General features: G+C 42.2%; 6 protein-coding genes, 1 long non-coding RNA gene and 1 pseudogene across 10 annotated transcripts; 4 read left to right on the forward strand and 4 right to left on the reverse strand.

Annotated features, from left to right (window-relative positions):
- LOC8068020 (cytochrome b561 and DOMON domain-containing protein At3g61750) lies at window positions 5,185–7,623 on the reverse strand. The gene is made up of 4 exons (XM_002458275.2): window positions 7,105–7,623; window positions 6,560–6,959; window positions 5,952–6,238; window positions 5,185–5,725 (listed from the first exon to the last, which is right to left on the reverse strand). Exons 1-4 carry the CDS (start codon window positions 7,267–7,269, stop codon window positions 5,465–5,467), a joined length of 1,113 nt encoding a protein of 370 aa, XP_002458320.1. The 5' UTR covers window positions 7,270–7,623; the 3' UTR covers window positions 5,185–5,464.
- Window positions 9,605–15,369, reverse strand: LOC8068021 (annotated as a pseudogene).
- Window positions 16,520–23,988, forward strand: LOC8068023 (dynamin-related protein 5A). Its single transcript, XM_002456105.2, has 16 exons — window positions 16,520–16,821; window positions 17,118–17,181; window positions 17,267–17,371; window positions 17,777–17,878; window positions 18,424–18,474; window positions 18,566–18,627; window positions 18,915–19,005; window positions 19,225–19,289; window positions 19,519–19,713; window positions 19,817–19,936; window positions 20,318–20,388; window positions 21,111–21,336; window positions 21,848–21,898; window positions 22,687–22,915; window positions 23,130–23,269; window positions 23,510–23,988. The coding sequence occupies exons 1-16, from the start codon at window positions 16,693–16,695 to the stop codon at window positions 23,636–23,638; spliced, it is 1,830 nt and encodes a 609-aa protein (XP_002456150.1). The 5' UTR covers window positions 16,520–16,692; the 3' UTR covers window positions 23,639–23,988.
- LOC110433425 lies at window positions 25,090–27,775 on the forward strand. Of its 2 annotated transcripts, none has more exons than XR_002450851.1 (2): window positions 25,090–25,410; window positions 25,811–27,775. It is a non-coding gene; the product is annotated as an uncharacterized LOC110433425 (long non-coding RNA). The 2 variants fall into 2 exon arrangements; XR_002450852.1 differs by having other exon boundaries at window positions 25,999–27,775.
- LOC110434084 (long chain acyl-CoA synthetase 4-like) lies at window positions 28,684–34,147 on the reverse strand. The gene is made up of 19 exons (XM_021457778.1): window positions 33,812–34,147; window positions 33,472–33,535; window positions 33,253–33,342; window positions 33,060–33,116; window positions 32,580–32,628; window positions 32,319–32,395; window positions 31,942–31,981; window positions 31,756–31,850; window positions 31,407–31,574; window positions 31,213–31,323; window positions 31,041–31,128; window positions 30,823–30,889; window positions 30,650–30,725; window positions 30,421–30,538; window positions 30,058–30,306; window positions 29,625–29,764; window positions 29,316–29,498; window positions 29,088–29,207; window positions 28,684–28,998 (listed from the first exon to the last, which is right to left on the reverse strand). Exons 1-19 carry the CDS (start codon window positions 33,970–33,972, stop codon window positions 28,963–28,965), a joined length of 1,989 nt encoding a protein of 662 aa, XP_021313453.1. The 5' UTR covers window positions 33,973–34,147; the 3' UTR covers window positions 28,684–28,962.
- Window positions 35,318–39,611, reverse strand: LOC8068024 (beclin-1-like protein). 3 transcript variants are annotated; one of them, XM_021456570.1, is made up of 8 exons: window positions 39,273–39,611; window positions 38,014–38,372; window positions 37,767–37,817; window positions 37,368–37,492; window positions 36,876–36,924; window positions 36,320–36,472; window positions 36,002–36,186; window positions 35,318–35,763 (listed from the first exon to the last, which is right to left on the reverse strand). In XM_021456570.1, exons 1-8 carry the CDS (start codon window positions 39,376–39,378, stop codon window positions 35,562–35,564), a joined length of 1,230 nt encoding a protein of 409 aa, XP_021312245.1. In that variant the 5' UTR covers window positions 39,379–39,611; the 3' UTR covers window positions 35,318–35,561. The 3 variants fall into 3 exon arrangements, with proteins under 3 accessions (XP_021312245.1, XP_021312244.1, XP_021312246.1); XM_021456569.1 differs by having other exon boundaries at window positions 37,767–37,937; XM_021456571.1 differs by lacking the exon at window positions 36,002–36,186 and having other exon boundaries at window positions 35,630–35,763; window positions 37,767–37,937.
- LOC110433829 (protein SDE2 homolog) lies at window positions 39,710–43,470 on the forward strand. The gene is made up of 3 exons (XM_021456568.1): window positions 39,710–40,438; window positions 41,467–42,055; window positions 43,062–43,470. The coding sequence occupies exons 1-3, from the start codon at window positions 39,807–39,809 to the stop codon at window positions 43,221–43,223; spliced, it is 1,383 nt and encodes a 460-aa protein (XP_021312243.1). The 5' UTR covers window positions 39,710–39,806; the 3' UTR covers window positions 43,224–43,470.
- Window positions 48,969–51,702, forward strand: LOC8068025 (translation initiation factor IF-2). The gene is made up of 4 exons (XM_002456106.2): window positions 48,969–49,028; window positions 49,741–50,211; window positions 51,049–51,231; window positions 51,495–51,702. Exons 1-4 carry the CDS (start codon window positions 48,969–48,971, stop codon window positions 51,600–51,602), a joined length of 822 nt encoding a protein of 273 aa, XP_002456151.2. The 3' UTR covers window positions 51,603–51,702.

The raw sequence follows: 57,025 nt of genomic DNA on the forward strand, positions 1-57,025 counted from the left end.
CCAACGAATTGGCGGAATTGGCTTTGTGCCCCCTTCCCAACAACCCTCCTATCCTACCTGCCCCCGCTCCGCTCGTCTTTGATCTCGGGCCTTTTACATATTTACCATCATAACGATTGCCTCTCACCTGATTATCACTTTTATAATATGCCTTTTATATATTTACCATCTTTAAGCGATAACTCTCACCTGACGATGCTGCCCCTGGCCTCATTTTCTTCTAAACACAGCAGCATAAAAACCCCTCTATTGATAAAAAAAACACAGCAACATATAAAAAAAACACAGCAGATCCTTGTGTTATGTTGCTGTCTGTGTGCAAATGAAATATGTTGCTGTGTTTTTTTATCAATAGAGGGGTTTTTATGCTGCTGTGGGGCAGCATCGTCATTTCGCCTGCCCATGCTGAGTCAGCACCACCATGTCAGTCGGTCTGGGCTGCCACATGTGCAAATGTGGTCTAAATGTAAGAGTTATCGCTTAAAGATGGTAAATATGTATGGCACATTATAAGAGTGATAATCGGGTGAGAGGCAACCGTTATCTCTACTATAATTGAAATCTTCTTCAGGCAATTTCACCTGCAAGATCAACGACTCACAGCACATATCCTACAGATTTAACGGCCCAGATTATAAGTATGTTCACGAACTTACACACCCTCAGCCTCGCGTCAATCACACATCACACAAATTCACCACGCGTGTGGCTCCGTCGCCCGCCACGAGCGCGACCACATCTCACCCAGCCGCCGCTGCCCGCCCTGGTGCTGCGCCGCCCGCCTCGCCCGCCGGAGCTGCGTCAGCCCGCTCGCCCGCCCGTCCTCGCAGCGCGCTGCCCGACCATCGCCCGCCACCCGTTGCCTGGCGCGCCTCCCGCCGCGAGTGCGACATCCGCCGTGAGCTCGGCCGCAGCTCACCCGGCCGCCGCTGCTCGGCCACCGCCCGCCGCCCGGCGCGGCAGCGCGTCAAGCCGGGTAGGTGTCCCTGTCCTTCACCTCCGCTTGTGTCGTGGTCCGATCGGCCGAATGCTTTGCTGACCGCTCTCCTGATTTGGCTTTTGTGGTTTGTGGCTCTAGATCTGGAGAGGGGTACACGATCGCCGGCCACGTCAAGATCGATGGTAAGTGATCCAGCTCCCGCTGAATTCGGCCGTTTCCGTATTTAGGTTGTTGCAGGTGCCTAGGTTTGCAGCGTTTAGGGATTGTGTAAGTGTAACTCGGTTCTAAATTAGTTGCGCCTTATATTGTGCTGGGGTCGATCTTTTAGAATGCTCCGAGATCTCAATTTATTGCTCTTTTTTGTTGCTGGATGTGTATGTATTTTGTGTGGATTCCAAACAATTCATTTATCTAAGCTGCACATTGAAGCAGTTTCGATTGCTAGGAAATTAGAGGTATGCAAGCATTCAGTGACTGTTGAACTTATTCAAATTGATGAGGTCCTGTTGTTCATTGGTTTTGGGATCTTCCATGGTAAACTATTTTGCAAAGTTTTAGCTAAATTTATAGCTCACAAACTTAAGTACAGCCCTGAATTGTGCAAGTGTGCGTGCTGTTCCTGTTGTGTGGTGTTTAATGCAACTGAAATGAATCACCAGCTGTGTTCTGTGCAAAAAAAAAGGGGAGTATACAGATACAGATGTAGAAATTCTGAAGTTGACATGATTTCTGCTAATGTCAGAAGGGCATCCATGCAAATAGAAACTTTTTATCATGTTCACTTTGTAAAACTGGTAGAGAGAAGAATTTTCTGATTTGGGTTTGATTAATTACGAGAAAGTTTTGTGTTCATTTTGCAAATAGCCCCAGGAAAAAAAAACCACGCTTATGGTGATTTTACCAAGTTAGAATACTAAATTGTTGAAGATAGATCTTTTTTTGACTTGACAAATAAAATAGCGACTTGCTAAAACTAATGATTGTCAAATAAATCTTCATATCATAGCAGTAAAGGGGGTGGCTGCTGCTTTCTTGACCATGGTGGCATAGCAAGCGGATCCCATACCAACTTGAGAAGATTCTTGTTTTTTTCTATGCTGCATTTGATTGTTCTATCTATTTTATCTTCCATAGTTTCTGCTTCAGATTAGTAAAGAAGTAGTATCATGTCAATGACTTTAGTATTTGCATGAGTTTATTCATGTAGTATGTTATTTCACTTGAATAACAGAACCAGTTTGATGTGAGAATAGATGGGGCTCATTAGCTTTTTTCAGTCTAATTCACCAGATTGTCAGATCAATTTATCAAGACTTGAAATGGTCTCAGTTTGAATATTTGTGCAATACAATTATATAAATTGCTTATAGTAAAATACTCTATCAGGTGATTGCTAAGTTTTGACATGGTAAATGTGTTCCTGAATTATAAAAGTTGGTGCTAATTTAGTCTTCAATATTCAGGCCTTAATTTGTGATTTTGCTCCTGGTTCAGTATTCAAGATTGAAAATTTGTTGAAACTTTGATGAACTTAGCAGCGTGAGCACCAGCCAAAAATGGAGAGAATATAATGTTACACACTAGAATGCCAACTTTATATGCACCCTTAATTCGTGATGGGAGAATAAATAAATTCTATCTGTATGTTCTTCTATCGGTAGCAGTTTTGTACAATGATCTAGACCATCTGAAACTTCTGAACAGGAGTATTTTAATTTCCCTTTAGCCTTGTGTATAATTTAGTGTTTGCTTGACTTCTTGGCATTGCGTGATAGACTGAAGATAGGTGCCTGATTTTGTCAGGCATTTTTTGTTTTATTATTCCTTTATTTGATCTCTACAATTTTGTTTTTCTTGCTTGTTTGTCCAGTAAAGCAGGTATACGCCTACACTAACTACAATCAAGTATCTCATTTTTTATGGACTTGTTACCAAGGTTACAAGACAAATGATGGACATTTGTAGATCAGCTGTGTTTCTCAACTTTTCTACATAGCATTTGTTAAAACCAAATATATGTTCTCAAATGAAGCACCGTAATTTTCATATAGACTTTTTTGTTAGTGGGGTAGGTTTCTTTTTTAGTTTTATGATTTATTTTAGTTTTGTAATTTTTTTTAAATGTCACCGTAGCGTTAGTACGGACAATATACTAGTGATGGTAAATATGTAAAAGTCACTTTGATCTCTCCACTCCTCTTCTCCCTTCTCCCAAACTCGTCCTCGCGGCCTCGTCCTCGCCTCATCGCCCTAGTCCCCGTCCCCCATCCAAATCAGGCGCAAGAGCCGAGCGGCGGCCTCCACCCTCCAGCCCACTGGCCACTACCCACGTCTCGTCGGCAAAAAAATTGGTCCCCCTGCTCCTGCCGGTTTCTGGTTGGTGATGAGGCGGTGAGTAAAGGCGTCTGGGGCTGCCTTTCTTCCGTGCGGCCATGGAGCGGATGGCGAGGCGGCAATCGCTGCATGGGAGGAAGTGAGTCCGTGAGGCATCAACTCAAATCTCTCGGCTTTCTCAGGAGTCAGGACTCAGGACTCAGGCTGGCAAGCAAGCACTCTTCCAGTTCCAGACCAGGTAGATTTTTCTTTCTCATCAGAGGAAGCCCCTAATCTAGCTGTGGGACTTAAGCCTCACATAAGTGATGAGTCTATTTTCTCCATTCTCTTTTATAAAACACACACACATAGACAGATTCAAACTTTTATTTTTTAACTAATAATTTGACTAACAATTTATTACCTAATACAATTAGATTTATAATTAATATATTATCTAATTATCATAATAACTTTATAAACATAAACAATACAATACTCCTTCAATCATAAATTATAAGCTATTTTTAATGTTTTGAAGTGTTGAAATATCCTAAGTTTGACCAAATTTATATAGTATAAAATAATAATATTTATATGATGTCATAAATCTTTGTAATTTTTTCTACAATTTTAGTTAAATCTGATATATTTTGATTCTCTAAAAAATTAGAATGACTTATAGAATGAAGCATTGTTTATAATCTTCCGCTATAGCTTTTTGAGCAAGGTCCCACTTTGTGTTCATATATAATTTAGCTGTTATATCCACTATAATCCGATATAGCTCCAATATTAACTATTTTAAAGATATACCGCTAAACACTTTAGTCCACTACAAATTATTGTAAAATACATGTTTCTTGTATTTTTTTAGAAAAAAAAACTAATTACTATAAAATTCCTGTGAAATCCCTACATTTCAAAAGGGTCCGAAATGATTATAAAAAAAAGTCAGGTGTAGTTATTTGAAAGAACGTGTAACGTGAAACCGCCTCTTATAAAAGGAGATGGAAGGTGTAGTTAGCATAGCGTGTTGGGTCCCAGTCGGTCCGCAACAACGCCGGTGCTCTATGCGTTGCAGATGCATACCTGCGCATCTTCAGGTCCTGTTTGGAACGTGAGTTTTTTTTTTTTAAAAAAAAACTACATTCTTTATCAGATTAAACTGAATTTTAGTTAAATTTCTAAATAATCTCGTGCGAAATTCCCACGGGATATCCACATTCTTACGACGTACTCCTACTACATCTCCAACTCTTTTCACCCAAACAGGACAACACCGACTCTGAACTCATGAAGCAGTTCTCTGAGGACCAAAATTGGAAATCCACTCTTTTCTCGGCTACCGCGCGTCTGTGCGCACGTCCCTAGTACTTGCCGCAAAAGAGAAAGAGCAACGAGCAGCTTCGTGAGGCAGGCACAGTGTCACACCAGGGCCTTGTTTAGGCCTTGTTTAGTTCGCAAAAATTTTCAAGATTCCCCGTCACATCGAATCTTTAATCACATGCATGCAGCATTAAATAAAGATAAAAATAAAAACTAATTACACAGTTTATCTGAAATTTGTGAGATGAATCTTTTGAGCCTAGTTACTTCGTGGTTGGACAATGTTTGTCAAATAAAAACGAAAGTGCTACAGTAGCCAAAAACCCAAAATTTTGCCAACTAAACAAGGCATAGTTTCAAAAAAAATTGCAAAACAGGTACTGTAGCACTTTCGTTTGTTTATGATAAAAATTGTCCAATCATGGATTAACTAGGCTGAAAAGATTCATCTCATCAATTCCGACCAAACTATGCAATTAGTTTTTATTTTTGTCTATATTTAATACTTCATGCATGCGTCTAAAGATTCGATGTGACGAGAAATCTGAAAAATTTTGCAAAATTTGTTGGGAAGTAAACAAGGCCCAGATCTACCACCATAGTACACACCAAGGGAAATGCGGAAATCATCATTCCAACTCCACTCCGTGCAGTACAAAAGGCAACGGAACGGCAAGCCCGTCGCACATCCTATCAAGCTTTTCTGACCAGTTCTAACAAACACCAAAACGCATCACGCATACTCGTCTTGCTTGCAGATCTTTGCCGCTATAAAACAGATCCTGCAGCACACGCGAACATTACACTTGAAAACATTGAAAGAAGAATATGGATCTCCTTCAGTGACCATCACGAACACCTAAATAAATCGGTAAGTCGCTGCTAATATGCCCCCGTGGAACCGCTGTTGTTTTTCCACCTTGTCCAGAGCAGGACTTCCAGCGTGATGATGGTGATCAGAAGGATGGCCAGGTTGAAACCGTAGCCGATCTTCCAAGAGTTGCCTGCGCCGCCGACCTTGATCCCGAGCACAATGTTGATGGCTGCAAAGAAGAGGGCGAGCCTGCCGACCCAGTGGTGGTACCAGTTCCAGAACTTGCGGTACTTGGAGTCCTTATTGGGCCTCAGGAAAATTGCCAGGATCTGAAGAAAGTAGACAGACATTCAGATCCGCGTAGCATGTCTATTCTATGTTGAAAATGCTGGTCTTAGAGTACTACTTGTAGTGCAAATTGTTATGGGAAAAGCTTTAACACTTGGACACAGCTACAAAACTACCGTTTATGTTCTGGAAAAAACTAAACTGCAATGACTTTGTATAAGTACTACATGGCATGATTTCAGCTGCACAGAAGCAGAAAGCACATACCTGCAAAATGCCTAGCACAAGCACAAATATGCCAAGGCCCCTATGGGCCGGGACGTCGGCTTGGATCTTGTTGTACAATGATACTCCAGCCACAACGCCGGCCAGACCCAGGATGAATCCCACGAACTGGATACCGGCATGGAGGTAGAACCAGAGGGGGTCCCATCTCCTGCAGTACCTTGCAACAATGGCACCAATTGGCAGGAGCACACCCCACGCGAACAAGTTGAGCGCCCCATGGGTCCTTTTCAGACCGTCCGGGAAGGATGATGAGCTTGAAGCGCTGCCTGAAAACAACCAAAGTTTGTTGTTTTTGTTCAGTTAGAAGAATGATTTGGTGATTGGGATGTCAGAGCAGAAGTGCATTCGTCAGTTGCTTTGTTTGTCATTTGTCTGAACTATGGTTCTCTGATTTGAGAAGCATAGTAGATCAGATCACACAGGATTGCACAAGCGCTTCGCAATTGTTCAAATGACTATGTGCTCATAAAGCAGACCTAAACTTAAGATCTTACTTTGTCATGGTCTCATGGACTGATTTTTTTTTTCTCAGAGTAAAAGGCCTAGGCAGGCGGCACTAGAATGAACAATGAAGCAATCAAACAGACCTGTGGTGAAATCAAACACGATGGCGGTCTTGTCCTGGTGCTCGGAGAGGTGGTCGTTGACGGGGATGGCGGAGCCAATGGCGAAGAGCACGTTCTGGCTCTTGAGCGGCTCGGTGAAGCTGAGCTGGAAGGCGAGGTAGATCTTGGCCTGCTGCACGAGCACGGTGGGCTTGTGGTGGTCGCTGGAGGCGAGGAAGCCCTGGTCCGCCACCACCTTGGAGGGGGTCTTGCCCTCCAGCGAGAAGGGCTTGATGTGCGGGACGCCTGTCTTGCCCATCCACCCCACCATGGCGCTCGAGCCCACCATGAGGCCGTTCTTGGAGAACCCCATCCCCACCCACCCTGTGCTGTACATGGTCGACAGCACCACCCGCAGCACGTTGTCCTTGCCCTGCGCGTACTGCAGTCCAAGGAATAGCAGAGGAGTTTCAGTGAGGGCAAAGTGGGAGCGCGCGGCCGGCGCCGGCCGCACCGGAACGCCACGGATCTAGCGCCAGGAGGCAAGAATCTCGCGGATCGTAGCAATGGCGGGAGGTACTACATACCCGGAGCACGAAGTTGTTCCAGACGGGGGCGCAGGCGAGCCCCGAGAAGTTGCCGGCAAGCTGAGCCGGCAGCTCGTCGTCGCAGGTCGCCTGCGCCATCACCGCCAGAGCGAGGACGGCGAGCGCGACGAGCAGCGTGGCGGCGGACGCGCGCCCCATGGCCATCTTCGCCGAGGGAGGGAGACGGCCGTCGACGCCGACACGCGAGAACCAGTACAGCTACGCGGCTACGCCTCCGTATCAACTGCGACGTGCCAACCACCGCTGCTAGCTTGGGAGTTGTGGGTACGTGCTGGTGTCCGGGTGGGCAGCTGCGACCTGGATGCTGCTTGCGATTGTGCTTATGATATTGGCATGTTGCTACTGCCGGTGAGCTGTTCTTGCGAGAATCTCCTGCGAGCAAGTGTCGCTAATCGCTAGATCTAGAACGAACAGTCAAAAGGGATCCATGTGTGTGCACCTGCACCGTGCACGCACTGCTCTAGTGGAGCTTTCTTGGGTTGAGCTAACCTTGTCTTCATGTGATCTTTTTTTTAAGTGCAATGTTTTATTCTGGTTTAGGCTGAACTAAGAAACTTTCCTACTGAAAATTTGAAGCCCTCGGTGTGGAGATGTACTCTGGAACATCCTAAAACGAAAATTAAGAATGTGTTTTGGACTATTTTGCTCCGAATTTTTCAGCTCTACTTTCAAATTAGCTACATAGCTCAGCTCCACAGACACAGCCCTAGGAAAACCGAGGAGACCTGGGGTGGGGGTGTTGGAGATGGCTATGTAATTTGTTTTTTTAAATAGTTTTTAAAAACCTCTCCCGACATCCTTCCGATACATTCGATGTGACATCCAAAAGGTTTTCATCTCCAATCTAAACAGGACCTAATTTTATGTTTTTGAGCGATTCTCCTTCCCTAGGTAATTCAATACATTTGGTTTCTTCCTTCTCAAGTACGCTCTCTTTCTAACCTTTCTTCTCCCCCTAGCACCCCCTAGCCTGAGCCACCACTATACCTTTTGTGGCCACCACAGGTACTCCTTCGACAATGTGATAGATGGAATAGATATATATGATAATCATAAATTAGACAAAACTTTTTTTCCAATCCCGAATATCATCTCTTGGTTGCCCACAAAGCTCAATTGGCTATCATGGCAGCCATTAGTCGTGGAGGGCCTTCTTTGTTGGCGTCGAGGAGTGGACGTACCTTGGCCTAGTCTTCCACCACTAGTCTAGGTCTCATTGTTGTGGGGCTACTTCATTTATCACTGAAAGAATAATTTTTTTAAATTCTAAAATAATAAAAATATGAGCATCAAATTTGTAATTCTTATAGCCCTTATTGCAATTGCTCGCCAGGCTAAAATATAGGAGAAATGGTACGGAACATTTGCATCAGAGGAATACTGTTGCAGGGCCGCATAATACGCCACTAAAAACATGTTGCCATGTTGGGGTCTTTATTAAAAACAGTCAGATTCACGCCTGCCCATTACACATGCAGGCATGTTCTCCTACCCCGTCTCAAGCATAAAACACCCCTAGTGGCGTTTGCTGCAACTACCTAATAAAAATATTGAGTCTTCGGTTGTGTCCTGTTTAGATGTCAATCCTTTAGCCAGTCGTTATCGCAGTGTATGAAGGAAGGCATCAAGGAATCCATCATTCACCAGCGTTCAGAGATGGCATTTCACACAACTGAGAGAGATCGAGATGGCTGTAAAATATCGAATTAGCTCGACCTGATTACTGAATATGAATGAGCTACGTTCTGTCAAAAAATATGAATGACCTACGAAAAAAAAAAGGATACATGCAAATTCAGCTCGGCGAGGTCTAGTAAATTTTTGTTGAATGAATATGCATCCAGCACGATGTGTGTCGGTAGGCAGAGGAGTACTATCGTGTACTGATGTGCCTGCGTTTTTGCTCCATTTTCTATGCTTCTTTTCTTTGTCGTCGGTGGGAGGCTTTGCGGTTCATTTTCTAAAATCAAAAGTGATGTCTGCAGCTACAAGTGGACCACATGCGTAAGCCTAGCACGACCTTTAGCGGAAAAGGAACATTTTTTATGCAAACTTACTAATCATTTGCTCCAAAGATCATTGCCTTCATGTTGCTTGCGTTATCCAAGTTGAAAGATTAATAAGTAACCGTTCATTTCAAAAAAAAAAGTAACCTGAACCTCTGTTGTAGCCACCCAAAAAGTTTGTGACGGTCAGCAACAAGATCTCAAATGCGCGCACGCACACGTACACACAAAAGGAGGAGAGGCAAGAACTTCACGCAGATCTGCACAATATATGGTTCTGTTCGTTGCGTGACCTATGTTTCTTCTGTCGAGTGCTGATATTTCTGTTTATCACCTATGAGATCATCGTTAGCTGATCAGTACTATACTGATCAGACACCTGCAGCACGACAAGAATGCTTGGAAATTCTGCTTATGCGTACTATATGTATACGCACTTGTCTATCTAGGAGTACATTCTACAGTATGGATGTTCAGCTGGAAGCAGCATCCTGCGTCTCCCCTGGTTTTCCTGAAGCTGCCTTGCGAATGAGCCTGAGGGACTCGGCAAAGTCGTCCAGGAACTGATGGCGATCCGGAAACTGTGCTTCATCTACCGACAGGACCAGCTTCACGGAGTTCATGTAATAAACTCTAGTAGTGCACAGTCAGCGCCTGCACACACATGCATCCACACCACACAACAGGATTATAACCACAGTCACTGCATGTTCTTCAGATTCAGATGCCGGGAGGAACTTAAGGCCTTGTTTAGTTGGCAAAATTTTTTGTTTTTGGGTACTGTAGCATTTCGTTTTTATTTGACAAACATTGTCCAATTACGGAGTAACTAGGCTCAAAAGATTCATCTCACAAATTACAGGTAAATTGTGCAATTAGTTTTTATTTTCGTCTATATTTAATGCTCCATGCATACGACCAAAGATTCGATGTGACGGGGAATCTTGAAAAAAATTTTGTCAGGCAAAATTTTGGTTTTTTGGCTACCGTAGCACTTTCGTTTTTATTTGACAAACATTGTTCAATCACGGAGTAACTAGGCTCAAAAGATTCATCTCACAAATTTCAGGTAAACTGTGTAATTAGTTTTTATTTTTATTTTTATTTAATGCTCCATGCATGTGACCAAAGATTCGATGTGACGAAAAATCTTGAAAATTTTTGCGAACTAAACAAGGCCTAAGTGTGGGTGCCCGTAGGTGCCGGGAGCAATGTAGACGATGGGGTTGCCGCAGAACAGCACCTGTCCCGTCGGCCCGACCATGTTGGAGAAGGACAGGGTGGTGTGCGTGAACATGCCGTAGCAGAGCGCAGCTGCTGCCTGCAAAAACAAATTCTCGCTCTGCAAACTCTGTCACTCTGTCAGGAATCAGGATGCGGCGACGAATCAAGATCGCAAACTCTGATACGGCAAGAATGCCCAGTTCTCTCCTCCAGTCACGGCACCGGGCGCCGGATGGAGATAGGAAAGGAAACCCAGCTAGCGCACCTTGATGCCGAAAAGTTTGAGAACCATGTCCCCGCTCCAGAAGGTGAAGTGAAGACCGACTCCATGGAGCTCTTCTTCCGGCGCGCGACCTTGGTCGCCGTCCGGACGTACTCGATGGGGTCATCGTGCTTGGCCAGGTGGAATGGAAGGGGATTAGCATGTAGCCCAGCTTGTTTCCCCATCTCGCGCCGTTGTCCTTGCTGGACTACATCATGCTTGCCAATGCCTACCAGTACCATTCAGGCAACAAGCACAAAAATGGAAAGTGTGTTAGCTCTAGCTGTGAGCAACGACAAGAAGAGATCTTCCACACTAGTCTGCTGTGATCAAAGAGGACGTGGTATGGAAGAGAAGCTCACATGTATATGTATGCCGGGCGTCGCCCGTAAGTTGACGAGAACAGCGGACCGCACCGTGATGCTCTTCCTGTCGCTTTGACCTGAAGATTTTGGTTTTGGCGTCAGTTATTCAGTTGCAAAGGTCCACAGCAATGTGATGAATCTATCAATCAATGCACTACCAAATGCCGCATTTCAGCACTTGGGCCTTGTTTAGTTCCCTAAAAATTTTGCAAAATTTTTCAGATTCCCCATCACATCGAATCTTTAGACGTATGCATGGAGTATTAAATATAGATAAAAATAAAAACTAATTGCACACTTTAGTCGGAATTGACGAGACGAATCTTTTGAGCCTAGTTAGAGCATCTCCAAAGGCTTTGGCAAATTGACTTGACATTTGTTGCTATTTGCAAACTCCCATAACAAAATGCAAAAGATAAAAATAGGTCATCTCCAAGGAAATTGACATTTGGACTTGGCAAAGGATAAAAATAGAAGGTCTCCAGGCGCGCGCTTTCCTCGCGTGTGACTTTACTTGCGCGATCGGGTTTGTAAAGTCATCCACAGCTTGGCATTTTTGCCAAGTTTGCTCCCTCATTTGTCAAGTTGCCCAAATTGCAAACTCCAAATACAAAACCGTTGGATACCTCTTTTGGAGCTTTTTTGGCAAATTACTTAAATGCAAACCTCAAATGCAAAACCCTTGGAGATGCTCTTAGTCCATAATGGAACAATATTTGTCAAATACAAACGAAATTGCTACAGTGCTCATTTTGTCAAAAATTTTGGAACTAAACAAGGCCTTGCTCACTTGTTCTCCGGAAATAGTACCGAGATAGAGCGCTACAGGTTACCCCAAAAAGAACATCATTTACAGTCTGAAAAAGTACAGGATACAGAACCCACAAGGGACAGTGACGTATAGGTATAGCGTCCAGTGGAACGAACGTAGAAGACGAGCGTACGCAGCTTTGCATTCTTGACGTACTTGATGTCGTCCAGGCTGAGCGTGCGGTTTCACGAAGCGCCTGGGCTGGAACTCGGTGCCCTCCTTGGTCCTTGCCCTTGAGCACCGTGGGCGCGTCGCCCAGCAGCGACACCGCCGTCGCGAAGAAGCAAGGCCACGTCCACGACGGTATGTCGGTGTGCCACGCCAGCACGACGAGCAAGGACAGGAGCCACACGGCCAGCGCCGCGGCCGACGAGAGCGAGAGCGGCCGCCGCCGACTCCGCACCGCGTAGAGGGGGCCCGCGCGTCGCCGGGCAGGCGGGGGCCGGGAGGGAAGGGAGCGCGCTCGGGTCGGCGGCGGCCTCGGCGGTGGGGAAGTCGATCCAGGACTCCGGGGCCTTGTCCGGGTCGGCCGACGTGGCGGCGTGGTCCAACTCGGGGACGATGATGTGGTCGTCCATGTTCACCGCTGTCCGTACCCACTTCGGCCTGGCATCCTTTTCCAACTCATTTAACACCTGCAAACCATTGTTGTGGTTCTCTCTCTAAACAACGAGGAGGAAACAAACAACAAAAACAACAACGTATAACTGTTTTTTCTCTTGAATACGCAAGAGAGCATTGCTTATCTTTATATTAAGAAGGAAGAAGCTATATATTATTACAAAGGGTTGCCTATGGCCAAAACTACGCGCGTAGGGGCTACATCTTGATTGTACAACTTTAAAGTCTCCGTGAGCAGCTGGCTACCCTCCTTCCACAGATGCTAGACAAGCTAAGCTGTTTGGCCCCGCCTGTATCCACTGATCTGCCTCTATCTTTACAAGAAGCAGGAGATCATTCACCGTGGTTGAGATCTCCCTTAAGCACCGTCGTTCTTTTCATAGTCTTACCAAAAGACTAGCGCGAAGAGTGAATTGATGCTGACTTTCTGATGCCAATGTACCCCTATCACAAATCAAAATGATCTACAACGCAAGAAGATGTTTTAATTCATTTCAGCTTAGTTAGAGGCTTGCAACATGGAGTGTTGTGTTTTGGGACTTGAGTGGTAACATTGTAAGGCTGTTTTTATGGCTTGTAATCATTTTTCTTTCTTTTCTTAGTTGATAGACAGAGTTTGGTGGGCTACAACAATGAGTGTGCTAGGAGAGTTCATGAGGCTAAGTTACACTCTATATCAATTCATAGAATTGTGGTTTTCCAACCGGAGATATATATTAACATCTACAAAAATATATCAATGCATTGTCATGACACATTTTATGATGAATTTAGTGAGACGAATTAGGCGTTATAGATATTATTAGTGTACCTTTCCTATAATTAACTAAATTTAAAGAAGTTTAATTAGGACAAGGTAAAATGACTTGTAATGTAATATAAATAGAAGGGGTACATATTTCCATCGGATGCTATAAAACACTTGAACTCTCTATACTTAACATTGTTAATTAACCACAAATATTTTGAGGTTGAGTGGCAGATCTAAACATTGTTTACCTAAATGGTCGTTTAGTCAGTTTACACACTGTTTTAAAGCTACATGACAATATATTATTTTGTTTAGTCACCCGTTACTACCGTTTAAATAGCCATTTTGTGCGTTTAGGTGTCTCTTTAGTCCGAATAATAGCTAAATACAACAAGTAATAGACTGTTTACTGCATAGGATAATGTTAGATCTATGTCAAAAAAAAAGTTTGTGTGTTAAATTTTTCTAAAATATACTTGTTAAGGCCTTATTTGAATGTAGTCGGAATCCAGTCCAAAACATGTGGATTCAACCACATCCAAAGCCTAAGATGATTTAACTTTCCTCTTCCACAAAGAAAATCTAACAAAAAAAAATGGGCACACATCTCAGTTCCTACTTTTCTGCCGCAAGACGTAGATGTTAAAGCATGCATTGTAACGGCATAGACCGAGTTAGTTTGTACTAGCTTGACCGTGTGGCCACGGCATCCCACATTCTCTGTCCGTGCACTCCCTACACCGGCTATTGTAACTTGTATATGTACACACCAGAGGGCAACATGAATTCCTGTTGGCTCAATCTCTCTTCAGGAGATCGTATCGTGGTCGTGGAAAAAAGCAGACTCCAAAGACCTGGCAATCTGACATGAGTGAACCACGCATGAATTGGCACTTCACCAGCACGATCTCGCGACAACCGTCGAAGCAGCCTAGCTACTAGGAATTTTTAACTTTTTGCCACTCTTATGGGGAGCACTCCTCCGTTTGCCAGCTTTGTGCGTGCTCTTACATATTTGCCACCGCATTTAGTTGAGCTGCTACGCTTTTACCACTCTCGCTGATGTGGTATGCCAAGTGGTGCTTCCAGCATGGAACGTAGCCTGGAGCCCTGTTTTGGCATGGCAAATGACGCCGCTGCCCTCGCCCTCTTCTTTTGTTGTGAGGCTGCCCTCTTCTTCCAGCGTGGAACCGAGCCTGGAATGCATGGATCAAAGAGTTCAAAGACTTGCCATTAGACTCCCTAGCAGATGCAATTAGGATCAAGACATTAGTCCTCATGGAAAAGAGAAGGAGGATTTCAAGGGCCATGTCACAGGGTGGAGCAGCTCCGGTTTAAACATATACTTTTCAACTTTTATGCCACACATATATAGCGAAAAAACTAGACAGCGATAAACATATACTCTCCTACTCCTTTTAAGTCCTTAGCAGTAGGAAAAAGATAGAGGTTATCAAGTCAAGGTAGACAGGTCATAAGCTGCTCATCCGTCACACGATTCACGACCACGTAGTGCAGGAAACCCTGCACCGGATGGGGAGTGGATGGTGAACCGTGGACTTACGTACCTGGACGCTGCAGAAGCGTGGGTGGCAAGCGAGCGTGGCGGCGACCCTGGCCCGCGCAGCACCGGCAGGTCGACCAGCGCGCCGAGGCCGAACACGGGCACGATGTGGCAGCGGAAGTGCGGCTCTGGGAACAGCCGCCCCGTCGTCGGGCTCACCGGCTCCTCCTCGACGGCGGCGGGCCAGCACACCCCCGGCCTGCTGCTGCATGCTCCCGAACTGATCAATCGCCGCGGACGCTGTGGCGCGTTTACCGACAGCGACCGCTTCCGCAGCAGCGTGGCGCGCGCTGCCGGGCACCGCCGCGATCCATCGGCGTCTCGCGCGAGCGTACGTGTGCCTTCTTCCTAGTTCGGACGTGGACGACGACTCGGCGGCGTACTCTCCTTGTTCGCGCGGCGGAGGTAGTCTCCCGCAGTCTCCTCTGCTAACTAAAGCTAGCTAGCAGTGGCGTCCGTGCCGGGGAAGTGCGGAAAGAAAACCAAGCGCGCGCGCTCTCGCTTGCGACTTGCGCACTGCGCTCGCTTTCGTGCGAGCGTAGCCGGTTTGGCGCGAGTGTGGCTGGCTGACCGGTGAAAACTCGACGCGACTGAACGATGATCGTCGACCGGGGCGGCCGCCGCAGCCTGCGCCTGGCATCGCGACGTCGCGTACTCGCGTGGCTATAAACGGCAGCGGCTCACGGCGTGCTGTGGCTGAATGTGCGGCCGCCAGACACGTGTGGCTCTGCCTGGCTGCTTGCCTCGGGCCATCGATGGTCTGGTCGCAGCTCTTCTACAGAGTCGTGTCCAAGTAAAATAAAACGTAAACTGTTGAAATATTGAGGATTTTTATTAGTTTGTCTTATTAAGTCAAATAATTCTAGGTCATTTTTGAAAAATAATGCTAAGTTTAACTTCGTATAAAGAGAAGAGTATTATTAGCTGCTACGATAACAAAGATTTAAGGTCTAAAAAGATCTAGTGCGAATTCATCTCCCGTTTAAACTGTATAAACTCTAATTTGGATCGCAGGATGTTGATCTAAGGGATCGTATGAGAGAGGTGGAAGAAGAAATTTGTAAAAGTGTGATTAAGAGCGGGCGGTTAAGTGCAAAATTACCCAATCTTTCCGCGTCTCTTGGATCAACATCTTGTGGTCCAAATTTGAGTTTGCACAGTTTGCACGGGAGATGAGTTTACACTAGATCCGTTGCCTAAAAAAGTATAGCTCACAACATATTTAACTACGCTAATTTGGTGTCATAGATATTGTTGTTATTTTTTATAGACATAGTCAAACTTATGATAGTTGGACTTACAATGACTCAAAATTTCTTGTATTTTAGGATAGAGAGAGTATATATATATATATATATATATATATATATATATATATATATATATATATATATATATATATATATATATATATATATATATATATATATATATATATATATATATATATATATAGCTAATATACATAATTATTTTTTCCACCTTGAATTCAGATGCAGGCACAGATAGTCGAAATACGCACTGAGCTAAGTAATAATTCAAAGGTACCATAACTTATTCGGCTCATTTTTCATCCCTAAATATGTGCTTTCTTTGTTTAAAATTGTAAGTCGTTTTGTCTCCTCTGGCATATACTCCTACGACATGCACGTAGATATCAGTTATATTTAGGTACGATACACATGAAACTCTTGTTGGGACTGTGGTCTTTAGAATAATGACACGTGGCACCTGGTCAAAACTTCGAGTCGAGGCAACTCCCCAAGCGAAAACGTCGGAGCGCACAAAAACCAAACAGCTCCTCTACTGGCACGAATGCCCGTCAGCTCGTCTGCAGCGTGCACGATCGAACACATCCCGTTGCGCACGGCCAGGCATCCTCGCGAGTAATCGGCGGGCGTCTCTTCAACAATCGACCGCGCCCAGGGCCCCCGCCGCCTAGGGTTTCCGGCGCGTGGATGCCATGGAGAACCTCATCTCTCTCGTCAACAAGCTTCAGCGCGCGTGCACCGCCCTCGGCGACCACGGCGAAGATAGCGCGCTCCCCACACTATGGGACTCGCTACCGACTATCGCAGTCGTCGGCGGCCAGGTGACAATAGCGCGATCTCGTATTTGCCTTTTCTTTTCCTTTTTGTTTTGTTCGCTGTTCTTCGACGCGATTTCTTTTTTCTGAACAGGCGATGCTTGGGTTTTGGCTATATATGTGGTGTGGAACCCTAGTTTTTTTTTAAATGCCCGCTTAGTAGTTATTGTACTAGTCATACATGCGAAGGATAGTTCAACTTCATACTTTCATAGTAGTTCGGAATTTCAGAATTTTGGAATTTAACTAACAATGTGGGTTTTGACATGCCAACTTCCATCGTTCGCTGTTACGTATGACAGAGTTCGGGTAAATCCTCGGTGTTGGAGAGTGTGGTTGGGAAGGATTTCCTACCTCGGGGTTCAGGTACAGTGATTTCGCGGTTACAATCTTCCCAAAAATATTAGTACTAAGCCCTTCTGTCCAATTTTGTGACGCTTGAATTCTTCAGGAATTGTTACGAGGCGTCCCCTGGTTCTGCAACTTCACAGGATTGATGGGGCAGGAGAATATGCAGAGTTCATGCACCATAAGAATAAAAAATTCACAGATTTTGGTAAATCCGATACTCAATTAGTCAATTGTTGCTTTGGTATGTTTGATCATCTGAACTTAATGATCAATTCGTAAATAAATATTGCAATTGCAATACGGAACAACATTGAATGGTAAGGTCTAAATGCAAATTGAACCTCATGGCACTCTGTGGCCTCAAATATTTTTTCACAAAGTGAGCTAATGCTGCAGGGTTACGTTTGCTCACTCATGTTGCTGTGCTACTTTAATGGTTTTATCTTGTTTCCTTAATTCTGGATTGAATTGTATATTTCATGAGAGAAGTAAATGTTTTAGTGGCTCAGTTGTCTGTTTAATTTCTAGTACTACTTAGTTATGCATGCATGTGACTGGCAACAGTAATAAAATTTCAAAGGTCATAACTGATACACTCACGCTTTTACAGCCCTAGTGAGGAAGGAGATTGCTGATGAAACTGACCGAGAAACTGGCCGCACAAAGCAAATATCAACTGTGCCCATTTATTTGAGCATATATTCCCCAAATGGTAAGACCACAATCCTGGCAATGTGTTAGCTGAGTTTATACTGTTTGCCATTATTACTTTACCACATCTCCATTGTTCAGCTTTGGTTTTGTGGGGTCTGGGATTGGGTTTTTTTAACCCGCAGCTTGATTGCTTGAACTTTTCCGAGTTAGCCAGTGGAGCATAATTGTACTTAGCAGTTAGCAAAAGCTACCTTTACAGCATCTCCCTTCTTGAGACTGGTTCAACTGGCTCAGCCTACAATACTATTATAACCCCTATTTTTGGGATATTTCCAGTGGAAATGTATGTATTTTGTCTCTGAAATTTATATTTGGAAAACCATGTTTTCTAGGAAAAAATATTTGGAAAGCCATAAAAAAACAAGCAAAATAGTGCTGGGAAAATCCTGTATAGATGCTGACGTTGATCTTTTGCTGTAAGAAACCTGTGTTCGATTGCTGATTGTTGTAAAATCCTACACCCTGTTGTTTTTATTTTCGTTATATTTGATGAGATTCTGCCATTACCTCCATTTTTCTTCTAAATATTTTTACCCATTGCAGTTGTTAACCTTACTCTTATTGATCTTCCTGGGCTTACTAAGGTAGCTGTAGGTAAGTCATTCTAAATGTTGAGATATAGTCTTCTTTATTCCTGCTGCAGTAGTTTGTGTTACTAACTTGCAGTTATGTGTTCTGATAATAGAGGGACAACCTGATAGTATCGTGCATGAAATTGAAAACATGGTTCGCTCGTTCATCGAGAAGGTACTTTATAATAACCCATGCACATTCTTTTCCTTGTTATTGATGACCACAACTTCTACTTTCAACTGAATTAAGTGGTGACTGGTAATCACGCACAAACTGAGAATTTTTTCCAGCATATTAATCCAGTTTTCCCTCTATATTTTAGCATGCACCAGTTTACATTTATAGTGATCTTTGTGTTCTGCCGTGTTCTTTTCTCTTTTGTAAAGGTTATGCTTGAACTATCTTTTATGTTGTGTGCATAAATGTTATGCATAACAATGGTTCTGTATTTTTTTTTGTAGCCCAATTGCATCATTCTTGCAATTTCTCCAGCCAATCAGGATCTTGCAACATCTGATGCAATAAAGATTTCACGTGAAGTTGATCCAAAAGGTATAATACAGCTAGAAACTTAATGAAGAATGTGATGAGCAGTGTGGTTTTCAAGTATCTTCAAAGATAATGTGATTTCAGATTATGTCTGTAATCTTCAATTGATGTGTAAACAAATTCATGTAATTTGATAAATTAACTTCGTAGACCTAAATAGACTAACATAAAAAGAACCATCTGATTTTTTTTATCGAGTACTAATTTGTTGAATTTAATTAGGTGAAAGGACCTTTGGTGTGCTTACAAAAATTGACTTAATGGACAAGGGCACAGATGCAGTTGATGTAAGTTCATATATTATTACTCAAAAATGTTTCACAACAGTTGATATTCTCATGAACGATTTGGTTCTTTCACTACTCTGTGATGTGTGATTCTGTCCCAAAAGTATTAGCCTAACAAGAATGATATGCGCTGACCTATTAGTCAAAGCTTCTTATCAAGGCAGCGAACCACTAACTGTAATTTATCTTATAACATGTGTCCTGATTTTAGTTGAGTTGTGCTTTGCAGATACTAGAAGGAAGGTCCTATCGACTACAATTTCCATGGATTAGTGTTGTCAATCGTTCCCAACAAGATATAAACAAGAATGTAGACATGATTGCTGCTAGGATTAGAGAGCGTGAATATTTTGCAAGTCTACCAGAATATAAACACCTTGCTCACAGAATGGGATCAGAGCACTTAGCAAAGATGCTTTCAAAGGTATGTCACATGATTTATTTGTGATGTCTGGATATGTGCAATCCTATTGAATTATTTGTCTTGATGACCCCATGATTATTTACTAATAACCATCATCCTGCAGCATTTGGAATCTGTGATTAAATCAAGAATTCCAGGGATCCAGTCTCTAATAACCAAGGCCACTGCAGATCTAGAAAGTGAACTTTGTCGTCTTGGAAAACCCATTGCTGCAGATGCTGGAGTAAGATTTCTACATGTTATCAGTCTATGAATAGATATGCCACTTCATCTTATCGATCTACATATGTGATGTTTATCTTTTGAAACTTATTTAGCCCCCAAAGTTAGTTTTTCCATTCAGGGTGTACATGATGGGTCTTTTACTAATTATTATACTATGATATCATGATTTGCTTATGCCAGTTGCCAGCTAGACATAGCTTATATGCTGATATGCATTTGTCATGTCCATTCAGATGGCATGCACACATTTATGGTTTTCTTGTTTTATAGTTCTAGCATAAGGCATGTTCTCACTAGACACTATTACATGCACAACAACTATTCTGCAGCTAGTCTTTCAGGTCGTCTATAAGTAATTACACTTCTTCCTGATATGCAGGGAAAGCTGTACACTATTATGGAAATATGCCGCATGTTTGACGGTATCTACAAGGAGCATCTAGATGGAGTGTATGTTTCAAACATATAGCTTTCGTTCATTATGTCTTTTGAGATATTCCATTGAGTACTACATTCAAAATTTTGAGAAGTTTTTTGTTTTTGGTAGTATGGATGCAAGCTATCCTGGGGGAAAACATTCTTCCGTCGTTACATACGTTATATTTTTGCTACTGCATGGAAAATATCCCCTTGCAATTAGCATTCCTAGCTGCAATACTGTGAATTGTGTATATAGTATAAGGGTCTGGACTGTGAAACTGTTATACTAGCGATAGCTCCTCATGTTCAAACCGGTACAGGAAACTTGTAGTTTTTCAGATATGCTGGGGTGCCTGAACATGAGCTACAATATTTTGTTTCCAAGGTTGTAGAAATAGGAATTTAGCACCTATATAAACGTGACGTTATTGTATTGTCCATTAGATTTTACCTAGCATCCACAGACATTATGGTAAGAAGAGGTAGTTAACTGCACATTTCAATAATTGCATATTTGCCTGTTAAATTAGTTATGTTTAAGAAATATTTTCTTCATCGGAACACTGAAAATTTGCTTGCATGTGTGCTATTTCTCAGCTGCCCGAACTACTCTAATTATAATCCATAAGAACAATTTTTGCATAATCATTTCATTGATTTATCCAATGGTTAAACTTCTTTTCCTCCTCTTATGTTCTGCAAGGTTGTCCACATAATTTTTTTTACTTATGTTACTCCTTTTATTTGGACAGGCGTTCTGGTGGTGAGAAGATCTACTATGTCTTTGACAACCAATTTCCAGTGGCTCTTAAACGGTTGCAATTTGAAAAACATCTTACAATGGAAAACATAAAGAAACTTATAACACAAGCTGATGGATACCAACCACACTTAATAGCTCCAGAGCAAGGATACCGGCGTCTAATAAAGTCCTGTCTAGTTAGTATGAAAGGTCCAGCTGAGGCAGCTGTTGATGCGGTATGTTGTGCATATATGCTGATTTGCTCAATAATTCACATTTTAATTAGTTTTCTGCACCATCTCTTGCAGTTATCTAATTATTTTTAATATGATGTGCCCTGAAATGCTTCATATGTCCAAAAAGTCAAAATCGAATTCACTTTGTAAATATTTCATTCCTAGCACTGTGAACAGTCACGCTTTCGAAAATGACTTATCTCATTTGTGTTTGGGCCCACACCACATTGGTCAGTGTTTCACAGCTAGTTTTAATTGTTGCACCATGAATTTTCTAACTTTCTTGAGTTGAAATAGTAGAAAGGCAAAACCTTTGTTCTTTGTCAAATCCTTGTATTTTTTTATTCACTATTTTTATGTAGTTTGGGATATGATAATCCCCACCGAAATAGTTTAGGTTCTTGACCGAAATAGTTTAGGTAGTTAGTGTTTACTTATTTAACAATAGCATTGCATGACTGTTTTCCTCCAGTTCCAAAACATGATAGTTTTCCACATGGGCATTTGGCAGGTCCATGCAATACTCAAGGAGCTAGTTCACAGGGCTGTAAAGGAGACACATGTATGTTTTCTTCTCTCTTGGTCTATTGAACTATTTTTTTTTTGAAGTTCAACGGGGGGAGACTTTCCCCACCTGAAAATTTATTTATATGGCTCAAAAGGCCTCAATGTACAAAGAGTGACTGGGTCTCTAGGACAAAGACCCTTGCATTTACAATAGAGTTTGAGGTTGAGATTGAGATCAGCAGAAGAAAGAATGGGTTAGCTTCCCCCTAGACCTTGTCTTGCCATTTCAAGGAGATGACACCAGGCATCAGCGATTTGCCTTTTTGAGGGCTTCATCCTTGCACGCCAATGCTCTGCGGTTGCCTTGCAGGAGGCAAGAAGTTGGTTTGCGTTCATGAACTCTTGCCTGAAAATTGCTGCATTTCTTGCCTTCCAGAGTTGCCAGCATACCAGAGCAATGTTGAACTATTTTTTCAGCACCTACATAGTTTTATAATCTGCTTGTATGGTGTATACTTGTGGTGAGCGTATGTACTGAGGTAGGATTTAATGCATCCTTTTGTTTTCGTCTTTTGGATGGAGTGGGTGAATCGTTGTTCTGATTTGATTTCAGTTATATTTCCTTAGTGTTACAAAAAACTGCTGTGAGATATCTACCAGGAATTCAGGGTAGCTTTGGTGTATATATATGCAGGAACCTGCATCTGTGTATATCATTCAAGGATATAGTTTAGTGTAGAATATAGCAATAAAAGTGATGGGAAGTGTTACTCAGAATAAGAATATCCTGAATGGCAGCTTAACTTAGAATTGGAGTTAAGTTGTTTGACTGCGTTCTTGCAGGAGCTGAAGCAGTTTCCGACTCTTCGTGTGGAAGTAAGCAGTGCAGCTTTTAAAGCATTGGAAAGAATGCGGGAGGAGAGCAAGAAAAATACAATGATGCTTGTTGATATGGAGTGCAGCTATTTAACTGTAGATTTCTTTAGGAAGCTTCCTCAGGATGTTGAGAAGGGTGGAAGTCCAACACACTCCATCTTTGATAGATACAATGATTCGTACCTCAGACGAATTGGTAAGGGCTTCGAAGTTATTTAAGCATTTTCCATTACTGTTAAACAACTTACTGTTGCTTACGGATTATTATGTCAAGTTCTCAATGCATGACTTGTCACTTGTATGTGAAAATAGTTCTGTTCAACTGATGCTGTTTAATGTTCTTGGAAATAACTTAATTGCATGATTATTACAGCATAACATCCAATTTCTCTTGCTATCTTACATTACAGGTAGTAATGTACAGGCATATGTCAACATGGTATGCTCAACCTTGAGGAACTCCATCCCCAAATCTATCGTTTATTGCCAAGTCCGTGAGGCCAAGCGCTCACTACTCGATCACTTCTTTACGGAGTTGGGAGCAAGAGAGGTGAGTTTATTTCTGCACCTTGCATTATGTCAACTTTTCTTGACATGAACATAAGGGTTATTTAGTTCTTGTAGCTGAAGTGCTATGTAGCTTGTCTGTGTTCAGAGTTCACCGATTCACCCGTACATCTAGTACTCTTAACAATTTTTTTCATGACATTTGAATACAAGCATGGCGTCTAGCTAATGTGATTTTCGCATTAATACATGGTCTTTGAAATCTCTGTCATTTGCTGTGCAGACCAAGCAGCTTTCTAAGCTTCTTGATGAGGACCCTGAGGTCATGGAGCGCAGAGCTAAGCTTGCGAAGAGGTTAGAGCTATATCGGAGCGCCCAAGCAGAAATCGAGGCGGTTGCATGGGCCAAATAGTGTCCTTTCGCGCTTCCACATCTTTTAGCCGATTTTTCTGGTGGAACCATCTATGATTTCGCTTTTCTCTGTTCCTTGGTTCTAGTTCATTGAGTTCAGGAGGTAGTGAACATCAGATGCGCTGGATCTTGTTAGCTAGAAGACTAGAAGTTAGTATGTCATAGCGCCTTTATGATCTGCCTGTGTGCTGAAAACGATTGCCATCTGTTTTTAGCTAGGTCGATTCCGTTGAGCCGAAGTGAAGCAAGTCGATTGCACGTTTACCTCCTAGTCGTTTACAACACTGGGCCTAGATGGATATGTAGTGCTAACTACTTAATTAACGAAACCGGTGCTGCGGTATTAGAAAACTGACGTGACTTTACCCATCAGTTTTAGAAGTTTTAGCTAAGACTAGGTGACACTTGGCACGCCTGGTTGTGTCAGCCAACTGCACACGACAAAGGGACAAGCAAACCGAGAATAGCTTACCCGAGCGACATGCAAACAGAGAAAGCTGCAGCTCAACCGAATTGTACAATACGACTTGCATTGCTTGGGTTTATTTCATTTTGCGAATGACCTGAATTCTGAACAATGATGATGAGGAGCCGAGCCCATCTGGGCCTATGAGCCGAATCCAGTAGCCCAACCCAACCAAAGTCAAAGCGGGCCTGGGATGGGATAGCCACAACCTTTTTTTAATTACAATTCAGCCTTTTTTTGAATAAATTCATATTTAGCCCTTTAGATAAAAAAAAACTCAACTTTAGATTTTTTTTTTCAGTGCCGTGATCTATGGCGCCGAGATAACACATCTCGGGCTATAGGTCACACGACTCGAGACTGAATAGCGACATGACGATGATATTGCGCTGATATGGCATAATTTGGCGCCATGAAATATGACGCTGACCTCAGCGTAGCGATGTCTAGCGCCGACCTCGCCATGCTTGAACTGATCGTCGCCCACACACGGGCTGCCGAAGACGATGGCGGTGACGGACTGACGGGGACCGTGTCGTTGGGGTTGGGACCCGTGGACGTTGACACCGTTGGCGACGATGTCGATGGCGGTGAGCGTGGAGAGCGCCGCGACGAGGCTGTGGCCGGTCAGCGTGATGCAGTTCTCGCCCTTGTACACTTCCAGCAGCCTTCTAACCTCACTCAACACCTGCATGCATAGATTACTCGTTCACGTTCAGCAATTGTGCGGCCAGAAGGCGAGCAAACAATAAGAAATTGAGCTCCATTGTGGTAGGAAGCGATGCGTCTCCTTTCCAATCCAATCAAGAAGGCCGGTTTGTCGCTTCGTCCATCCTTTCCCTATCGGGGTTGATTAAAACCCACTGCCCTCCGCTCGCACGAGAGCAATCGGAGCATTGGTGGCCTTTTCGCGTGTTGACATCTGTCTTTGACCATTTTGCAAAAAGACCCTTCAAGTTTCTATAATTAATCTGCAGTCCAAACCTTTCTGCTCCACTTTCGGCCTCCCACCCCCGGAAACCTGCCCGACATCTCGATCCCTCTCTCCTCTCCCTGCCGTCGCTGTCGTCGTCACCTCCACACCTCAATCCCTCACTGCGCAGCCGTCACATAGCCATCCCTCCAGGCCGCGCGAGATCTCGTGGTCCGGCGGAGCCGCTTGAGATCCCGTGGTTCGCAATCGGTCAGACCTCATCTCCCCTACGGTGTACGATCAAGGAACTTGTTCTTCCTTCTCCTTACCTCAAGCTCCCTTGGTGCGGGATGGAGGGCAGGTCCTCCGCGTGGATCTCGGTGCCGGCTGTCAGGTTCGTCTTGCCTCGGCCCCCCACACTCGTCTGCGTGGTGGCGTGCCTTGTCCAGTACCATTGGCTCTACTATATCCTCCTCCTGTCTTGACTCGACCTTGGCTCTCCTCGCCTCTAGATCCAAGACCAGGTGTGTTGCGCAATGCAACGTATGCAAAATTACAGACCCTAGCTTGCTGTACTATTTTTCAATTAAAATAATGTACTAGGATTTATACAATTTCTGAGATGAATAAATATTATTTTGCGTTGGTGTAGAGTGTTTTCTAGAAAATATATAATAACCTGTATAGATTTGTACATTTGTTTTCCCAATCGTACAAACCGAACTTTTTTCTAATCTGCACAAATTTAGATGAGCATGATTTAATTCTGTGTTTTGACATGTTTGTTATTACAGGCTTGTTGTTGGGTCAGTTGGTTAAAAGAGAATAAACCATTTCAACTTCATACCGTCCTTTGAAATTATTACGAGCCTTGGAGAAAGCTAAAATAAAAAATGTAATTGCAAATTAGAGATGAGGATGCCATTCTTGATGTTTCTGGAAGCAATAGTTTTACTGACATATGTTTGATGTTTGCAAACAGAAATTGCTTAAATGAGTTGTCCTAAAGGGCACATGGAGGCTGAGTTATCACCGGTAGCATATATACTACTTGCCAAGATATTCATTACCTTCCCACGGGGTAAAGTGATACGTTATAGATTTAGAGCTATATAGAATTTGTAGCTTTTGACAGATCTGTGTAATGTTAGTTCTTCCATTGTTCAAATAGGCAGATTTCGGCTCAGTGGTTTGTGTACATGGTATTTAAGCGTCATATGTTGAGAATAAATTATTAGCTCAGATATCTAGCTTCACTGTTAAATGAATTACATGTGAGCTTACCTAACCAAATATATTATTGTCTACTTCCTGTTCTTACTGTCTGGTCATTTAAATTCTATTGTGTTAGAACAAATCAACATAAATTGTCTGCATTCTCTTTAAATATGTGCAACCATTTGAAACAGATAAACATGCTTTAATCTTTTAGTTTTTTCAGTGTTTGGATCTCCAGTTGAATACGCGATTCGGATGCCAAGTTGTAGGTATTTTCTTTATGATATGGCTTGGACCTTTCTTCTGCCCATGGTGGTGAACTGGTAAGCCAGATTTCTTTGTATCCTTATCATGCGTGTGTGCTTAATACGAGATCCACAAGCTTATGAATTATCTTGTGATAACCAAATCCCCTGGGTATTTTAGATTGAATGCCTTTTGTGCTTTGAGAAATAGCTTGACCTCACAGTAAACTATTTGGAATTTTCAAAATGCAGTGACTATTGGTGAACAAATAACTGAGGTGCATAATCCTCTTAGAGCAGCTGAGCCCTTGCTTCTATAGTGGTTAAGCTCTTCTCTTTTGTTTTAATGTTAGGATTCAGGGACAATTTGTGCAATAATTATTGTTCCAAAAGTCAATTTATGTTCATTGCTAGGATTTTGTCAACATCTATTTTGCATAGTGTCTGTGTGCCTGATCAGGGACATTAAACTTGGTCAGTTTAATACAAAATTAATGTCTTCCTTTCTGTTAAATCATTTTGAGGCATTTTTAGGTTGTCAACCAATTCAATAGCACTGGATATTTGTTATAATAAAATTAAATTATTAGTACTTCTATTGGAGCTTTAGCCTATGATTCCCTTGAATGTAGAGTTCTAGCATGTTACAGGATTACAACTCAATTTCTAACTACTGAAGATTATTTTTTCCTGTAGGAGCAACAGAAAAGAATTAGGAAATTCATCCACATACATCTGATATCCTTTTTGTAGACTATTTATAAGTTTTCCTCTCTCAAATACATAGTCCTGTGGATGTACATCCTGACATTGCTGCCATGATAGGTTTTGGTGGGTTAAAACATAGGCAAGGTTCATTTATATAATTGGAGCTTGCACTTTTACACTCAGTTATATATATATCCTTCACTTTAGTTACAATAAAATATTGGCTTTCTAGCATAATCTGATGGAGGTGGCTATCGGCTTTACCTTTGGTCTTCCATTATCTTTTTAGCAAGAATACTTTTGCGGCTAAAGCGAAGGATCACCTTATGTTTGGATCAGCATTTCTAAGCTACCGGCTATAGTGTTCGGTTGTTATGAATTCTAAGGTGTTTCTAAGGTGTAATAGTTGGGTATGTAATGTATGACATAATAGCTATTCTAGCATGCATGTAATGAAGGATCTTGTAATTTATGGCTAAACAGAACCATAACAACTGTGATGGCCATACAACTTGTTTTTATATTCAAATGCTTCATGATTTGTACTAAGTATTTAATGATATGATATATGATGTGATGCTATGGTAATAGTGGTGATAAATATACTTTGTATCTTAGCTATATAAATTATGCATAGATTGTTTTGTACTCAAATCATTGTAGGGCGCCCGAAGGGTGCCTGATGTTCTAGTCTTTATAATTCCAAAACAGTTTGCAGTATGTTACTCCTTGCTTCTCCCAAAATTCTTGTGGACACCAACATCAAGATGTTCCAATCCCAACAAGATTCTAAGACCTTGTTTAGTTGGGTGGGTGAAATTTTTTTGGGTGTAGCACTTTTGTTTGTATTTGATAATTATTGTCTAACTGTAAACTAATTAGGCTTAAAACTATGCAATTAGTTTTTTGTTTCGTTTATATTTAATGCTCCATGCATATGACACAAGATTTGATGTGATGAGAAATCTTGAAAAGTTTTGGGGTTTTGGAGGAAACAAGGCCTAAGTTCAAAAAATTTTAAGATTCTTCATCACATCGAATCTTTAGACACATGCATGGAGTATTAAATATAGACGAAAACAAAAACTAATTACACGATTTGTCTGTAATTTGCGAGACAAATTTTTTGAGCCTAGTTAGTCTAAATTGGACAATTATTACCAAATACAAACGAAAGTACTACAATGCGCAAAATCAAAAAAATTTGCCAACTAAACAAGACCTAATCCATACAATTTGAAATGGAGGAATTACTTTTGATAGAGCTACTGCTGCATGAAGCGTGCGTCCGAACCAAAGCGCGAATGATAAAACAGGCTTGTGCATGAAGCGTGCGTCCGTGCCTAGGGACCTGCGGTTCGTCTCGCTCGCACATCGGCGGATGACACGTCGTGAGCGAGGAAAGGCCGTTTTTTTTTTCAGTTTTTTTTTTTCGAGATTGGGCCATTCATCCGTATTTCATTAAGAGGTTTAGCCGGGGCATGGGCATACGCGTATCTGCAGAATTACTGTTTACTTGAGCTAAAAAAAAGAATTACAAAATTGCTGCGTATTTATATGGAAACACTGACGGGCGCATTCACGCAGCTCCACTATGTACGCCAATTTCAGGAGGGATTTCTAGCTAACAGCATGTAGCATAACTTTTTAATGACACAATTTAACGCAATAAATAATCTCCATTCACATTAGAGTCTGTTTGCTGAAGTCACCGGCTAGCAGTGAGTGCACTTTGATTCTCCTGCCGTGCTGCAACAGGTCGAGCTGTGCCGAGCCTACTTCATGCTCTTGTACATACCGTCAATGATGCTCTGCGTGAAAAGCGACACAAAAACGCACACGAAGGTCAGCTTCACCAACATCAATAGTCCAAGCGACTTACTTGAAACTGCGCCCATACCTGATAGTGTTTCAGCAGCTGAGGCCGCTTCTTCTTGTACGTTGGGGTGATAAGATCGCGCTCCATGTCGAATGGTGCGGGGTCCAGATGAACAGCCCTGATGAGCTCGAAGCCTTTGAGCTGTTGCACCAGGATCAAGAGAATGACGATGCGTCAGATCTAGTTGTGCGAGCAGCAATATCATTCTAAATAGATGGCGACAGTTTTGGTTTCGCTCTCATTACTTACCTTCTTTTCTTTCCCCATCTTTGTAAGTTCTCCCAAGACGAACTCTTTCGCTTTAGGGTCTTCGCATATCGTGGCAAAGTCTCCGGTTACCCCGTTCGACTCTGCCCAACGTTCCAGTGCTTGCTTGTTGGGGTTCACAACTGCAACCAGGCTTGACTCGAAGCTGTTGCCGTAGACCCAAATCTGAAGATACCATACCAATAATGATTTACACTTAGAAAATTAGTGGATAGATTATGGAGTTATTTGTAATCATTTGCTGCAGAACACTTGATTAAGTGTGTAGATGAAGGCTGTTTTGAGCTGTACCGAATCAACACCAGGAGTTTGACCAAAGATGTTCTCCAGATTCTCAACCGCAACGTACTCTCCTTGTGAGAGCTTGAAAATGTTCTTCTTGCGGTCAATGATCTTCATGCTTCCGTCGGACTGCCACTCCCCAATGTCTCCTGCAGTAACAAATAGTAATATTTGACAGTGAACAACCGTTAGACGTGGAAAGATTTCTGCACTTCTGGAAAATTTCAAAGGTATTTCAGATGGCAAGTCAAATCAGGGTCTCTTTCAAGACAGTTATCAATGATCTTCCAGTAGTTAATGCACACCACAAAAATGTTGACAAAGCAGGGCTATGAAAGCACCGGTTCACTTAGACATTTTCTTGACTGCCAGTGTTGCTGTTGCTGACAAGGACATGTTCCATCAGATGCTGCACGAATACTGGAACAGGGATCGATGATACCTGTGTGGAACCAGCCATCGACCAAGACTTCGTTGGTTAGGTCCTCTCGCTTGTAGTACCCCGAGAACAAGGTGTCCCCTCTGATGCAAATTTCCCCACGAGGCATCTCGCTTGACAGTGCATCGTAACCCATCTCAGGGACAGATTCCAGGCGTACTTCGACGTATGGGACTGGAGGGCCGACAGTTCCCAGCATGGACATGTTGTTCGGCAAGGAAACAAAGGACCCAGCACAGGTTTCCGTGAGTCCTAGAGAGGGAGAAAAGCATAAGTGATTAAGATTATCAGACATTTTGGGCGACTGCTCAAAGTTTTATTTCATTGTCAATTTGGAGCTGTATATTTCGGTGTTGATGAGGATACCATATCCTTGAAGGACATGGGAGCATGTCACCACACGCAGATACTCCTCAACATGTCTAGATAGGGGAGCTGCGCCAGATAGAATCAGGCGAACCCTTCCACCTAGTCCCCGTTTCACCTATATATATAGAATACAAAATAGCAAATCAAATAAGTAAATCAGTAGCAATAAGAGATCAATCTGACTTCTGAAAGACTGAAATCATAACTTCTCGCCATTTCATCATACCTTGGTGAAGACCAGTCTATCAAAGATTGCAGCAGCTTCTTCATGCTTGCTTCCCTTCAACATATTGCCTTGTTTGCTGCATAATCATTTGCAGTAAAAGTTAAGAGTTTGATCACTCTTTAACTACTAAGTTGTACCTTGGTGCATATAATAAGATGTAAAAACAGCATTACTATTTGTAAGCAACATTGAACAAGGTTTTCTTCAAGAAACCACCAGCTGTAACTTTATCTTGCAATCCTGAATCAGAGAAATAGAACATCAGTGTCTGGATTAATGTTTGAATAACATAACAGTAATCAGATCTTTCGAAAACATAACAGTAATCAACATTGCTGCTATCTGCTAGAAGGTATGGTAAAAAATAATATTTAATCAAATTGCAGTATACCTCCATAAATTCTGTCCAGAACACGTGGAACAGCACAAAATACTGTTGGTTTGAGTTCTCCAATGTCTTCAACCAAGAGTTTGACATCCTGAAGCAGAATGCTTATTGATCAAATCGCGCTAATAAAAAAGGTAGCGAGTAATAGTATAGAACATGTATTTTGTATCCTTACCCCACGCCAAAATCCGATTGAAGCACCATGGCGAATGAACACCTCCTCAATCACCCGGTCAAAGATATGAGCAAGTGGAAGATATGAAATGTAAACATCATCCCCGTGAAGCTGATAGAACAAAATAAGATTTTTGTAAAAGAAAGAAACAATGCATTGGGATAGAACACAGAAACAAAATACGAATGGTCTACCTGCTCGTTTGAGTTGTTGAGGAACTCATCTACTGCTGAAACAATGGTAACAATGCTCTTGTTCGAGATTAGTACTCCCTTGGGATCACCAGTTGTCCCACTGGTGTACATTATTGTGCATATGTCATCCTTTTCCTTGGGTGGAAGTTCAAACTTCTCTTCACCTCCCTGTTGTTAGAACAGAAAAGATTAATCTTTCTAACTGATATATCAAGTCATATTTCTTACAATGATGCCACCAAAAATGTATAAGTTTGAAACAGAAAACATGCCTTAACACAAGTAGTATTCTTGTAACTAAGCATTTATTCATTCCATCTGTGATTTTTTCAGGAAGGGAGAACCTTACCAGTTGCAGAAACTCTTCCCATGAGTAGATGGACAAGCCATTCTGTTCAACTTTTTCCTTGTGCACGGGATCAACCTTACCGAAGCTAACAATTGCTTTAAGCAAAATGAAAATGAATGAATATCAGTAAGTCATATCCACTACATTATAGCTTATCCACACATCCAGGAATTTTCTCAAACTTACTCTTCAAATATTTGGTCGCGTTGGGAAATGTCTTGAGCATCTGAAAAGAACAATGAATTATTTGAAATGCCCAAACAAACAAGCTGGTACAAGGTATTCTCGCTAGATCAGGCAAGTTAAATGTACACTATGCTGTGGATTATTCTAATAAATCATCACGTACTATTTTGTTATCCTTTGAATATAAGGAAAATGCAAATAATGATTTTAGATTCCTGCTGCAACATTCAAATGTTGTATGAGAAAAACTTATAGGTTTGAAATAGGTGATAAAAAAATGTCTTGTTTTTGTAATAACAATTTATAAGTTGCTTTAAATTTTATACATATATGCTGACAAGGAGATATTATCAAAAGGCTCCAATAAAGAAGCATACCTCTCCAACTTTCTTTTCCTCAACAAAAGCAATTTGTACCTCTGCATGGCACAATACAAATTCTACTGCCCCAGCACCTACAGCCATAAAAGTTGACAGTAGATGAAGCAGACAATGTTATTAGCTTACCCAAACAGGATCTTTACATGCGTGCGTGTCAGCGTGTGTGACTGTACACATGTTGTGATTTGACAATTTGCTTTGTGAACATGATAATTCTGAAGAATTTTCATTGCCCTATAGAAAAACAAAAAAGCTTACCAAGCGTGTCATACAGTGGAACACAGTAAATGCCATGGGCATTGCAGGCCTGAACAATTAAGCAATGGAATGCATAAGCAACAAGTAAAAAAGGTGATAGCACTGTGAAAGTTGTGATATGGTCAATAAACAAAAAGCTGCAGAAATTTATTCATAAAAGACAGTAGACGTCTGGCATCTACATCGATAGAAATTCACACAAGCTTTTCTAGAAGCGTGTTATCCTCAAAAGGACCAAACAATTGACAAAGTCAAAACTATGTGGTAAAGAAGAATTACTTTCCAATAAATTCCAGCATGCTATGTAACGTTGCTCTTGCCATCTTTTTCGTTTTTGGAACAAGAAAAGTTGTATCAATAGGACTTGTAGTTATGAGGCTAATAGCCTTTTCTTTTATTCAGCATCTGGTGATTACACAGTACCATCCTATGTTTCTAGTTGGGTTCCGGATATTGCTACTACTATAATAATAAGTGCACCTGCATACTGATGACCCACTCAGGAGAATTGGCTCCATAGATGCCGCACCGACCGCCCTGCAGACAATCATACATGCAACTGTGAGCGATCCATGCTGCATGGCGGATAATGGAAGAAAATAAACGAAGAACCATTCATTCTAGCCTCTCACTATGGAAGATCACGAGCAATAAGCTAAGGAAACGCCCATACCTTGCCGACGCCACAGCTCCGGATGGCAGCCCCAACCTTGAGCACGGTGTCGTATACCTGCTTGTAAGTCAGCCATGTGTAGCTGCCAGCCTGAGGACGCGTGAGACAAAGAGGCGACAGTGGAACTCATCAGAACATATTAAAAAAGAAACACGGATGCAGGTATGGAACCAGCACGGGCGCAGGTATGGAAGCAGGCTGCGGGCCACGAGCACCAACCTTCCCGTCGACAATTTCGCGGCGGCCCAGCATCTTGTTGTCGGGGTACTTCTCGACGGACATGCTGCACGGAGTCACATCACGCGCACGCGCACGTCACCACCGGGTTGGGAACGAACAAAATAATACAAATAAGAATTTCAACAATATCTAGAGAGAATTGCGGTGGATTCATGTCGATGGTGAGCGCAATCCGCAGGTTGGAGAGGCCGGCATTGCGAATCCCAGGGGGGAAGAGAATAGATAGATCTATCTGTACGCCTACGTGCGAGGAGCAAAGCGGCTGGGGAGGAGATCACGCACGCGCGGCGGCGGCGGAAAACGGACGAGGACGACGTACCGGAATATGTCCCAGCAGCAGTCGAGCCCCGGCACGGCGGGCGGCGACGCGGAGTTGTCACCGGCCGCGCATCGGTACGTCGGCCCCGCCGACGGCGCCCCACCCGCCGCCTCCTTCGCCGGCTCCACCTCCACGAGGTGCTTCATCGATCCCGCCACCATCTCTTTCGTCCTCCGTGCTTTTTTTTGTTTTTCCTTTTCGAGCAAAAAAAAAAACTCCCTCCCTCTCTCGCCTTGCGTACGCGAGCGCACGAGACGAGCGGCGCGTCAGGCTCCCGCACGCAGCAGCAGCAGCGGCGGCGAATTTATCACGCGGCGGAACCGGGCTCTGGTGTGATGCGCAACGGGGCGAGCGGCTCTATTTGTATCCCGGCGGCACGCGGCCCACCCACGAACCCGATACACACACAGGAGTCAGCGCCTCAGCGGTGGAGTATACTACGGCACAAACTGTTTTTTTTAAAATAGTTTTATGAGTGACTTTCTATATGAAGCTAAGCTATTTTGGAAAAATTGTTTGGCAAAATAGCTTCACCAACTACTTCATGCATAGTTGAGAGAGAGAAATGAGAGAGAAGCTACAATAAACTACTTTTTTTCAGCTTCATCCAACTTATGTTTTTGTGAGAGAAGGAAAAAAACAGCTTCATCATGAAGCTGTTTTGAAAATAAGTGTTTGGCAAAGAAAAACGCTCATGAAGAGCTGTACTTGCGTTCTGCATGGCCGGCTTGCCCGCGATCGCCAAGGCTGACCTGACCCCGTTAGCCAAGGAGGAGGGGATACGGGACGCATGGTTCAGAATTTTAGACGGGAGCCACTGTTTCACGGCGACGGATTTGTTTATGTGGCACGGCGACGTGGTGCGGCACGGCACGGTAGACTGGACGGGCGGGGCGGGGGTGATCGGTGGAGTTGATCGCGTGGCGTGGAATTTCTTCGAGGGGCGGAAACGTCGTTGAGAGAGATTGACAAGGATCGGATCTCGGTTCAACTTCCACGGGCGTTAGTTGCTGGCACTTATTTTTATCTAACTAACCACGGCGCTGAGTGGTGGTGGGCGCTGCACGGAAGGGACCGACCGGGCCGGCCCGGCCATTACTCCGATCCACGGCAATAATGACACCGTGGCGTAGGGTGGCAGGTTTTTTTTTTTTCTTTACTGTAGAAGAGAAGGGCTGCTTGCGCGACCATCCAGATGGATGGTGACCGGCTTTAACTATGTGAATCTCATCTTCTGTGAGGGGGAAACATTCGCAACATGAACCCTCGTTAATTCCTTTATATGATGCCCCTCTCAAGCTCAGTTTCGTTAACCCACAATTTCAGTTTCGTTGATATATATTTCGCTTCCATCAATTATACTTTGCTCTGAATTATAAGACGTTTTACCGTTTCCAGTATATCTAAATGCATAGTAAAAACTACTAGTAGTATTTATCTATAAAAATCAATACGTCTACCACATATAATATATACATACTTTATTCCAGCTTTATACGAGTAAAATAAACTGAGCAGACCAAATACTTCCCTCATTCCAAATTATAAGATATTTTGGTTTTTTTAGATACAATAATTTTTGTTATGCATCTAGATATACACTAACATCTAGATACATAGTAAAAATAATCTATCTAAAAAAGTCAAAACGGAGTGAGTAGCAAGCAACAAGTGAAAAAAAATAGTTACATTCTATGCATATGCTACTTCTGTACATCAAATGTGACGTATTGTCAGTTATCACCAGCTCCTAGTTGTCAGGTTTCAAGCTATCTCTTCGAAGTTTGCACCTGCATTGATCCAGGGGCAGGTCGAAACTTGCAGTGCCGATGAACCAGTAGAGAACCCATTTCAAATCGCAAAGCATGTTCTTGAGCGCCTTGGTCGAGTTCTCTTTCGTGTTAAAATCACCTAGGACGACCCTGTAGCCCCCTATTTTGTCACCATCAATCCTGTGAAACAAATAAAATTAACTATACAATTTGGGCAACGTTGCGGGCATTAATACACCCCAAATAGTTGAGGAGACGGCTGGCAGATAGAGGTTCTTTGGCCTAAGTATATCTGGATATGCACCCCTAACAATACAGAAGATGGCTACCGGACTTCTTCGAGCCAAAATGTATTTCAGTATAGATTTATAGAAAGCAACATATCAGAAAAGAACAAAACATCGAAATAGGTATATACCATAATAATAAGCCAATGGAGCCATAATTTGGATATACTTCTGAAAAGAGTGATTGAGTACATAAACTTCTAGAAAATATCATTATGTGCCAAGGATACTGATATTTCGGGGTAAAATACTGAGCCATGATATGCAACAGAAGTGCAACTTGACCCCAAGCAGCATTTATCTCATCCCACTCAACCTAAGAGTGACATAGATTTAAATCAAATAGCTGAACTCAGAAGTGTGCCTCAAATAGAATGCAGGCGAAGCATTGAATGTAGTGAATCAATGTCTTATCTTTGATCTTTGCAACTTGAAGTTAGGATACCTACCTCAGGAGAGTGTCCAAGACGGAGGTTATTTATTGTTCCAAATACTCCATGTTGTGAAATATAGAATGCATCATTCAGAACATTTGTGTGCTTTAACAGTTCCAGATGGGCCTGAGAAACTTCTATTTTTGCCAAAATAGCATTTTGTTCTTCCTGCATAGTGAAGTGGCAATTTACAGGTAGTAAACTATCAGTAACAGAAGAAAATGTCGGGAAACAATTCAATCCTTAGGGAAACCTGCACATAGATAACGAATCATAATTTCTGCTGCTATCTGCAGATAAGAATGGAGGCAATATATGCACAATGCAACAACATTATTGGCTTTAGCCATCAATTTGTTGACACGGAAGAAATATATGATGACAAAAGCAACGTAGACTTGGTAAACTTTGAGTTTCTGAATCCTAGCTGATATGAAACAGAGCACATGTCTAGTTGTATGTACATTTCACTGAACTTGTCAACACATTTTGAAGTACGACAACATTAAGACAGTGCATTGTTAATCTGATAAGTAGATATCCATATACATATGAACTATAATGAGTATACCTGATGAGATTTCCGCTGAAAACAAAAGCTGTTGAATTCTTGCCAGTATCTGCCAAGAATATGACACATAAGCTTTTCTCAACAATTTAGTATGTATACAGTAGGAGAACCAAAAACTGCAGACTGCATAAGCAACTGCATAGTTGTGGTGGTGATTCGCAGAACAATATTCCTGTGACAACGATTCTCCAGCGGTGGTATCTTTTGGTGCCAACTTATATCGAATGCTGTACTTAGTTAATTAGCAGAACCAAATTATTTTATGTTTCCAGTAAAGAAGTGGGTGCAATATTTATCAACCTCTTGCTAACAGGAAAGAAACAAAGGAAACAAGAAAAACAGAAAAAACTGCAAGAAAAACTAACAGATGGAGCACCTACTGATAGCATCAAGTAAATAAACATGATTCAGGAGAATGCAACCTAGACAAACTTTAAAACTAATATCAAGAAAATGCCTGAAAGAAAATGGCAAGGAGAAAAAAATACTAACTGCTCTTTCAATTCCTTAAAATGTTTACATTTTGTTTCAAGATCTTTCATCTCAGAAATAACTTCTGAATATTGCTTTTCAGCTTCTTCAATATCAGGTCTAAGTTTCTTTTCTTCTTCCTCAATCTGAAATTGCAGCACAAAATACAAATGGAATTCACAAAAGTGTTACATTCCAACAAAAAATTAACAAAAAATTCTTATAGCCTCTGCAATAAGGTTGGAACATTGACATATCCGACAGTTTTTGAAAGAAAGGACATATTTGACAGTAATATTCTGCCATGAGTTGATTGCTTATGTCTGGTTATTCATCAAATATACCAATTAAGCAGTAATATATGGATCCCGTGTCTTCATTAGTTCTAATCAAATCATATATGCCAAGAGGCACGCTCACCTTTTTTTTCTCCTTAAGAAAATCCATTTCACTGAGGATGCTGTAGGACTCCTGCTCCAAATGTTGAAGAGAAGCCTCATAAGCTTTAATATCACAACTAATATCTTCAATCTCAAAATCCATCTTATCAGAAAGAATTCTCATACATTCTAGACAAAGTGGCTGCTTAACCTGCATATGACAGAAGTAGCAAATATATGCGTGCTCACATAATGAATATTGACGCATCTTAAACAAGCAATAGTACCTGAGTTTGTGAGGTAGCAATCTCAAATGCTCTTTTCAATACAGTAACACTAGAGAAAAATCCAGAATTATTTCCTGGCATAGAGCTACTGGAGTTAACACTTGGTGGCAGCAGCTGTCTACCAACTCCTTCAGAGGAAGATGTCTTGTATATGGAAGCAGCAGGAGGTGGAAGCATAATATATGAACCCTCTATTGGCCTTGGTGGTTGGTTAGGTTCAATATGTGGGGCTGCTGCACTTCGTGGACGTGGGGGGATTCCAGGACCTTGAGATCTATTGTTCTTTGATAATACTACATAAGAACTGTCCATGCTGCCTGCGCCCATAGTACTGCCCTGAGCAGCAGATGCATGCATACCTGCACCCATTAACGGCACAAAAGGTAAGAACCACCACTATCGCAAAATTGCAAAATGGAGAAGCTTGATGGGTATGGGTAGTGCTTGAAGGAAAAAAAAAAGTAGCAACAATGGCTGTCAAGGTAATTCTGTGAAACAATAATTTAAAAGAAGATATCTAGAGTAAAGCTTGAAAGGCAAATGACAAATGGTAATCCTGGTTTTAGTACTAATGCCCCTGGAATAATTTAATCATTTATCCTGCTTGGCAAATAAAATAAATTCCAATGTTTAGCATCATCTAAACAAAATAATTAAGAATTGTTAACCGTATGATCAAGGCAGCAGCCTTTTCCCCACTTCAAGAAAAGAATTATAGCTATGTTCCTGAACGAGTCACATGTCCGAGTATTTAGCTGTTTAGCTAGGTTCCATTGTGTGAACACCTCTATTCAAAACTCTAAGGAAGAGAGGACTGCAAATGTAATTTTCTTTTATTTAAGCCAAAAATGTTTTCAATTCCAGCCATGAGCTCACTAGCCCTCCTTTGGAACGTAGGATTGAAAAAAAAATGCAGGAATAGGATAGGAATTCATTAGCAAAATAGAGGAAACATTAATTTTGTAGGAATTCATAAGCCATAGGAATGAGAATCCTATATTTTTCCTTCGCGTTTCTACAATCCAAAGGGGAGCATTGCAAACCAATAATACCCAAATTGCACTTGAAATTGCTGCATTTCTTTTTCTAGAAACATTACAGTTTAGTACATTCCATTAGAAAAATGCACTTGAAAAATGCGTGGTAATATGTATTCATCTTCTAAGAATTTAGCCATGATAAAATCAGTTGAGGATGACGAGTTGGTAAAGGTAACAGAATAGTGCTAGTGTAATCTAATCGGGCCAGAGAATGGGTACCGGAGTCAGCTCCGACGACAACAAGCGCGCCGTGGCACTCCTTACACCTGGTTCGCAGCGGAGACGGGTCCACCGCGCCGCCCTTGCCACCGGTCGGACGCTTCATCTCGCCGGGCAGACGCTCTTGACTAGCTAGAATCCTCGCTGAACCGTAACAGCATCGCGTTTCGCGGACTCCGAAGCTGCTTTGTATCAGCTATTCTCGCCACGAGTGGAGTCGACTCGGAGGAGGTGACGGGCGGGCGAGGGCGACCAGGACTCCACCGCAGGAGGAACCCGAGGAAGACGCTGACGGAACCGGACGGATACGCACGGCGCCGCAAATAGCATCATTCAATGACATGTGGGACCCGAAACGGAAAGATTTCGGGGCCCACGTGTCGGTGGGTTTGAGGACGGTATCGTCCTCGTGCCTTCTCCGTTATAAGGACGTCTCTGGTAAGGTTTTCTCTCTCTCCGTCTCTCGCTTCGCCAACGCCGGCGAGAGCTAGGGTTTCGTGCGCCACCGTACCGCCACCGCCACTTCCGCACGCCATGGCCGAGACCCCTACGTATCAGATCCTGGTGCGTCTCCTCGACGGGCGCACCAGATGTCTCCGCTTCTCCACGCCCACCGTTTCCGGCACGGTGCTCCTCGACGCCGTCGCGTCGATCTCTCGCGTACCCGCTGACGCCCTCCGCCTCGTCACCGGCCGCATCGACGTCTCGCCCTCCTCCGTCCTCACCTCGGCAGCTGATGGCCAGTTCCCCTACGCGTCCGCGCTCCTCCGCCTTCGAGGAGGCAAGGGCGGGTTCGGCTCCCTCCTCAGAGGGGCCGCCTCCAAGGCGGGGCAGAAGAAGACCAGCAACTTTGACGCCTGCCGCGACATCAACGGCCGCCGCCTCCGCCACGTCAACGCTGAGCGCCGCCTCGAGGAATGGAAGGCCGAGGCCGCCGACCGCCAGCTAGAAAAGCTCGCTGAGAACTTTATCAAGAAGAAGGCCAAGGAGGCGGGCCGCAGCGGCGGACCCTCAGCTGCCGAGGTGGACAAGTACCTGGAGAAGTACCGCAAAGATGCTGAGATCTGCGTGAACGCGGTTGAGGAATCCGTGCGTGCATCTCTTGGAAAGAGGAAGACCGCTCCTAAGCTGCCCTCTGGCGCAGACGCTAAGAAGCTTAAGATTTGGTGAGTACCGTCCAATCTTTTAACATGTTGATTCAATTACAGATCGCCGAAATCAATTAGTTATTGTGAAACTTTTATATGCTTATTATTCAGCTAGTACTTCCATCCAAAATAAATCAATTCCTATAATCACTTGAAGGCTATCTTAAGTTTGACTAACTTTATACTAGGAAAGAGTAACATCATCTATGACACCAAATAAGTGCAGTATGAAAATATATTTGATGGAGTATCTATCTAGTGATACTAATTTGGTGTCATAGATATTGGTGTTCTTTTCTATAAATTTTGTTAAACTTAAAAATAGTTTGACTTAGGGCACTCACAATGCAAGACTCTATCACAGAGTCCAAGACAATTAATTACATATTATTTATGATATTTTGCTGATGTGGCAGCATATTTATTGAAGAAAAAGGTAGAAAAAATAAGACTCCAAGTCTTATTTAGACTCTAAGTCTACATTGTTCGAGGTAATAAATAACTTTAGAGTCTGCATTGTGAGTGCCCTTAGGACAACTCTAGGAGTTGATTTATTTTGGGACAGAGGGAGTATTTATGGCTAGTCTCAATGGAAAGTTTCATGTCCTTGTTTTCAGTTTCATTTTAGTGATTCATAGGCTAGCTGCAGCATTTAATTATTCCATGTTGTGATCAAATGTGCCATGTGGGCCATTTAATATATTTCTAGGTGTTAGCATATTAGAATATGGTCAATGGTCATACTCTCATTTCATCTTACATGGAACTCTCATCCTCTCACAAATTTGGGTGAGTAATGTGGGCATGTAAGAGGCATTTCATGTTTGATTTTCTCAAAGCAACATGTCAATTTTGATAGTTGTTCTGGTAAGCCACAAATTTAAGTTACTTCTGGGATGACTGGGGTTGGGGGTAAAGGAAGTTCTGTGCAAGTCTGCGTTTCTTTTTTAGGTAGCTAACTAAATCAAATATATCCCTTGACAATGGCTTAATGTTTCCTGTTCTAGTTTGTGTTGTGAGGTGTCTGAATTATTTCGATTATGCAGGTTGGGAAAGAACAAAGTAGAAGAAGATGAAAGTGATAGTGACAGTGACATTGACAGTGATGTAGATGATGAGAACAGTGAAGATCATGAGAACACAGATGCAAAATCTGTACTAGTTGATGACGGGAATTGCTCAAATGGATCCAGCAAAAATGAAAAGCTTGAACTGGGTTCTGTTTCTGGGTCACATTCAGAAGGAGAGTCCTCAGGGGAAAAGTCCCAACTGACAACAAGATCAGGAGCTGAAGGTGGTGACTTCGAATCTGATGGTAGTGCAGAGCCTGAGGTAGGAATGGTGGATCATCTCATTTCTGTGAACAGTGCTGCTGCTGCTGCTTCAGAAGAAGTGCTGAAATCAGATGAAGTGACAGCAGATGAGGATAACACTGCTTCAGCTACTTCAAACCAAAGCAATCCAGGGGTACCACAAGTTGAAGAAGCGCTGAAAGCAGATGAGGATAAAGCTGCTTCAGCTACTTCAAACCAAAACAATCCAGAGGTGCCACAATTAGAAGAATATGCTGACGCCAGAAAATCTTATTCAGAGCCATTGGACCTTGCAAAGTACAGTTCAGCTGCAGAATTGGAGGTATGTTTTTTTCATGGCAGGTTCTTGTTTTTATTTTGTTTACATGATAGTCATCTCTAGAAATGGATTTTCCTGAGTCTTTGTCAGAAATTAGAAGTGTACATGTACTTTTGAGGATATTAGCTAGCTCTTCTAGTAAGCAGTTACTAGGTCAATTTAAATAGCACTAGTCTTGTATAGCTAGCCCTCGAATACTCTGACAAACACTGAACTGTCGAATTCTGCTATTTCTGTTTCAGCATATATTCATATATGAAATGGCAAATGGGACTGCCTCGAAAATGGTTAATCGCCTTATGTAGATATCATTGGCCCTCAAATACTCTGTCTATCACTTGTCATCAACTTTTGCCAATTCTGTAACAATTTAATATTCATTTGAAGTGGCAAATGGGATGGCTTTGGAAATTAATGTGGAGTCAGCTTATTCTAGTAGATATCATTGGCTCTCTAATAGTCCAATACTCTGACGAACGTTTAGTTATCTCTTTCTGCCAACTCTGTTTCATTTTGATATTCATTTGAAGTGGCATATGGGATTGGCTTGGAAATTAATGTGCAACCAGCTTATGAGGGGTCTCCCATAGTTCCATACATGTGAAGTGTAATGTGCAACAATGATGATGCTCATTCAAACACACACTATCAGCACACTGTGTCAGTCTACATGCTTGATTCCTTTTTCTTTAGACGCACGTGTAAATCTGTTTGACTTGTATTGTGGACTTGTGGTAATATGTTCATATCCTACTTGGCTGTTTGAGCACAGTTCACTGGATTTCTGTTCCTTTCTTCCATTTTCCATATGAACTCTATCCACAGAAGGTTCTAGGTTTTTGTTTGATTTTGTCTTGCTTTTATTATATAATTATAAGACAAATAAGGGTCTGGGTGTTTGTTTGACCATTGTTTTCTCCTCTGCATGAATTTAAATCAAAAAACTTTTGCCTGATCTCAATGTTGTTTCTCACATTGCTAACCTTTGGTTTTGTTGTTGCCTTACAAGGTGCTTGGTCTGGAGAAGCTAAAAATAGAGCTGCAGTCCCGCGGATTAAAATGTGGTGGAACTTTACAGGAGCGAGCTGCCCGACTCTTCCTTCTGAAGACAACTCCATTGGATAAGTTACCAAAGAAGCTGCTTGCAAAGGCCACTACTGGGGGGAAGTGAGAAGCTGTCGCAACATATAAACAAGTACTAGAGGTGGAATGCTTAAGTTTTTCTTTGGCAATATATGGAAATATGTTGTGTAATCATGTGTTATAAGCCCTTGGCTTGGCATTGACAATTAATGAGATGACTGTATGTACGTATATGTTAACCGTTACTTGGAAGAGCCCCAAGTTTGGACTGGATTTGTGATGCCTTAAAACTTTTTTACAAAAAAAAAGGGGGTATATAAACCGTTACTTGGAAATTGAATGAAGTTTGGCATTTCGTTGCCTGGTATATAAACTATAAACAATTGCACCCGTTGAGCCCCAAGGATTGGTTAGCAGTTCAGATTCCATGATTTAAATTGAATGAAGTTTGGCATTTCGTTGCCTGGTATATAAACTATAAACAATTGCACCCGTTGAGCCCCAAGGATTGGTTAGCAGTTCAGATTCCATGATTTAGGTAGGATTTCAGAACAGCCGAGAAGAATGTACAGGTGTTTTGATCTGAAGAGGCATACTATGCTCGAGTGAACTGCACGCTGAGCCTGTTTGGTCAGGCGGCTCGCTGTGAATTTTTTGCAATTTGGTTCTTTTTGAAAAAATTACAAATAATCCCCTATCAAAACCTTTTTTTGGGAATAGACCAAATTCTTAGTGTGTGTTAGTGATTGACGTTGTGCTATGTGGCACAGTGTAGTGCAGCTGACGCCGAGGTGGTGCCACATCGGTCTACCCATTGGGCGCATTATCCTCTGGCAATTGAACCCACAAATCTCAGTGTGTATTTATTTGTAGCTGACCAAAGTATCCTACATGTTGATCTACACTGCACCGAGGTTTTGAGATGGCAATGGGCCTACAAAGGTTGGCGTGGGCTTAGGCTAAGTCGAGGCCCATAGATCGGTGCAGCCCGACTTATCACCGAGGTGTGGGCAGTTAAGGCTCGTCGGGCCTCCCTTCTTCTTCCCTTTGCTCATTCTTTCCGCAACGCCGCTCTCTTTCTCTCCTCTTCCGCCCCTAGGAACCCTAACTCCAAATGGCACACTAGTGCACCTGAGATTTGGGCTTCGGACGCTTTCTCAAGGTAATGGTTGTTGCCCTACTCCAATTTGGCCATTTAGATTTTGTTGCATTGCCTTATACTTGTCCAATCTTGGGTGTGGTGGTATGGTAAGGCTGTACATGTATTTGTGAAATGTATGGGTTAGGTTTGATTTGTTTACCTATTTGTGGTATGCTATTAATGCTTCATTTTGTCTAGTTTTTGTTTATTTAAGTTATAGATGGTCATTTCATTTTAGTGTTGATTATGCTCTTTTGGTTATTAGTGTTAGTGCGTTGGGGATGCTGTTAGCAGTGTTTTTTTTTGTTAGAAGTGCATTAGTTTTGTTTGGAAAACTATTTTGGTTGCAGTGTATTGAATATGGAATATGGAAGATCGAGTTACAATTATTTCTCTTTTTTTGACTTGGTATGTATGATTCGGTAATAATTTGAAATATATTTATTATGTGGTGGCTATAGATGGATAAATTAGTGAGGTTGCATCACAGAGGACATGTTAGGACAAGATATAATAGTGTGAAATTTGGGGATATGAATAAGGATGTGTTAATTTTTTTTGAGTCACCCTCTTTGAGTCTGTGGACCAAGTGAAAGTAAGGTTAGGTTGGTCTGAAGGAGGCGTGCATGTTTATTTAAAAGGGATCATAGATGTTGGGTCGTCTCAGGGTCCACGTATGAAAGGGGTTGCTTAAAATTATATGAGTTGCTTTAGGGTATATTACAAAATGGCAAACTACAAGTGAAACTATTCATAACGAAACAAATCACACAAAATAAACGTATCAAAAGTCAAACTATACCATATATTCCTCATACAGATCAACTAAACCAATGCAAGTAGTTAGAGCCGGCCAAATTAGGGGAAGGCAAGGGGCATTACTTCGGAGATTCGTCCTCAGCCCAGACAGGCCACCCACTATGCCAAGAGAGAGTTACAGTTCGTGGGAGCGAAGAGGAGAGAGAGAGAACTTGCGGCGAAAAGAAAATTTTAGAGAAAACCGACAATGAAGAGAGGGGCCATGCGACTTAACTACCTAGACCATGGCACACAGTCAGCCAGCGCCGAGGTCCGGCCATCGGCGTTAACTAAGGCCACACCCAGAGCAGCGGGACCTAGTGTCATAGCAAATTCAACGAGTGCAATCAATAGTGACTTGCCGCTGTATCGGCATCAATTGACAATGCGCCGAGCCTCACACGACGGCGTAGTTTTGTATGACTCCGTCCTTTTGGTGTATTCCCGAAAAAGGTTTCGATAGGGAATTATCTATAATAAAAATTTTGAAAAGGATCAAACTGTAAAAATTTCACCTAGCGTCGAGCTTAGGAAAGGAAGTGGTTTAGTAGGCAAAGCAACGAGCCGGTCTTACTAGTGCATCAGAACTAGAGCTGCTCGACAGGAGCCCTGCCGTTTGCCGAGGCAGCGGCCCTTAAACTCTATAAAATATTTTGATTATCTTACAGTGTTTGAAAAAATGAGAGCCATTCATCTAGGGATGAAGCTATGTTCTAAACTGTGAGTGCCCATGAATCCGCAAAAAACTGAAAAACCACTATTAGGAATAAATTTTCATCATGGTTGTGGATCAAATTTTCGCACCTATAAGAGAAAGGCACCCCCTCTAACTTGCTCTAACTTCACCACTGCATTCATCCAATGAGATCTAATAGTAAAAAATAATGTCAAAACTGATTCTACTATTTTTGTTCCATGTTATATTCATATATGAAATGGCAAATGGGACTGCCTAGGAAATTAATGGGTAATCACCTTATGTAGATATCATTGGCCCTCAAACACTCTATCGAGCACTTGTCATCAATTTTTACCAATTTGTTCTTATTTAATATTCATTTGAGGTCACAAAAGCGATGGCCTTTGAAAATTAATGTGGAGTTAGCCTAATGTAGTACTCCCCACATCCCAAATTGTAAGTCATTCCAAAAATTTTGGAGAGTCAAACTTTTCAAAGTTTGACCAAATTTATATGATAAAATAATAATTATTATGATACCAACTAAATATCATTAGATTCTTCCTTAATTTTATTTTCATAGTATACTCACTTTACGTTACAAATCTTAGTATTTTACTCTATAATTTTGGTCAAACGTGAAAATACTTTGACTCTCCAAGATTCTTAGAATGACTTACAATTTGGGATCGAGGGAGTAGATAACATTAGCTCTCCAATAGTCTAATACTCTGACAAACACTTAGTTGTCTCTTTCTGCCAATTTTGTTCTATTTTTATATTCATTTGAAGTGGCATATGGGATTGGCTTGGAAATCAATGGGCAAGCAGCATGAGAGGTCCATACTTCCATACATGTGAAATGTAATGTGCAACAATGATAATTCTCAGACACACACTATCAGCACACTTTGCCTGCCACTCAGTCCACATGCTTCATTCCATTTTCTTTATACACACTTGTAAATCTGTTTGACTTGTATTGTGGTAATATGTCCATATCCTACTTGTTTGTTTGAGCACAGTTCACCTTTTTCCATATGAACTCGCTCTTGGTTTTTGTTTGATTTTTTTTCTTGGTATTATATATGATCAAATAAGGGACTGGGTTTTTGTTTGATCATTGTTTTCCTTCTCTGTATGAACTTAGGGTATATATCAAGAATGTTGCTTTCTGATGTCCTGGTCTCAATGTTTATAGGTGCTTCGTCTGGGGAAGCAAAAAATAGAGCTGCAATCCCATGGATTAAAATTAAAGTGTGGTGGAACTTTACGAGAGCGAACTGTCCGACTGTTCCTTCTGAAGACAACTCGGGTAAGTTACGAAAGAAGTTGCTCGCAAAGGCTACTACTGGGGGACAAAGTGAGAAGCTGAAGCAGCACATAAACAAGTACTAGAGCAAAATAAAAACACACAACTAGATAACATAACTTGCAAATTTTGTGAAAGAGTAAGCACATCAGTTATGGCATGAACATATATGCAATAAAGTAGTAAAATTTAACATGACACTAAGCATGTTTATAATGAATTCCCACACCAGTAATTCTTAAAGAGTTAAAGCATGCTCATTTGCTCTAGTATTTTCACAAGCATAACAACAACTTTGATTTGTTTGGTTCAAGTAAACCCAAGCTTGTTTTCTCTTAACTTTGTGTTGGGATCCATATTCATCACTTTCTCTCGAATGGTGGCCTCATGTGCCATGATTGCTGTTATTTTTTCGACATTCTTAGTCACACCCTTCAAGATCACACCTTGGACTTCATTTAACATGTCCAAAAGCTGACCACTTGATACATTCTCCTCCCCCTTCTAGCCTCTATCTTTTTGCAACAACATATACAACATCAAATTAGTTTCATTAACTCCACAATGAAGTATGTATGTCTTAATAGTGCATCTTTTTGGTGCAAAGTTAGAGAAGTTTGACTTAGGACATAACTAAAATGATCTACATATTTGGTTAATTGATTTTTTTATTTGTATTAAACACATATTTAAAAAAATATCTTTATAGTAGATAGATCTTGACCGGAACTGTGACAAACGGATCTAGTGCCTACAAACTCTTTTGTAAGGTCCGGTCATTGGCTTATCAAATTCTCTATCGAGCCGTGAAAAAGATTAAACAAAAGACAGAAATAAATTCACTATTAGTTTTACGTCAAGCAATACGTAGAGTAACTTCTAATATAAAAGTAAGTACAAGACATAATAAAAAAGAATCAACACAGAAAGTTCCGATTGAAATAGCAAGGAAGAGCACTTACGTTCGGCATGGATGTCAGGAATCTCCACGTTTCACTTTTACTATTTCGCTGTCAGTTGTCACTCTCTGTTCTAGCTTGTCTGAAACGGTCAAGATCTCAAGGATAAGGTCACGTTGCTCTCTTAAGTTTGATCACGATAAAAACTTTTGAACCGGTCTACACTTGTTGTGACGGCCTCATTAGTGGCTTCAACGACAACGAGGGACTACTTACTAATTTGAAGTTAGTACCAATTATCCTCGCCATATATGAGCTATTTTGAGTGTGTCCGTTGCTCCTGCTCCTGCCGTTCGAAAACAGGCCGACAAAGTGGATTATTTTTTTTAAGATCCGGTTACCCGGCATATATACTAATAAGAAGGATAGAGTTTGCAACATTCGTACGAGGAGCGCGTCCCCCGCACGATAGACCGTCGAGCGGGGCCTAGCTACAAAAGTTAATTACTCCCAACATTAGAAACTACAAAAAGGGGGGCAAGAGCTCTTCCTCCAGCGCTCGCCCAGAGGGATGCCTCATCCTTAATCTGAGCCACAGTCTGCTCAACATTGCTTTCCGTCCCTTGGAAAACCGACACATTCCTCCACTTCCATACACTATGGGAGAGGCAAAATTTCCCGAGTGTCGCAGGCTTCCCCGAGTGTCAAAAATCGGGCACTCGGGAAAGCCATTCTTCCCCGAGTGTTGCACTCGGGGAAGAATTGCACTCGGGGAAGAGAGGCTTCCCCGAGTGCCGAAGTGTACTTGGCACTCGGGGAAGAGCGACACTCGGGGAAGACCCTCTTCCCCGAGCGCAACACTCGGGAAAGAGCCACACACAGAAAAGAAAAGTGTTACTTGACGGCCAAACCCACCGGCGCCGTTACAACTAAAAATAAAAAAAATCTTCCCTGAGTGCCTTGCCTAACACTCGGGGAAGACGCCCTTTCTAGAGTGCCAAGACATGGCTCTCGGGGAAGAGGTCGGCTTCCCCGAGTGCCGTGGGATTAACACTCGGAGAAGGGTCTCTTCCCCGAGAGCCAAGGAAGACACTCGGGGAAGAATTTTTATTTTTTCTTTTTTTGGCCCTTTTTTTTTGAGGTCTTACCACATTATTTAAAACTTCTTGTTCAAATTTGGGGAAATTTTAACTTTTTTTAGTATATTTCATTAGTTTTTTTCGTTTCGTTGATTTTTTTCCATACTTCAATTTTGAACTGCAGGTGCATGAAATAATAGAATTTTTTTATTCTAAAAATTATATTCATGATATTTGATGTATGTTGAGACCATATCTAGGAGCTCATATGAAATGTCGAGCATCTGGTTGTCGTAACATGATGAATAACATGTAGAAAAAGTGTTTTTAAATTATATAAAATGCGAATAAAGTCCGAAAATCACGAAACTTGTCTCGGTGTCATGTTATTGTATATAGAGTCTATGGTAAAAAATTGAGAAGGTTTCGAACAAGTTGCAATGTCGGATGGCTAAAACTCATATATCTCCACATGTGATCACTTGTGATCACTTGTGGAGATGTTTGAGTTTTAGGTATTCGATATCGTAATTTACTCGAAACTTTCTCAATTTTTTATCATAGCCTCTACATTTGATAACACGACGCCCCGACAAGTTTCGTGTTTTTCGGAATTTTACCAAGTCCGTGGCACTCGATAAAAAAAAATAGAAAAAAAAAGAAAATTTCTTTCACGAGTGTGGCCAGGCCTAATTAGGCCCAACCAGCCCATCCCGGCCCCACCCCGAACCCTATTTCCCCGCGGCGCCCCACCCTGCCCCGCCCCAGCTGCGTCGCCGCCGCCGCCAAGCACCGCCCGCTCGCGCGCCTCCCTGCTGCAAGCGGCCGTCTCCCTCCGTCTCCAACGCCCTCCCTCGACCTTGGCGGCAAGCGGCCGGACCTCACTGCTGCCGTCTCCCTCCGTCTCCAACGCCCTCCCGCGACCCGCGCCGCCGTCTTCTCCGTCCACAGCGGATTCCTTCCCTGCCCCTTCACCCGATTCCACTGCCTCCTCCCTGCAGCACAAGATCCGCCTGGATCCCCACCGACGTCGCCCGCTGCCGCCTCCCTCCGCCCACTGCTCGACCGGCGCCGCTCCGTCCGGCCACGGCTCGCCCGGCACCGTCCGCTGCCACCTCCGTCCGGCCACATCTCGCCCGGCACATTTCGGCTGCCTTCTCTCACTCAGGTATTGCAATTTTCTTGTTTTACTAGCAAGTTGCAATAGATATTCTGATGCCGTAGATTGTGGTGTCTGGAATGTTGCAGTAGAAATAGGAGTACAAATATTGCAGTAGAATGTCAGAGGTGTAAAGGTCATTTCACATCCAGGACAGACAATCTACCTGAAATAATAGGGACAGCCAAACACCCAGCTTATTCAGACATCATATTCTCCAGATCGCGGCTTATCAGATAATCCTGCTCATTAGATACGCGAGTCTCAGAAAGGGCCTAAAGCGAGGTTGGGATTCAAGAACACCCATTTGTTAAATCTCAGTGTGAAGGCCACAGCTGCTGGTTACATCCCTAGATCTGGAGTTGTTTCTTGTGTAAAATTCTTCAATCTAAATTATAGATTGAAACCAAGCTTTATTTGTTGCACGCTGATTTGTTGTCACATTATTTGGCCCTGTCTGTTATCTCAACAGCCATGTCGAAATGTGTGTGCTCTAGTTGACTGCAGGGCCAAGGGTGCTTTTCCCCCTTCCGTTGGTTTGGTTCTGAGCCTTGAAATCTCTCATGTCTCACCTAGAGGAAGAGCAAGCAATTGATGGACATTGGTAGCCAGTGAAGTCTAGCAGATCACACATAACATCGAACTGTCGGTTTTTAGCGTTGGACTGAAACATCAAACTTATTTTTTTTATTGTTCCATTTCCATTTTTCATTTCTCATCAGAGTTTTTAGCATCTGGTTCAAATAGTATGTGAGAGAACTTTTTTGGGCATTCATTTCACGTATTATGCATAGCATCGTGACCATATCCAACTGTATGGTGAAAATCCAATGTTTACTTTTGCAGCATAGGATATATTCTACTTTTCAGTTATACATACAGGAAGGGTCATCAGTTGCCAAAAAGAAAGAGAGGAAAATGTTATCCCATGCCAAGGTTGTTGGTACAACATGTGATGTTTGTAAACCTGAAGATGTGAAGACATTAGTGAAGTTTTCTATTAATGAGCCTGGCTCAGTTGACATTTGGGTAGGTAATTTGTTACTGTTTTCTAGCTTAAATCTTTATCTTATTTGGACTTTGGTCTACCTTTTGTTTCCACTAAACTGAATAGCTAGTCAAAGTTGGATTATACTGAACATGGACTACAAAGTTTATAATCTTTACATCAGTTGTGATATTCTGTTGTGTCCGTTTTTTATGTTTGTATCATTGATCAGATGATCTGGCTTAACCATGCTATCTTATTTCCTTCTTTTTAATTTATTCTGATCTATTTCATGTTGTTACAGACCGTCACTGGGATCGCAAGCTGGGGCGTCCCAACCCTCGCTGGCATCACACACTGGACCATCGCCGTGAGCCGCCTTCTAAGTCGTTTTTATGTATTGAACTTGTGAACTTGGAATAATGTGTACTTTTGAATGTGTGATTTGTAATATATTGTGGATTTCATACAAATTTGGTCGTTTGTGATATATAAATGTGGTTTGTGATATATTACTGTTGATTTGTGGTTTATATATATATATATATTCACATGGAAAAGCAAAAAACAAAAAAAAAGATTTTCAGAGTGGCTTCCCCGAGTGTATGGGCTGCAGCACTCGGGGAAGAGGGTGTCTTCCCCGAGTGCCTGGGCTGCGGCGCTCGGGGAAGAGGGTTTCCCCGAGTGTTGCACTCGGAGAAGAATTTTTTTTAAAAAAAGAAGGAAATGACGCCGGCTGGTCACCAACGGCGTCAATTCTTCCCCGAGTGCTAGCACAGCTCTCGGAAAAGCTTTCCCCGAGTGCAAGGTTTTTGGCTCTCGGGGAAGACGTCTTTCTCGTGAAGAGGTAGCCGGGAAGCCTTTCCCGAGTGCATCTGGGCCTTTCCCGAGTGCATCTGGGCCTTCCTCGAGTGCATTTGGCACTAGAGGAAGCCAGTGCCTCCCGTAGTGATAGGCACTAGAGTGTGAGGATCGCCAGGCTATGCTCCAATGCCCCACCACTCCCACCACCCCCCCCCTCCCTCGCTGGATTCATGTGTACGAACCAATCTTCGATCGTCGGCAGGTCAATCCACTGAGATGGTTCCAGACTGCTGCAGTTGCTCCAGTTTGCTACTTGCCTCCAAACTGCTTTGGAGAATGGGCATTCCATAAATAAGTGCCATGCTGTCTCCAGGTTCCTTATGCATAATCCACAAAAGTAGTTGTTTTCCCATCCCCGTGACCGTAGTCGTGCGGCTGTCCATAGACGATTCCGTAGCAGTAGCCAGAGGAAGAATTTGCATTTAGGTGGAATCCATGTCTTCCATATCAGCTTACAGAAGTTGGACTGTATATTGCCAAAAAACTGTGCGGCATAGGCCGAACGAGCTGAGTACCTCCCGGACGCCTCAAGTGCCCAACAGATTTGATCATCCTTATCCACACACAAAAAAACGAGCTACATTGCACGTTGGCTAAAAAAAGGGAAAAGGGGTCACAGACTGGATACGTGCTGGGTGTTGTGAAACGATGTCTCCTCTGAAGAGACACCTCTTCATCATCTAATCGGTGATCTCATCTGGTGATAGGATTAGCAGTTAGCCTAGCAGTTAGCATGCCATCCGAAGGGGCATGTCCTTTGGCCAAGAGCAGTTGCTCTTCCTGTACTCAAACACCAAGGAGTCACGTCCGTACGACGTGATCTCTCACTTGTATATAATCTAACAAGATCAATGAAAGCAGCAGTTGTTCACTGTTCATTTACATTCACTCTTAACACGTTATCAGACACGTTGCTCTACGAGAACAGACAGAGGAACAGAAAGACGACGCCCAAACAGAGGCATTTACATGTCTCTGAACCCCCATCGTTTCTACGGGGGTCGATCTGATGGAAGAGGAATTATGCCTAATGGACAGCGGTACCACTAATTCTATTCTTAGGGAAACAAAATATTTTCAAACTCTTACTAAAAGACAAGGAAATGTTTTGACAATCGCTGGGCGCGATGCTACGATAATTGGTTCAGGTCGTGCCATTATCGTACTCCCTATGGGTACCCAAATTACAATTGAGGATGCATTATTATATCCCGATTCAAAGCGTACCTTATTAAGTTATAGAGATATCCGTCAAAATGGTTTCCATATAGAAACCCTTGATGACAATAATGAGGAAATTCTCCTTGTTACTAAAAACAATGGATATGGCAAACAAATTGTTGAGAAAATTCCCTCTTTCCCATCCGGATTGTACTACACATACATCAAACCCGTATCACATGTTGCGTACAAGGTAATTTTCCAGAATGTTGATGCATTCAAAACTTGGCATGATCGCCTTGGTCATCCTGGTATAGGGATGATGCGGAAAATTATCAACAATTCAAATGGTCATGAGTTAAATACTGCTAAATTTCCGAAATATTCAGATTTTATGTGCACTTCATGCGCTACAGGAAAATTGATCTTGCGTCCATCGCCCGTCAAGATCCAAAATGAGCCACTAAAATTTCTTGAACGCATTCAAGGAGATATTTGTGGCTCTATACAACCAACATCTGGACCGTTCAGGTATTTCATGGTTCTAATAGACGCATCTACTAGATGGTCTCATGTGTGTCTTTTGTCCACACGTAATCATGCTTTCGCAAAAATTATTGCTCAAGTTATTAAACTTAGAGCACATAATCCTAAACATCAAATTCAATCAATTCGAATGGACAATGCTGCTGAATTTTCCTCAAAGGCTTTCAATGATTATTGTATGGCCTTAGGAATTCAAGTTCAACACTCGGTCCCATATGTCCATACACAAAATGGTTTAGCAGAATCTCTTATTAAAAGAATTAAACTCATTGCAAGACCACTACTACAAAATTGCAATCTACCAACTTCATGTTGGGGTCATGCAGTCTTACACGCTGCTGACTTAATTCAATTGCGTCCAACTGCATACCATGTTGTCTCCCCATTGCAATTAGTACGTGGGAATATGCCAAATATTTCCCATCTGCGAAAATTTGGTTGCGCTGTATACGTACCGATCTCACTACCTAAGCGTACCTCTATGGGTCCACATAGGAAACTTGGTATCTATGTGGGATATCAATCCCCATCGATTATCAAATACCTCGAGCCTCTTACAGGGGACTTATTCACGGCCCGGTATGCTGACTGCATATTCAATGAGGACCATTTCCCAGCATTAGGGGGAGATTTCAAGTACCAAAGTGAATGCCAGGAAATCAACTGGAATGCCCAAGGCAATTCCCCCTCAGATCCACGTACTCAAGAAACTGAACAACAAGTTCAGAAAATCATAAACTTGCAACATATTGCAAATAACCTGCCAGAAGCATTTACTGATTATAAGGGTGTCACTAAATCCTCTTATCCTGCTCGCAATGCGCCCGAAAGAGTGGAGGTACCAATAAAAACCATTCAACTCCCACTTCCAAAGAAGAGGGGGAGAAGTACGGCCGCTCCTAAGGATAATGCTCCAAGTAAGCGTCTGAGGAAATCGAGAGCTAAATCCTCCAAATCATTAAATCCAAGCCAACCTCAAGTTGGTAGACACCTAATAGTGGATAAAAATCCAACACCAGGACCAAATCCACAACCCGGATCAACGGTGCATCCAAATTCTGATCCTGGGACATCGGAACACCCTGACTCCATAGTTTTGGGAAATGTTGAGTCAAATAATGGGGTGAAAGAAATTTCCATCAATTATATTGATTCTGGAGAATCATACGATCGTAAGACTACTGTTGTAGACATGTATTTCTCCGCAGCAATTGCAGAAATCTTTCTCAATGATCCAGATCCTAAGACCATGGCAGAGTGCAAAAAGCGCTCAGACTGGGCTCAATGGAAAGAAGCAATTCAAGCTGAGATAGCCTCGCTCACTAAAAGAGGGGTATTCACAAAAGCTATGCCCACACCCTCCAAAGTCTTTCCTATAGGCTTTAAATGGGTTTTCGTCCGGAAACGGAATGAGAACAATGAGGTGGTGAGATATAAAGCAAGGCTCGTAGCACAAGGGTTCACGCAGAGACCCGGCATTGATTATAATGAAACTTATTCTCCAGTAATGAGTGGAATTACTTTCCGATACTTAATATCATTGGCAGTTCAAAATCATCTATCTATGCAGTTGATGGATGTGGTGACAGCATATTTATATGGGTCACTTGATTCGGACATATATATGAAGGTTCCCGATGGAATCCAAATTCCGAATCCAAACGCAAATCGTAACATGTATTGTGTAAAACTACAAAAGTCATTATATGGCTTGAAGCAGTCGGGACGAATGTGGTACAACCGACTGAGTGAATTCCTTTTAAACAAAGGATACACCAATAATGATGATTGCCCATGTGTTTTCATTAAGAAATCTCAAACGGGATTTTGTATTATATCTGTATATGTTGATGATTTAAATATCATTGGCAGTCCAAATGATATAGAAGAAGCACGCAAACATCTAACGACGGAATTCGAGATGAAGGATTTGGGAAAGACCAAATATTGCCTAGGTTTACAAATTGAGCACCGTCCTTTAGGGATTTTAGTGCATCAATCAGCCTATATCCAGAAAATATTGGAGAAATTCAATATGGATAAATCATACCCTAATAAAACCCCGATGGTTGTTCGTTCCTTAGAATTAGGGAAAGATCCATTTAGACCACGGGATGTTGGGGAGAAGACGTTGGGACCAGAAATCCCATATCTCAGTGTTATTGGCGCACTTATGTATCTTGCAAATTGCACCAGGCCTGATATCGCATTTGCAGTGAACTTACTAGCTAGGCATAGTGCGGACCCGACTCACCGTCATTGGACGGGAGCAAAGTGTATCCTCAGATACCTTAATGGCACAAAGGATCTTGGTTTATTCTTCAAAAAAAATCATGATTCCAGTATGATTGGCTATACAGATGCTGGTTACTTATCTGATCCTCATAACGGAAAATCCCAAACAGGATTTGTATTCCTACATGGAGGTACAGCTATTTCATGGAAGTCTTCTAAGCAGACTCTAACAGCCACCTCTACTAATCATTCTGAAATTATTGCTTTATACGAGGCATCACGAGAATGTGTGTGGCTTCGCAGAATGATTAACCACATACAACAGACATGTGGTATTGGTTCAATTGAATCACCAACAATTATCTATGAAGATAATTCCGCTTGTGTTACACAGATGCAAACAGGTTACATAAAGAGCAATATCACTAAGCATATTGTTCCTAAATTGTTTTATCCCCATGAATTACAAGAAAGTGGGGAAATAAACATCTTGCAAATCAAGTCATGTGATAATCTCGCTGACCTATTTACTAAGTCCTTACCAACTTCTGTGTTTCAAAAATTGGTACATGGAATTGGTATGAGGCGACTTCGAGATTTGCCAGAATCAGGGGGAGACATCTCCTAGATGCCACCTGTACCAGCATCATATTATACTCTTTTCTTTCACAAGTTTTACTCAAAAGGTTTCTTGTTAAAGTTTTTAATGAGGTAATATTAACATAAGCATGTGTTATATTTTCTATTTTCCCCACCGGGGTTTTTGTGGGAAATATCAAAGACACATATTGCCCTCCCAACTCATCCATGGTTTTTCCTTGAAAAAGGTTTTTCATGAGAGTTATTTCAAGAGGCAATACTTATAGTATGTCGTCATATTTTTCTCCTGATTTTCCTACTGGGTTTTTATAGGAGTTTTAGCGACATATCTCTTAATATGGCTCCTCACATTTTTCCTAAACGGTTTTTTAGAGGAGTTATCTTTATGTCATATCTCCAATATTTTTCCCCACTAGGGTTTTTAATTGG

The sequence above is a fragment of the Sorghum bicolor genome, chromosome 3 (genome assembly GCF_000003195.3).
Source record: "Sorghum bicolor cultivar BTx623 chromosome 3, Sorghum_bicolor_NCBIv3, whole genome shotgun sequence".
NCBI lineage: Eukaryota > Viridiplantae > Streptophyta > Magnoliopsida > Poales > Poaceae > Sorghum > Sorghum bicolor.

What these genes read in the sequence shown, in the direction of transcription:
- LOC110433829 (XM_021456568.1), top strand. Translation starts at nt 39,807, where the DNA reads ATGGCCGAGACCCCTACGTATCAGATCCTGGTGCGTCTCCTCGACGGG. An exon ending in GCTAAGAAGCTTAAGATTTG is followed by an intron (nt 40,439 to 41,466) that starts GTGAGTACCGTC and finishes TCGATTATGCAG; the next exon opens with GTTGGGAAAGAACAAAGTAG. An exon ending in GTTCAGCTGCAGAATTGGAG is followed by an intron (nt 42,056 to 43,061) that starts GTATGTTTTTTT and finishes TTGCCTTACAAG; the next exon opens with GTGCTTGGTCTGGAGAAGCT.
- LOC110434084 (XM_021457778.1), bottom strand. Translation starts at nt 33,972, where the DNA reads ATGGTGGCGGGATCGATGAAGCACCTCGTGGAGGTGGAGCCGGCGAAG. An exon ending in GCGAAATTGTCGACGGGAAG is followed by an intron (nt 33,343 to 33,471) that starts GTTGGTGCTCGT and finishes ACGCGTCCTCAG; the next exon opens with GCTGGCAGCTACACATGGCT. An exon ending in TCCACTGTATGACACGCTTG is followed by an intron (nt 32,396 to 32,579) that starts GTAAGCTTTTTT and finishes TTATGGCTGTAG; the next exon opens with GTGCTGGGGCAGTAGAATTT.
- LOC8068023 (XM_002456105.2), top strand. Translation starts at nt 16,693, where the DNA reads ATGGAGAACCTCATCTCTCTCGTCAACAAGCTTCAGCGCGCGTGCACC. An exon ending in ACGTGAAGTTGATCCAAAAG is followed by an intron (nt 19,006 to 19,224) that starts GTATAATACAGC and finishes GAATTTAATTAG; the next exon opens with GTGAAAGGACCTTTGGTGTG. An exon ending in CTGAGGCAGCTGTTGATGCG is followed by an intron (nt 21,337 to 21,847) that starts GTATGTTGTGCA and finishes GGCATTTGGCAG; the next exon opens with GTCCATGCAATACTCAAGGA.
- LOC8068025 (XM_002456106.2), top strand. Translation starts at nt 48,969, where the DNA reads ATGGCTCTCGGGGAAGAGGTCGGCTTCCCCGAGTGCCGTGGGATTAAC. An exon ending in GGCTGCCTTCTCTCACTCAG is followed by an intron (nt 50,212 to 51,048) that starts GTATTGCAATTT and finishes TTACTTTTGCAG; the next exon opens with CATAGGATATATTCTACTTT. An exon ending in CTGGCTCAGTTGACATTTGG is followed by an intron (nt 51,232 to 51,494) that starts GTAGGTAATTTG and finishes ATGTTGTTACAG; the next exon opens with ACCGTCACTGGGATCGCAAG.
- LOC8068024 (XM_021456569.1), bottom strand. Translation starts at nt 39,378, where the DNA reads ATGAAGCGTCCGACCGGTGGCAAGGGCGGCGCGGTGGACCCGTCTCCG. An exon ending in TTCTTAAGGAGAAAAAAAAG is followed by an intron (nt 37,493 to 37,766) that starts GTGAGCGTGCCT and finishes CTGCAATTTCAG; the next exon opens with ATTGAGGAAGAAGAAAAGAA. An exon ending in GTCTTGGACACTCTCCTGAG is followed by an intron (nt 36,187 to 36,319) that starts GTAGGTATCCTA and finishes TGTCACTCTTAG; the next exon opens with GTTGAGTGGGATGAGATAAA.
- LOC8068020 (XM_002458275.2), bottom strand. Translation starts at nt 7,269, where the DNA reads ATGGCCATGGGGCGCGCGTCCGCCGCCACGCTGCTCGTCGCGCTCGCC. An exon ending in GGAACAACTTCGTGCTCCGG is followed by an intron (nt 6,960 to 7,104) that starts GTATGTAGTACC and finishes CTTGGACTGCAG; the next exon opens with TACGCGCAGGGCAAGGACAA. An exon ending in CGTGTTTGATTTCACCACAG is followed by an intron (nt 6,239 to 6,559) that starts GTCTGTTTGATT and finishes GGTTGTTTTCAG; the next exon opens with GCAGCGCTTCAAGCTCATCA.